A 71,552-nucleotide genomic window follows, 5' to 3' on the forward strand; every position below is an offset into this window, starting at 1 on the left:
GTTGCCAGGAGGGTGAGAAGGTCAGACATCTGGTGGTTGGTCTCGCCCTGGATTGCAGGCAGGAATGCACGGCCGCGGAGGTGAGGCTCGGCCGGCTGCTGGGGCGAGGGCGCGCGTGGCCAACGGGACTTTGGGGTGCCCCGGCGTGCCTCCCCCATTTGCACAAGGCCTCATTTGTCTGGGGGTGCAAAGCACAAAGTGGGCTCATTCTGCACAGCCAAACGCCCAGGGAATGAACAAGGAGGAGAAGAGCACGCCTGAAAAAAAATCTGGAGATTAAGCTGAGGTAAAGACTACCTGGGAAATATTTATGAAATCCTTGAAAAACCAGGTCATATTAATCCTCGTTAATTAAAGTCTCCAACAAACATGGGTCACAGACCTATGTGCCCTCACTTGGTGGTCTCAGACTTTCTGGGCATAGACTGTTAGATATTCCTAAAAAAATGTCGGTTTCAGGAAGCCACCTTGCTACTTGTAGATCCTTCTCTAAAGGGCCACAGACATTGCTGCTTTATTCCACTTTAGTAAGGCAAAAACATTTAATGTGTGCTGAAATTGTGAGCATCAAACCTTCAGTGTCCTGCTGTGAAAACAGTGGGATGGAGAGCTTACACAGTCAGCTCTCGCCCGGCCACAAGTCATATATAAATGTATAAAAGGATCTACATGTTCCTAAAGACTAGAATAAAGCTAGAGTTTAACTTTTAAGAGCTCAGCAGTCCACCAGAAAAAGAAAATCTTCTTATCAAACCCTGTAAGTTCTTACAATGTTTTTCCTGCAATTTCAAGACCCCCAGCATTTACTGTAAGTTATCTCAGACATTCACTGTGTTCAGTTTACATTCATCTCCATCTATTTTTAACAAAAAAAATAAACTCAAGCGCACATTGAAGCAGTACAGTATTTCTCTTGAGTATCATAAGACTGCCTGATCACATCTTTTCCTGGCACTCCGTCCATTGGTTTATGGATTATTTTGTTACGCTGAGTACACAGTTGATAGTTTAATGGCTGGAAGTGATTGTTCTCGAAATATGGATGGAGTTGTCATGGTAATGCATTGCTAGGAAGATTAAGGCATGCTTAAATTAAGGCATGCGTTGAATTCTCAGCTCTTTTAGCTACTCTTTCCTTGCCATGTTTGGAGAACATCCTATCTAGTGCAATCCTGCAATACATTTTACTGGATTCGCCGTCAAGCAGTGACTAACCCAAGGTTTTGAGTCACCAATTTGCCATCCCTGGGCTCCGGCCAGTCCCGTGCAGCGTGCGTAGGGGCCGGCGGGGCAGCGATTGGCCTCCAGCACTGCCTGTTTTGCAATACCAGGAATTCCTTCCAACCCCTTTGAACTAAATCCCAAACAGACTCGCACTCCGCCGGAGCGTTTGGCTCAAAGATACACAGGAAGGTTTTCAAAAGCACAGAAAAGTTCAGACGATGAGGGCTCGGTTTCTAGAATTTGATTTTTAAGGGTTTTGAAGAAATTGATAGCGATAGATGGGGCCTGAGGAGATTTTCAGAAACACATACTGAAAGTATTGCCCCGAGGTTGCCTCCCACTCACCCCACGCAGCAATTTGTTCAGAGAAAGTCACCATAGCAATTCCTATCAGAAACTCTGATAAAGAAGATTTTAGTCGAGTATCTCAGTGCTTCTGATAGACCGATAACATTTCTGGCTTCTGTTGAAAGAGATCAGCTGACACCAGTTAAATCTCTGGTCATGTGTGACCTGTCACTGGGGATTTTTTCACGCAGCCCCACTGACAGAGATGGAGATCGTGTGCGTGGGAGGAAGGGAGAAGCATCATTTCCCCAAAAAGCAGCTCCCTGTAACCAGCCCACTTCAGTGTTCTCAGTAGATTTAGTCTGTGCTTCCCCATCTACACACAGTGAAAAAAGAATATGTCCTAAAACCTTATCTTTGAGAAAATTTATATGGGAAAGGAGCATTATTGGCAGGTCTACGCAGGGTCTCAAATCCATACTGGTGTTTGAAATGTGAGCGAAGAGAAACTTTCAGATGTTGAAACTCAAGGGAGGGAAAAAAAAAAGGGCCAGTCTATGAACATGTGGAAATACAATTTTCAGAATTGCCTAAATGAAACAGAAGCCGTATATTTATTTCTGAACATCTTATTGCTGTGGACAAAGCAATAAGAGTTTGCAAAGAAAACAGTTTGCTTATGAATCCACTGACACAGAGTAATAACAACTCATTGCAGCTGCAGTCAACACCTTTCTTGTAAACCCAAGCAAATAAATATTCACCGCGCTGTACGTGATCCGCAGCTTGCAGCAAAGATGACCCTAAGCACATGGGAAAAGGATCAAAACAAAAAGCACGTGATGGCTCTTAACAGAAACTACGTTATCCATGGAGGGGACAAACACACATGGCCTTCAGATTCATGTAAAACAATACCAGGGCTGCAGCAGGGCTGAAACTGGGAAAAGCAGATGCTGCCCAAAGCAAGAGTCTGCTCAAGAAGTTTAACACGCACAACGCGTATCAGGAAATCAGAGTGCTTCCATGTGAGCAGAGAAAAGCCCATTGCAAGCTTATTTCCAGCTAGCATCAACGAACCAAATGACTGAGAGACTCAAGAGACCAGGATCTGTACGTTCAGTCGGTCTGGTTGAGTAGCCCTCGTCTGCAGCTTTGTTTGGAGGCAGGAGCCAGCTACAAAAACAAGACCTGGCTTAAGGTCAAGAGCTACTGCAAAACATAGGAACAGTTCTGCAGGATTTCCTCTTGAAAGACGCTGTTATCCACAGCAAGACCAGAAAGTTTCAGGTGGTGCTCATTCATGGGAAATTAAAAACTCACACAAAGCACGAGGGTCCGTGAGACACAGCAGGGGAGGGCGGGGGAGAATCCTCCCTCCAGCCACATGTTTTTTGACTCCTTCAAAGATCCCTTAAATCTAGAGCTGTTTCTGCAAATGTAAGAAAACCATCTCCTAGCCTTTAATAGGTGCCAAACCCATTATTTTGGCTAGAGAGTCAAATTAGATTTGGGCCAGTGGAAGATTAGATGATTTACTGAAGTCCCTTTCGCAGTGCTTGCCATAATTTTATAAACCAATTACAACACGGAGAGAGTTTTAAAATCATCCAAAGGCAACGTTGGCCGCCTCGTGCGTTACAGACCTGTGCAGATCACAGGGAAGTTACCAGCGTTGTTTCTAAGCATACTAATACATCCTAATTCCTTTAGTTACTCCCAGTTCACAGTAACAAACATGGAAAATTTACACCGTGTTTATGGCTGATTTAGAACTAAGACTCAACTTATGGCTCAACCATGAAAAAGCGGCAGAGAAATCTCGTTAGATAAAATGGGCCAGTACTGGTGGGGTTCCTGCGGGCTGAGTATCTCCAAAGGAATGTTCTCTCCTCAAATGGTGCTGGAGGAAGGTGTGGAGCTTCCCGTGTGCGTGCAGGTGGGTGTTCACCATTTTCTATGCCCACAGCTTCCAGATGGGAGAGAACGCAACCTCCGCACTCAGCTACAACTGCCGACACGAATAGGAAAGGTCTATTCACCACATTTAAAGTCCTTCATTCTCTTACTACACCCAGGTATTTGCAGTCAAGTCTTGAAGCACTAAGCAGGCAGCAAAGACCTAAGCTTTGCCTCATCTGTCATGACCAAGCACGAGAAGGTGATGCTCAGTCCCGGCGAGGAGGTGCAGGCGTGCTGCGTCCATGGTCCTCACCATGGCATCACTGCTGGCCGCCATGGATCTCCTACGGGATCTGCATTGCCATGCAAACAGGGTCAGGTGAATGGCAAAGCTCGGGCCAAAAGTGACAATGGAAACAGCTGGGCCCTGTGAAAGGGAGGTGACTGTAGCGCTGGTGTTGCTGTTGGCCGCCCGCCCTGCCCTGGGGCAGCCGCGGTGCCGAGCAGGGAGTGCAGAGGCTGCAGCGGATCTGCAGAACGGAGCGGGATGCAGCTGCCCCATGTTTAGGATGTAAACCCAGTCTGTCAGGGTGAAGGAAAAGCAGCTCGTGCCCTGAGGCTTTTCTTCCTTCTGTTCTAAATAAAAAACATCACTTACCTCAAAACCCAAAAGATTAAGGGCATGGGGCTGACACCTTCTCCAAAAGGATTTTTTTTTTTTAAATCTTTTTCAGATTATTATCTTAGAGACAGTTATCCCATAGGCATCACACAAGGCTAAAACTCCCCTCCTCATCAGGAGCAACAAACATCACTTACACAATTAACGCGGCTCTGGCACTGGTGTGCAAGCTGCCAGCCAGAGAAACATGCAAAGCAGCCACTTGAAAAACAAAATTCCCCAGTTTCTCGTGCATGTGGAATGAGCATGATTTATCTGGGAAGGAATTTGCCCTCAGTGTTGATCTCCTTAAAAGAGACGGTAACTAAAATAGCTACAGGCCGCTCAAAAATTAACCAGTTGTCGTGTGCAGTGACTCTCCCCTCTTCCTAAACCCAGACCCTTATCCCTGCGTCCACATCAGTATTTCCTTAGCCCCTGTCCCACAGCAGATCCTGGCCACGTTTCTGCATGGGGCAGAGATTGGTATCACTGCTGGATGATTGCTAATTCAGCGGAGGAGCCGGGAGCCTCGCTGGCACGGGCTGCTGCCCAGCTTGGCCCAGGCAGAGAGCTTCCCAAGAGTGGGAAAGAAAAGTTATTTGGGAGGCGGGGAAGAAGCCAGCTGACACAAACCGCTCACCCAGCCAAACAACCAGGGTTGCAAATATCAGGAAGCAGGATTAGAATCACAATTTGTTGGCACGGAGGTTATTGGCTTAATATTGTTTGTGAAACCTAAAGTGAGTTGGCTGGGGGGTGGGGGGAACCAACCATCCACCAAAAAACCTCCCAAACAAAACAGTCTGTCTTTTGTAGGCCCGTGTACAAACTCTCCCACGCAGCCCGGGACCGAGTTTTGGATCGAGGCCTCAGCTCGGCTTTCATTTACTGGCCAAAACCGATGGAACAGATTTACGGGGAGGCAGGGCTGGGCGACGCGAGGGAGGTTGTCATCTCCTTGGGTTGTCTGGGCTGGTTTATCTTTCCCTGTCTGCATCCCAGCTGTAGCTGCCCTCACACCCCCATGCAAGGAGGAGGGAGATGAATCCTCCTCACTTTGAAGAGCTCCTTGCCCCCGCCAGGTGCCCAGGGCTGGGCAGGATTTCACCCCTAACACTTCTAGCTGTCTGTCACCAAGAAGTGATATCAAATCCAAAATGCCCAAGGTGGACAGGACACACCTTGGGCAGGAGAGCTGCTGAAGGCAGCGTATTTGCAGGGAGGCTCCAGGCAGTTAGATGCTGTCCCACATCAGGATGTCATAAGGATCATCGTAAGGATGGTGAGGTACCTCACGATGTAACAGAGGTTTTATTGAATCTTTTTACTTGGGTTATTATTCACAAAAAGCTTAGTTTTAGTCTTTTGCTTAGAATAAACAAGTATTCATTGAAGGGTTTAACAAACCTTTAAAGACATCATGGCAAGGACTGACAAATTAACCTGCCAAAACAGCACTACTGAGCTCCTGGAAATTCACGACAAGGAAACGCGTGTTTATTGTACCTCATTTAACCCCTGTTATTCAGAGGAACCAGCAGGTGTATTTCTCTGAAGCACACGAGATGCTAATAGAAACGGTGGGCAGTCATTCAGCTCGTGCCTTTCTAGAACTGAATAAAAAATGTCAGAAAGAAAAAATACTCTTTCCCCTCTACGCAGAGCCCTCCAGAGGCAAAGGGTTTTTTCAGTCTCTCTTTAACGATCCAGCGTTTTTATTCTTTTCCACTGCTTCAACCAGCATTTATCCCCACCTGCTGTGCTTCACTGCAGTTCAGATGCCCCGTTCCAGCAAAGTGCCCTTTATGAACCAATGCCTAAATATAGAGGTACTACTATAGGTAGTAGAGTATTATAGTACTGATTTAGGTACTACTCTTGCAGTATCAAAGTAAATGAAAGAGCTCATTATTGTTGTTGTGGCCTCTTGTAGCAAAGCAGCGCCGATTGGCTCAACTGAACAAACATCCACAGAAAGAAAACTAGCGCAGTGCTGCAGGAGAGACAGGACAAGTCTGTGTTTGAATTGTGGGGCAGGAGACCTGGCTGAGTCCCCCAACGTGCCAGAGTCATCCCTGAGTCTCGTACTCGCTCAGATTTTGTGCAGTTCAGACCCAGGCTGCCACCCTGAAAACCCTTACTGCCCTGCTCGCTCACCCGGGGAAGCACTTTACACCTCACCTGAAACATTGCCAAGCACTTAATTTCTGCACATGCCCCAAATTTTTGCTGTTCCCATGGCCCCAGAACGGCATCTTCCCTGTTTCCCTTCTGCAGACCCAGCTTCTCGCAAGCTGCAGTCACGGTCACCCCACACTCACACAGCAGGCAGTGGCCCCGGCTGAATCCTTATTTTTTTTCATGAAGAAACCGAAAGTTGCATCTTGCACTTCCCAAGAGAGCACTAGGGCTACCACGCTATTGGCGGTTGTTTGTGAACGCGTTATTTTACCCTGCAGATGAAGCTGCACAGACAAATAACTGAAGATTCACTGATGCAGAGAGGGATGCTATAGCACACTGGCTGGATCCTGGGCTCAGGCAGGGTGGAAGGGGAACAGTTCTGGTGTTGCTTCCAAAACTGCTCCATCTGATGGCGAACTGATGTAAAACATATCTATAACCCTAGGAGTGAGAGCCCAGGTCTGGCCGAGAAGCTGGCCCTTTGCTCTCAGCTTCAACAGCATCGCAGCAGGGCGCGAATGCTCACACCCAGCAAGGATGACACCAAGATGCTCTTCTCATAGCAGCTTGAGTGCTTAGGGAAGGGATTGTATGAAACTGCCCATCACAGTCGTGACTGGAAGGGGCCTTTCAGACCACTGACTCCAGTCCAACGTGCTCAGTGCAGCAGCCCAGGACCTGTGCGAGACGTTTAAAGCAGGGTGATCTCGGTCCCTTCCTCCCCGAGCCCAGCAGCGCTCCCGGATGGAGCCTGTCCTCCCACCAGAGATGCTGTTGGGGAGTCCACAAACAACAGTACCATCCCCAGGCTTTGCCGAAGGGGCATCCTCTGCTTCTGGGCACCTAACAGCGAGGGAAGGATGACAGGAGAGTAAGAAAGAAATGAGTGTTGCTTGGCTTCGTGCTCCCAGTGGAAAGCAGCACTGGGGAGCTCTCCCAGCTGGCCAGTGCTCACTCTCCCCACTTGCTGCTGGTGCTGAGCGTGTGGCAGCGAAAGTCAGGATTGCAAACAGAGCCTGGCTCTTGGGCTAGGTGCATCCTAACATAAGACAACAGAGGCAGTTGAAAGAGGTAAAAAAGGGATTATTATTCTGCTATTTCCCATAACGTGACTCTAGATTGTGTTAATGAGAGACGAGGGCACCTTCTGTTAAGTAGAGCAGTTTGAAGCAATAATGCTATTTCCCTTGTTTCATTAGACCTTCCTGTTCGACACTGAAGAGGACAGTCCTTCCTGATATCCTGTATCTGCATTCCTCAGTATCTGTATCCCTTTTCCCCCCACTTATTTTCATTCCCCTTGCAGGTATCTGCAGACCAGCGCAGCCAGCAGCTGATGGGTGTGAGCTCCCCAGCCCCTCTGCCCCCCATTTCCCTCGGTGCTATGGGTTTCTGGAAACAATGTTGGATTGCTCCTGCTTACTAAATCAGTCCTGGTTTTTACAGCACCATTTAAACGACTTCCTCAGGAAATTTCACAGGCACACTGGCAGGCATTGATTTCAAGCAGAAAATATCCCAGCAGGAAACTTAAAAGGGAAAGATGTGCTGTAATTATATCTCTTCTAGGCTTGCAAGATGGAAGAAGACAAGATATAAACTAAACACATGCACTGAAGCTATAATGTCCAGTAATGCTGTAATTAATGCAACCAAAGCTTCCAGAGTGCTTTTCTTGCAGAGTTTTGCAGCCTAAGCGCACAGCTTTCCACTGGGTCGCACACACGATCGCCGCAGCGTTGTCGCTAAATAGCGCGGACCGTCTCGTCTCTCCGCAATCCAGGTAAACAAGCACAAGCAATTAAATATCTGTGATAGCTTCTGATTCACAAAGAGGGCCTGAGATGCAAGTCCAGGTTTTCAGTCGATTTATAGAAATAGTAAGTGTTTTAATAGGAGAAAGAACTGCACAATGAATATAGATAGAGGCTCTGAGAAGGTCTGAAATGACTTCACGCTGTCACAACAATAGATGTTAATTTTAAGCAACTTCTCAGAAACAACTTTTTCTCAGCCAGTTTAGGAACTGCACATACATTCTGCCCTTTACCTAGATAAAAATTAAGCTGTGGTGTCTTCTTGTTCAAAGCATACACAATTTACAAAGCATGGATGTGTTTTAGGGTGATAATTACTCTCAAGTGAAATTCCGAGATGGAGAAATGAAGGTTGGAGCAGGGGGCACAAGATTCACAACTTTTTTTTTGTTTCATTGAAATTAATTTCAGGATGTGGGTGCTGGAGAGACCAAGTATCTTGCCATAAGTCCCTTAGGTAAGCCTGCAATTGAACCCAAGTTTTCCATAGCGCAGGCAGCGTCCTCTCTGTTAGATTGTGCCTTTTCTCCAGAGTGCTCCTCAAGGCTGATGTCCTCTGGCTGCATAGCAGACCTAACAGATTGAAAGTCTCTTGGCATGAGCTTGCTCTCTGCCCCTCCTTTGAAAGAAGAACCCTCCTAATAAAAAGGGACATCCCGCTCCTCTAGTGTCCCAAAGCCACCCTGTCATGTTGGGCAGCAACGTGGCAAGTCTGGAGTCCGACAGATTTAGTGAGGGACTAAACCTTTTAGCCAAGGTTTTGCTAGGTTTTGATCATGCTATTAAAAGAGACACTACCCAAACCTTGCATCTGAAAATTTGTCAAAGAGAAACTTGATTTATTTTTTCTGAACCTGATTTTGCAGGAACATTATGTAAGAAGTAGTTTTTCATCTCCCACTCCTATAGTTTAAAGCCTATTTTGACTTTGCCACATACACTCAGGTACAAATGCCACATTTATTTATAACAGGGGAAAAGGTGCCTATCATTTCACATCTCTCCTCAGAGCAGATTTACCTGTGGTGGTTTGCAGGGGGGAGAAAAATAAAATAAAATCCTTGTTATTGGCACAAGGAGGAAATTCAGGCATAACTATAACTGTGTTTCATAGAGCTGATCTGCGGGTGGGGCGTTCCTGGAGACGCTCCTTTCTCGCCTTGCCACTGCCTTGTAACTTGTTCCACTTTCCTCACCTCAGAGCTAAAGAAGAAACCGAAGCTTTTATTTCAAGGCTCAGTTTTGCGTTATTACCAGCACGGCTATTTATAATCCCTGGAACAATAGCTGACCTTGGCCCAGCGCGAGCCCTTGGATACCCTGTGCCTGCATTGTCCCGCAGCATTCCCACCCCACTGCCTGCGGCTGCCTTCCCGCCCCAAGGCTGCCAAGCCCTTGGACGCAGGGTGGGGACATCACAGAAATCATAAACAAAGCCAAGGGAGCCACGGCACTCAAGGCTCGACCGACAACACGTCCGAAGCCGGGGAGAGGTGATTTCTCCCTCCTCCAGCCAGCGCAGAGAAAAACTTCCCCGCTGACCTCTGTCATGAGATAGAAGCAATTGCTGATAGCACAGCAAACTTCGAAGTATAAAGCAGACTCTTCTCCCTAGCGGTTTTCTTCCTGGAAAATAAGCCAGGTGTCCCAGTTTTCCTCCTGGCTTTATATTTGCAATAAGGAAACCGCAGTTAGAGAGGAGCGGGGCACTCATGGCTGCCCTGACCCTGCAGCCTGGGCCCTCGGGCAGCCCCGCTGTGCCGCGAGGGAGGGAGATGCTGCCAGGCCCCGCCGCCCTCGCAGGCACCAGCAAAGCCAGGCTGAGCTCCTCGGCTGCACGCCAGGTAGATCTCCCAGTGTGTCTGCCAGATCAGGGCGGTGTGGCGCGATAAAGCCAAGGCCACCGGCCAGCGTGCGGCCAAAGGGCCCGGCGAGGGAGGGCAAGCGAGGAGGGGCAGCGAGCGGAGTATCAGAAATCAGCCCCAAAGCACGCACTTCCCCTGCTCACTCTGGGACCAGATGGACAAACTTGTTGGTTTCTAACACAGCCCATGGGGAGCGGGTCCAGGGGTGCAGGGAGCTGCTGGACAGACAGAGCAGAGGCCCAAGTGCTGCTTTGGGCTTGGTTTTGAGCTGAGATCCCCAGCAGAGGGAACTCTTGCTCAGAGCTGAGGAAGATGGCTGAGGCTCCAGCCAGGCTCCAGCCCTGCTGCCCAGGCCCAGCTCCCGCCTGGGTGAACCACGGGCCATGCACAGGCAGCTCTGGGGCTGCATGGCCCATCTTGTTTCTCCCTGGGTCAAGACCTGGGTTCAGCTCTTTCGGAGGAGCAGCCTGGATTTGTTGGGGAGGGGGTGAGAAGCTAATGCAGGCAGCAGCCCATCTCCCACTGGCACGGGGAGAAGAAGCAGCGCAGCCTCATGCTTGGCTGTGACCCCTCAGCACGTGGCCATCACAGCTACTGTGCCATTACACTGTTCACTGAAGTCAAAATTTCACGTGTGGCAAGGAGAGCAGCCCTCTCTCTGAGCCCAGGCTCAGATGAATATCTCCTGATGCAACTACTGATCTCCCAGGAGAGCAAAGCCCTGCTCTCATCTTCAAGGAAACAACACATTCTCCTTGTTCCAACAGCAGTTGCCACATGAGGAAGGAGGTGCAGGAATGATGAGGTGCTTTTGGCCTCACTTTTCGGCAAAGCTGCCAAGAAGCCACCACGTACTCACTGCTGGAGCACCGGGACTTCAGCATGTCAACAATTTCTGCCTTTCTCCATCCATCCCAAAGCAAAGGTCAAACAAGAGAAAGCACACATGCACAGTCCTTGTGCCACGCCATCAGATGGCCTGAAGTCCAATAACCATTCACTGGAAATCACCTTTCTTTCCCACCTGATTTAGACCAGGAAAAACCTGCCAAGGAAGCAGTTCTGTGCCCCGGCCTCTCTTCTGGGGGACTTATTTCTCTCTAGCAGGACTCTGAGCATAAGCAAGCTCTGACAACAATTGGAATAGAGATTAGATTGCCTCCCAAAATCCCCAGGGGAGCAGCAAAAACAACACGGAGAGGATACGGAGCTGCCCGAGAGGCGGTTTGTGCCAGCACACACCTGCAGCGAACCACAACCAGCCTCACAACACCCGGCAAGGTCACGCCACGCGGGGAGGACGGGTGGCCCGGCAGCGCCCGCAGCAGCCACCACCTCCTGTTAATATCGCATTGCTTTTTCATACAGCAGCCTTAGAGCAGAGATGCTGGGATGGAGTTTAATTGCTGACGCTATTTGCAGAAAAGGTTCAGAGGCTAATAAGTACACACAAACATTAACGAGCAGAAGCCTACTATTAACCCCAGTTTCCAGATGGCTTCCTTGGAAATACATTGGGATTACTACTCTATCGCAGCACAGTGCTATCAGGCAGGACCAGAATTGAATAACACCTTAAAGCCCTTTCTTTGGAGATTATTAAAGCAGAGAGGTTTCCTTCCAGCCCTGCTTCCCCAGCTCCACCCTAGTGTCTCCATGCAGGCTGGAGCTCTGACCCACATCACCAGTTTTTACGGAATTCAGTTCAAAAAATCTTCCCCTTCTCCCTCATGTCATTGCAAAAGCAACGTCGAGCAGTCAGCGGAGCATCGCAGGGCCATGCCGCCGGTGCTGTGCCCAAAGGCAGCAGTGCCACCGACACTTTGCCCGCGGTCTGGCAGAGGCCCCTCCGCTGCAGCTCAGGGACAGTGACCTCCAGGCCAGGGCAACAGCGGTACAGCCACCTGGCACTGCACCGATTCGGAGAAACTACCCTTACAAAGTATAATTTGGTATAATAATAATGTAATTTGGTATAACATGGTGTAACTACCCTTAAAAAGAGACTTTACGCTTTTATGCCCATTTGCTGTGCTCTGTGCAGCATCAGATGTTTTATTGTCGTCCCAAGGAGCATCCTTTTTCCTGCTCCCACTGAGACCGGCTGCAGGCAGTGAGCCAAGGGCTGCTCCTTCTTCTTTCTAAAACCCTTTTTTTTTTTTTTTTTTTCTGTGAGGGAACTTAGGTTAAAAAAAAAAAATCAAAAAAAAAAAAAATCAAGAAAACTCAGGATATTCTCAGGTCATCCTCCAAGAGCAATAATGGTGGAGGCAGGGGAACCAGGGGACTTCCCCACATCTGGGAAAGCCTTGGAGATTGGTGCTGTCAGTTCAGGACAGGAGTGCTCCAGCCTCCCCTAAAGCACTTCGGGTGGAAGACTTGGGGTGGTTAGACAAGAGCTCGCCAGGTAGAAAGTGCTTAAACCCTGGGCACAATATTAATTTATAGTTTGATAAGAAGAATGTGGGCATAAGGATTTATTTTAAAACCATTTGGGGGTTTTATGGTTTGTGCTTTCAGAGCAAAGAAACTAAAACCTTGGGAATTAAACCACATGAAGGGCAAGAACTTTCCTGTTGTGTAGATGCTGGAAGCAGATGGACTCAGCTCTTTACTTGGGTTGGTTTTGGGGTTTTTTTTTGAGGCCATAGTTATAACCATTAGAAAGCCTCTTGTATTTTGGACACTGAGATCCTGCTGATTTAAGGAATTTTGATGCCTGGAAGGGGTTTGGCTGTGTCAAAGTTTAGTTTTGTTGTTAAAGCAGGTTCATCCCTTGTACCCACAGGATTGCAGCTGTGCCCCACCACATCTCCAGCAGCACCGCAGGGCAAGGAGACTCCTACACAGCTCCAAATCACCTCTGCACTTCCCACCTCTTCTTTCCGTTTGTGTTTTAACTTTTCATTCTTCTCCCCAACACCGGACTACACGACACATTAAACGTGGTCTGAATGCACCATGAATCAGCTACTGATTTATTTTAAATGACCTAAATAATTTTGCTGCGGAGCAATTTTCAAGAATGATCAAAGCAGTAGTCCCAAACGGTACCTCAAAAAAGTGGTAGTCACCTACATGCGTGACTCCACCTGGTTACTAATGAACTTGGTGCTGATAACTGAAGTGTTTAATAATTGCATGGTAAAATTCCAACCTCAACATTGTCCCACAGCCTTTGCAAACAGCTTGTGCTTCCTTGCGTAAGTGGTAAGGCCCAAAGCGAGCAGCCTTTCCACGAGTGAGAAACAATGGCTGCGAGCTAAGAATCACAAGCCCTCTGAAGTATGTGCAGATTAATTCTCATATTGATGTTAAGGGGGTTTCCTTTCTTGATATGATCATTTCCTTTAACTGCTGAACTTGGAAGGGAGCCGTCCCCTGTGCCATTGTGCAGGGGTGTGCCGCGCTGGCCGTGGGGCGGGTGTTTTTGGGAGGGCTGCGTGTGCCGCTCCTGGCTCTCCTGCTCCAAATCACTCCCCGTGCCACATTACAAAACCCAGGGACACAACGGCTCATTCTGCGGCCACACTCTGCTGCCCGGTGGAAGGGAAAAGCCCCCAGGATCTCCCTTGGTTTTGCTCCTTATGCAGGGAGGTCACTGGGGAGGACCACTGCTCCGCAAAGTGTGACAGCCCCGTGCCAACTCCCTGCCCTTCCATTGGGAAACCCAGCTCTTGTGCTATTTAGTTTTAAGTTTTCTCCTTTCAGGCAAAGGGCAGCTTCTCCCCTAGCCTTGCCCAGTGTTCTCAAAACACCTCGCCCTTTCCTGAACTGCCACTTGTTGCCTGTTCCTCAGCTCTTCGTCCCTGGCACTGTTTAGGTCCCTCTCCAGCCCCACAGCTTTCCCTCAGCAGCACATACATGCAGATGCCGTTTTGATGGGTGATTAAGCAACATCTCCTTGCAGCAATCTCCAGGCAGCCCCTCACCAACATCTGCTTTGAACCCTGTTTTCCCAGCGCCCCAGACATGATTTCAGCACAAAGTAGTGTTTCATCATTAGCAGAAGCAACGATGCTCTAAGAATTACGTGCCTGCCTCATCGCCTTGCTGTTGATTAACGCTCTGCAGTCTTGGAAGAAACAATTCAACAAAAACCAGTGAGCTACAAAGGGAAAAATATTTCCTATAGCCAAGTTGAACTCCTACTGAAATCTCTGTAAGTGTTTCCACCAGCTCCAGGGGGAATTGGACCAGGAGACAACTTATAAATGGATGAGATTTCTGTGTGAGTCATCTATATATACAGCCAAATTTAGCTCCTTTCTCCAGTGGGTCTTTTGTCTTGTCAGTGCTGTTTATGTGATGAGCTCTATCCTTCTGTCACCTCAATACTTCAATGGCAGACACCTGGCATCACGCACAGGGTGGTTACCACAGGCTACAGAGCAGGAAGCATCACCTCCCAACTTTCTGCTTGAACTTGAATTCATTTGCTCCTTCATGTCAGCATTTGCTTATGAGAATCACCTTCCACAATAAAAAAAAAAAAATAATCTGTTCCTTCCATTTTGAAATAGCACATGACCACGAAAAAAAATATGCAGGGCTTCAGAAAACCACATCAGTTTGTAAAGGCTTTGAAAGAAATACCTGCCCAGACTCACTTCCCAGGGAGCACAGCCAGGAGGAACGCTGCTCCCCTGGGTTCTCCAGCAACGCTCTGTGCTGTAGCTGTCAGCTAGCTCTTGCCATCCTCCCTCGCTGATAACCTCATCTAACCAGCAACAAAAGAGCATGGATTCTGGAAAAAGATGTGTGGAAATTGTACAGGAAAAGGGCTTTCAAAGCCATAACACGGTACTCAGCCGCTACCTGACATCTGAATAAACAGCAACAGAGAAGAAGCTTCACCACCATCTTTGTAGATCCACACATCAGAAAGTCATTAACCAGTAAATTCTGTAGCTGGAGATCATTAAAATGCTTAAAAGAAATAAGCAGCCTTATCTGTTAAAAGGGGTTAAGCAAACAGAGGCCAAGACAGCTCTTCAAGAACACCCAGAAAAACAAGCAGACATGGAAAGAAAGTCTTCCAGATCCAAATCCACCCTTGTCTACTTCACCAAACTACGTCTCAAGTAAATTTAAGGGGATTTAGGAGCACCTAATGTATTTTAAGAGGGGATTGCTGAAGATATTGGCGGGAAGAAGAAATGTGGTAATGAGAGGGAAGCCCTTAAGAAGCAACGAAGCCTCCCTCACACAACGTGTTTGAGACAGAGGAACAAACAGAAGCTGTAATTACTAGAAGGAAACATTTCCAGAGCCAACAATTATCTAATTAAAATAAAGGCGGATATATACAGGACAGGCCTGAGAAGAAGCAGCAAGTCCATGTCCCCAAACTGCCTCTCTATAAACAACACTTTCTGCCAGAAACCAGGCTTTCTGGTGCCTCTCAGCCAGTTCCCACTTTGAGGGATTCTTCTGGGCAGACAATTTGTATTTGCTATTGTCATTCAGTGCCCTGACAATAACAGCATCTCATTTGCCTACTTGTGGACTGCCCACCTCCACCTCAAGGGCATCACGTCAAAGCCAAGGCTTTTTCCAGCCACATCCCTTCTTTCTCCAGGGCTCCTAAAGGACCCAGGACCTCAAAGACTCACAGATCCAATGCAAACCAGTGATATCTCTAGACAGTGGAACAGGATCACATTCAGAAGATGAAAGAAAAAAAAAAAAAATCTTAATCTGCTTAGTGGATGTTTTCCCTTTAGGAGACAGGAGAGATGGATTTGGTTGGCTGCCTCCCGCACTTGAAACACATACACTGTCCATTTGGACCCGTCCAAAATTAATTGACTTCATTACACACCCACATTACGTGGCACGATTGGCCAAGTGTAATCCTAGAAGGTGTTTAAATCTCACATTTTTCATAGGCTACAGCCAGAGGCTTAGCGTTAATGTTAGAGACGGTCATAAAGTCATTGCTTCATGGAAACTGGGTGTATCATGGCTCCATCAGCTTCCAGGGTCATCTTCCCTACCCATCCCAGTGTCTCATTTCTTGGTATTAGAAATTAAATTGTCCTCACTCTGAAAGATGAAAGAGCAGATTTTATGGTCTCTGCAGTTAGGAGGAAAACATATTAAAATATAAAAATTAATGTAATATAACATCCGAAAGTGCGGTTGAGCAACAGCTGCTCTTTTTCCCTTAAGTGTAATTTTCAACTTTTCAAAATTCAATTTAATTAAATTCATTTATAGCAACAAAACTAGGATCTAGATAACTAGGGAAATTTCCTTTCATTTACAATTTATTTTTTTTAACCACTTCTTTAATTGCTTGGCTTAAAAGCCAGCAGAGCTTTTCTTATCAGTCTTCCATGCTTACTGGTTAATTTTGTTCTATAAACTAAACTCCAGACATTGTCCCTGTAAAAGCATGCCAGAATTTACAGTGGCACCAAGCTAAAGCAGTAATTCCTGCAGAAACTAAGCAGATTTCATTACTGTCAGCATGTTTTTCACATCAGAGGAGAAGTTTGGACAATTCAAGTGTCACATAAAAGTGAGATCGCTTTACTAGGAGAGAGGGCTGGAGGATCTCAGTCCCTTTAGTGTTTTAGCAGCTATAATTCCTCCTGCAAGGCAGAGGATGGAGCTGCAGAAATCTAGAGGCAAAATACTGAAACAAAAGCTTTCTCTTAATTTCAGCAGAATTTGGACCAGCACAGGTCTGCAGAAATAGGCTTGTTTTGCATCTCCTTCAGCTCTGTTTTGGCATCGCTTTTAGCCGAGGCAGACTATTGCTGCGTAAGATAGGTCTACAGGGAGGTTTGCCAAACTGAGGAAGAAGCTAATAGACCTTCAAAAGAGAAATGCATCCTGTAGGCCAACATCTGAATTTCTTCTTAATTCTCTAGTGGCCTCATGCAGCCCCCAAGGATTCATCCAAGAGCTCTGGGGCATTGGGCATTTATCTTTATGTCAAATCCTGTCCTATCCTATCAGCACCCCATTAATTTTATTTTTTAAGTTAATTTTTAAGCAAGTCTCCCTTCTCTCTCTCTCCTCCTCACTTTCACCTCCTATAAACTTTTGTTTGAATATTTGTGGACAACAAAACCAGGTCCTGCTGACCAACAGTTTCTCAATCTGCATGGAAGATCATAGCACAGCAATAGCAGATAAGAGTCCTCCTTTCTTTAACCTTGAAATATTATGATTTTGGGGAACTACAGGGGAAAAAAAAAACAAACCAAAGCCAAACCAAAAAACCACAAGAAAATATGGGAGAAACCCAGCACACACTGGGGAATACAGAAATAAATCTTTTACTCTCACACAATAGACGGGGTCTCCGCCTGCAATCACTAACGCGGACAGGGAAAGTCAAGATGACTCCTTAAAGCTAAGAGCCCATTGATAAAAGATGGAAGGGTTTTTTGCCCCAAGTAAGACCCAGAAGAAAGGCATGCAGCCCCTAAAAAAATCCTTGAGAGGCTTCACACCTTTGGGCTGCTTTTCTGCAAGAACAGCCAGAGAGCGATGCCCAGAGATCTACATCTGTCCACACTGGAGCTGAATTTGTTCCCCAGTGCTGCTGAACTGGTGGCAGAAGGATGACTTCGGAGAGTTGTTTTCCATTTACCAGCCCACACCCACATTCTTCCACTTTTCAATGGAGTAACAGGAAGCCTACCAAGTCCTGACGCTGTTATATAAATGAAAAATCATCTTAATTACATGGTAACAGACACATATTTATGTTGATGTTTAACAGATGATGAAGAAATAATTGAAACTCGAGATTAACAGTTAATTTTTGAAGGAATTTGTGACTGTATCATCAGTACTGACTCTGGAGGAGGTTCAGTCCCAGAAAGACTGGGCTCCTGGGTGCCTTAACATCACTACCAGTGATTGCTAGAAATGTTAAATTAGGAGCCAACTGGTGCGTGCATGGCCCATGTCTGGCTCTTGGTCTGTGTTAGTGTTCCAGATTGCACAACTGATGGTGGAATAACAAAACCACATGGAGAGCCACAGCCATTGAAAACCACAGGCCCCAGCCAAAGGCCTGGGCTTTTTGGTTGCAATAGAACAGAATATTTTCTGTATAAAATCAGAGACAAATGCTTTCTTCAAGACCTCAGGGTCAAGCTTAGCATTTAACATTTTGACTATCACAAAGTAGAAAAATGGCACATGGCAGAGTAGTAGTCAAGAATCCTAATGATGGTACTACACTGCTTTTGGTTTTGACCAGGAATTACTGTTCTTGTCACAACATAAAATTGTTCTTTATCTTTTTTTTTTTTTTTTTTTTTTAATTCAAAATTAGCTGGAAAAACATCAAGTTAATATGCAAACCATCAGCCACATCTTTTTTTGCTCTAACACCACATTCAAAAGCTTTTGTCTGACATCACTCCAATGATCTCACTGTTTCACCATCTATTTCTGTTTGGCATCCAGATGACTCCACTAGACTCCAATCCCTCCAGCTTCCAGCAGCCAGCAAGAAGTAGAGGGGCTTTTGCAAGAAGGGGAGAGTCTAGAATTCTTTCCAGGCAGTTGGGGAGAGCTGCTCCAATATGGAGATCCATGGGGAGCAGAGAGGAAGATGATGCTGACAGACCCCTGCTCACAAGGTGTAGTGCTCTGTTCAGGACCTTCCTAGAAGTGCACAGGAAGGGGAACCTCCAGCCGTTGCCTGACCTTAGAGCCAGCCCTGTGGCCACCACCTCTTCAAAGCCAGGTGAGATGCTCTAGATGTCACATGACAGCCCAAACCTGGCCCAGGCTGGTCTCTTCCCTTCTGAAAGGTGATTCTGTTCACATCACTGACACCTCTGCAGAGAGGACAAGGTGACCTGGGACTGATAGGCCTTGAGTCAAGGATCAGTGAAAAATCAATCCTGATTCTGCAAGGCAGAGCGAAGGCACTTTTCCTACTTAGTGTGAAATGTTGGTTATTGAGGAAACTGATCAAGACACAGTAGCACATTTAAAACAACTTTGCAGATGGTGAGTAGGCTGCAAATGAAAACCCAGAATGCACAATATTATAGACAAAACGAAAGCTTGAAACAGCAATAAATTTAAGGAAATGACTTCTGAAATCCCTAGACTGTCTGCATACAGTCTGACCATATTAAAGTGACTGTGCTCTTTCCACAGCTAAAATACTCAACATGCCTGAAGAAACCTTATGTAAACAGGCAAATATGCTTGCTTACATTTTATCTAGCAAAGCTGCCGTTTGCTGTGGCACTGTGCTATGAGCCTTGGCACAGCAAATCATTTTTGTTTTCAAAATGGAACTGAAAAGAGGAACAGGTAGCAGGAGAGATCCTCCCAGGAAAACCACAAAAAACCGTTCAAAATACCCTGACAAGCAATGCTCCGTGACACCTGCCTTCCCCACCCTGCTCTCAGAAGAGAAACCTTGTGGTCTGCAAAGAACAGCCAGTTAAAAAATCTACTGGTACTCGCTCTTGGATCTCTCTGGGAAAAGCCAGAAATTGTCACAATCAGTCAGGTTATGCACTCTCTGCCTTCCTATTCCTCGGCTTTACAACCACCCAGGAGAACTCTTCTATAGTGCCAAGCAACAGGTGTTTCCAAAGAACAATTCTAGTTTCTTTATCTGGGATTAAAATTTGCAGGTTTGGGTGAAGCTCTTCCATGATCTCTCTTTCAAAGTGCTTCGAATGGATATTCATTTTCTTTTAGCAGCTTAAAATTTGCAGGAGATGCTGCTTTGGAGAAACCAGCAGTATGCCAGAAGCCTATCCAAAAGGCTACAGTTTGGACATGAAAGCAAAAAGGGAATAGCTTTTTATTACTGAAAGCTATTTTCCATTAATATTTTGATCTCAAGTGAGTGATTTCAGCATGTGGAAGCTACTGCTGGGAAGGGATGTTCGTACATTAGTTAATGAGCAAAGGTCATCTCGCCCATGCAGCCTCTCTGGAACAGACTGGCTGCTGGAGACGGGACAAGGGGAGCTTGACTGAAAATAACATGGCCTCATCCCAGCCTCTACTAATGAGTCATTTTGATCTGGGAACATTTCTTCAGTACAGCTGCCTTCAGATCCGAGCGTTGACGTGCACGGTTGAAGTCTTCAGAGGTGCAGGAGAGTCAGACACTGTTTCCAACACCCACTTCAAGAACAAGGAGTTCAAGTGCTCCAGGCATCAGGCTCCACGTACAGAGCTTCTTACTCAAGTGGCACAAGTGCTGAAAATCACCAACCCTTCTCTACAAGTTTTTTTTTCCTCAAAAACACCTGCATCCACAAATGTTTCCCACACAGAAGTTGGAGGAAAAGTGTGAATATTCACTGTCTTAGATACTTGGCTCTGCGAAGCTGAGGACTTTGCCATCCATCCGCAGTCAGAGCAGAGGCGTTCAAACACTGGTAGCTCAGCTATGCTCCAAACTCCTCCCTGACAGCACCTGGCTGTGTTGGACAAGCCGTGCTCAGATCACTGACTGCATCAGAGCTGCCCCTCAGCTGGAGATGTTCAACACCGTCCTCTGAGGAAGGTGACTACCTACAAACGGGGAAGCCACCTTCAGTCTGAAATCTCTGCTTGCTGGCTCCGCTCATAACCCAAGTAATTGAATGGTTCTGGATGTCTCCAGAAACCTTCTGGGTTTCTACTGGTACCAGGCTCCCTGGAGAAGGGTTCTGCTCAGAGACTGATGGAAGAGCACACAGAGGCGGTACCCTGGATATTTTTGAGATCTGATATGCAGCATGAAGGATATTGGTGTGATCACAAGTGAAAGAGGGAGGGAACAGAGAAGGGAAAATATGAAAAATATGAAAGGAGGGACAACAAGTTGTGCCAAGAGAAAAAAAAAAAAAAAAGCAGGCATTTCTGAGGTGAACTCAAGAGGAAAGGAATAGATCTTATCAAAAATGTGGAATGAGCAAAGAGATAACATTGGTAGATGCTTCTCTGAAGGCAAAGCTGCTCTGATAACCCAGCATGGAGGGTGCTCTTCTGAAGACTGCCAAACTAGCTTAATGCAATGTTTAACACTCTTACAGCCTAGCTGGGCAAGATCAAGGATGAGGAGACAAAGCAAATGGAGGCAAGGCAGAAGGGCTGATATTTGTAAGTCACAGGTAAGGAAAACCAAAGCCAAACAATGCAGACTCAGCAGCAACAGGAGGAGGAAAGCTACAAAGATGCTCCAGTGGTTCCCAAGTTTTGAATATTTGGGCTGAAAGCTACTGGTGCCCATATTCTTTGTTCTGGGAGCAGCAGAACGACTTGAGGGAAGCCACAGGATCCCAGAGCAGCCACTTTGGGACAGCAAGCCTATCTATAGGATCTCTGGGAAGAGAGGAATCCCACGGACACCTTTACTAGAGCCAGTTCATTGCATCAATGCAGAAGGGAAGCTGAGGATCTGCTCCCAGGCAGCAGGAGACCCCTGGTCACCAGGATGAGCCATTTTAAGAAAGTTTTGCAGCTATAGACTAGTTTATAGCTGCCCCGTGGAAGACCAAGGCCTGCTCTACCAAGTGTGACTTCATCAAATAGTTTTACCTTTGTTCCCATGATTTAATGAACGTAGGAGTAAGAGGAAAAAAAATCCAAGTACCTCCTACTTCCATCCAAACCTCCCATTTGCTTCTGATGTTCCTCCTTTCCCTTCTCCCCCTGGCCTCCCAGGGCCAATAACATTTCCATGTCATAAGCTGGAAACAATTAATGCAGAGACAACAGAAAAACATCCTTTACAGATTAGTTCACATAAGTAATTGCATTAGCGTTCTCAGCAAAACTCTGTTGAAGCCAAAAAGCTCCTGGCCTCAATGACGGCAGGTGGTTCCGATCATAGTCACCCTCTTACATGTAAAAGGAGACACTTGTCACAAGTGACAGCAAGTCCATTTCTACAGTACTTGTGTGACACGGTTATGATATATTTGACTGCTGGAGATGTGGCTATCTACCCTCCAGAAACAGATTACTAGAGCCAGAAGAACGTGGATGGAGTTTATAATAAATACAATTATACTGCTGCCTTACAGTGGTGGTACGTTTTCTACCTAAGACTTATAAAATGCAAGGCATCCGTATGTGCAAAGCATACAGCGATGGAGGAAAACTCCTCGTTAAAATCCAACAGATGAAACGCAGAACAGATTCCAGAGTCTTTGCCAGTGTTAAGCCAGCAGCAATTACAGCTGCCGGCGACCCAAACTTTACAGACGTCTGCACCCCGGCGGCACATAGCTGCAAAGGAACAGGTGATCGTTCATAAATAGACCTTGTGCTGTAATGTGGACATGCACTTACTACCTGGATGGGGCTGCTGCTGTAGCTGTAACAGTGGTATGATGCAGAGAGACTGTTCAGTAGGGCCTGTTGTGACAGGACTAGGGGTAATGGTTTCAAACTAGAGGGAGAGAGTTTTAGATTAGACATTAGGGAAAATTTTTTTACAATGAGGGTGGTGGAACACTGGCCCAGGTTTCCCCAGAGAGGTAGTGGATGCCCCATCCCTGGAAACATTCCAGGCCAGGTTGGACAACTGAGCAACCTGATCTGGTTGGAGATGTCCCTGCTCCTTGCAGGGGGGTTGGACTAGATGACCCTTGAGGGTCCCTTCCAACCCTAACCATTCTATATATTAGTTACATAGTTCACTTAAATGGAGAAGCAGATTTTCATGGCTGACAACATCAGCCAAAGCACTTGCAGCTGAGCTTCAGTATCATCCCAAGCAGAATGCCGAGGTCTTCAAAGTCAAGATGGGACAGGGAGGGACCAAACCAGAAGCTATCTCACACCCGCCCTGCATAGGCAGGGCCAGGGCCATGGCTATGGCTGAAAGGGCTGTGAGCAGGTGCTGCTCGCTGTCTCACATTTGCATATCCTTGTTGGAGTTCTGGCCCTGGTTAAAAATAACAGGGGAAACAGAAGGTAGACATCTTTCCACAAAGGAGTGGGCTGGAAGTAGGTAACTCAAGTGTGCAGAAGGGTACATCTATGAATAGATCCCTGGTGGGTGGAGCTCTTTTGGAACAGCAGCTCTAATACACATCTTTGCTTTTGGACCAACATGTGGCACACACGAGCCACCAAAAAGCATTAATGTCAGGGCTAAGTGAGCTCAGCAAGGTGTGAGTGCCACAATGCATACAATCAACAAGCCCAGAATTACTCAAACGTGGGTGCTCAAGCTGCTAACTTGGGCTGATGGCCACTATGCTCTTGTCTCTGCTTTTGTTCTCAAGTCTGCCATCCTGTACCCAAGATGGACATTGTTGCATGGATGTGAGTAGGTTCAACCACAGCCTCCAGTTGCAGCAGAGCCTCTTTCCTTCTGAAGGGTCCAGTTCTTAGAGTCTGTCTAATAGGAACCTCGATTAATCAATAGGGTAAACTCTACTTCAAGGGTCGGTCCTGCTGAAGGTGGGACAGCCTTGCTCAGCTAAGCGCCCAGCATGGAGCAGAAAAGCCATCCTTTGCAGAGCAGCCCAAACCCAGGAGTTTCCTCCTCTTTTCCATTGCTCTCTATGCCATCCCTGGTGAGCATCTGGTACAGTCCCAGAAGTCAGGGAGAAAATTTTGAGGTAAGTCATTGCTCTTTAGATTAAGTATTAGAAGCAGGGTATAAACATTTTAATGCATGTGGGGATTTAACTCACCTTAGTTCCCTCTTCCATTATTGCGACTGGGAAGAGTCTGTGGAGCTGTACGAGATGTCAGACATTTAAACCTGATAAGTTAATACCCTGCATTGTGAAGCCAAGAGATGCGAACCCATTAAGCTCCACCTGTTATAGATATCCAGCAAGTTCTGTATGCTCAAGGGATGCCTCATGACCAGCCCATGCAGCATTGCATGGCTGGTCATGAGACATCCTCTCCTCTGGTCTCCAAGAGCCTCCTTGGACTTTGTAAGGAGCCAGCCACCCCTGATACTCCCAGATGTTCAGTTCACAGTACTGCCCAAGTCCATAGGAGGAGCTGGGAGACCTCCTGCATCTCTCAGAGAGGGGAACCACTAAGCTGCACCTGAGGTATGGGTTAGCTCCTCTAGCCCAAATCCAGCCTGAAATACCAACCTCAGTTTAAGCCCATATGAACTGTGCTGTGATGGTCTCCATCTCTCTTACAAAAAAGCCTACCCAGGATATGAGAAAGCTTTCTCTTTATACTAAATTATAGGTTCAGTGAATTGGCATTTCCCAGATTTACTGGAAAATTCCTAAACCAGATCTAATTTGCTCCTGAATGTAATAGAAATTCCAGACCAGATCGTCAAGTGCTGCAGCTCCAGCACCCGAGGCAAGGTGGAGTGATGCCACCTCAGTAGGGACCTGGCACACAGTGCTTTGGCCAGCTACTTTCCACTCATTCTTTATGGATGTTCCAGTTTGCCTTTACCTTAAACAACCCAATCTGCAGTGGGCAGCTGTAATTAGCTCTGTAGCTTGCTCCTTTTTTCATGTCTTGCTATTCAAGCTTTCGTGGTGATCTCTCACTCGGAACTGTCTTTAATCTTGTGTTTGGCAGTGGATGGTGCTCATGATTCAATGTCTTGGTCTGGAATGAGTCAGCTTTGCCTTTCGGGACATGGTTATCTACTCCCACGTGATGTTCTCCCCCAGACCCTGCAAAAGAGGCTCTCAGCATTGATCTGTTCCTGTCATTCCCTATTAATCACATAGAGGTTGTGAGAAAAATACCAGAATAGCACTTTAGTACTCAGGTTAAAATAAACACAATTTTAAGAAGTTGGGTAGGAGATGGACAATGCCCATCCAAGCTGATAAGCAGAGACTTAAAAGTAATCTGTAGCCCAAAACCATACAGCACCACATTCTGGGGGAAATAAAGTTTCTTCTCAACCACGTTCTTGTTAGAGCTTAGTGGTCAGTAGACAGAATTTTCTCATCAGTTATGTAAAAAATTGATTTAATTGCTGGCCTTTTAAAACTAGACTCATAAATAGACTTCCTTGTCATGGCAGTGGAGTCTGACTGCAGCTCAGTTGCTTTGTCTTGCATCTGCATGCTTAAGATGTTGCTGAATCCCCGTGGTCAGAGGAAGAAGTTGACCATAGAGACATTTGGATCTAAACAAGAGTCATGGTACAGCAGACAATGAAGAGTTGAGTCTGTTCCAATGATACTGATGCACAAAGGTAGGGAAACACATACTTTAGGTCATCTCCTCATCTACACATGCAAGATTTCCACCAAAACTGTGACCAACTGTTGGGTAAAGCCATCACTAAGGATTTGAAAAGCCATAGCTCTGGAGGAAGCGTATGTCTGGAAGAGTAGCCACTTGAGTACCCCAGCCTCACACTGTTAGATCTGTATCTAAGAGTGCATCAAAGAGCTCAGAGACTTACCCTCTGGTAGTGAAAGCCTTAACTGCTTTCTCAAGCCTCACTTGATGACACTTGGGGCTCTTAAGCATTAACTAGGAGTGAGATAAAACATTTCTCTGCTAAGATGTGCCCCTCCTGACTGCCTACACATCTGCAGAGGCTCAGAGGCACATTTCTTTCTCACTAAGTATCTGGTTTAAATTAGACTCAGCAACTTGTTCCAGATACCAGAACGTGGAGAACTCGTGACTCAGGCTCCGTCATGCCTATTCTGGCCCAGGGCAGCCTGGTGCCTCTGATCAAGCAGGGAAAGGAAAAAACCCAGCGATGCTTTAAAGGGTACGGCGGGAGGGTGCTGCAGCCACAGGGAGCTGCCAAGGAGTCTGCACATCGTACGTGTACCCAGCCAAGACTTGCAAGCAGAAGTTGAGCCTCTGATGCGGGTGATTTAAGGTCTAGGATAGACAGTCACTTCCCACAACAGGACAAATCCATCCCTCTGAGCAATTCCCAAGGGAAGAGTCACCCAGGCATGGCACACTAGCTCTTAGCAAACCTATGCACTAAGGGATATTTCAGCATTAAAGGGAGGTGGAGGATTCATTACCTGGTGACAAGCAGCTAGCGAGATACCCTGTTTAAAACCCTTGTGATGGAGAATGTTTGTGTTGATACTGTCCAAAGGTCCCCACCTTTGTTCTCAGCTGCTGTGGTGTCTTTCCAGCTGCTGAAAAGTTTCAACTTGGTTTTTCGTAATAGTAGCTGAAGAAAGAAAGATAATTCCAAAGGTCTGTTTTGTCTTACGCATGGGGAAAGCGGAGCCGGGACTGCTACCAATACCACCATCCTGGGAAGGAAGGAGACTGAAACCTTTCTTTTGCCCTACATGCATCTTTCCAGAGTGCCTGGGTAACAACTGAGGAACTCCTGCAGTTTTCTCATGTAATGAATCTCTGGATAGTGAGCTGGCAGAGTAGCACACCACATTCCCAAGGAAGCTGGCAGGGACCTCTGAGCACCACGGACGTATGACCATCCAGCCAGCAATGCTCCCCTTCATCCCACACCGGGCTGAGACCTTCCTTCATCTCATACTCGTCATAAAATCAAGTCTTCACAGGGCCACCGACCTAGGTGCTTTATTTCCCACCCAGAATTAAACCAGTTAGAGTCCATTCAAGTGGAAAAGCTATGAATAAATTTGATGCTGCACTCTGCATTTTATACTGTAATAAAGCCTTCCTGAGATCCTACTCCTATTAGTCACTAAAATTTACAGGAATCTTAAAAACTTAATTTCCTTATGCAATCTTTTTCCCTTTTAAAATGCATGCTGCTCGGCAGAAACCATCCAGACAGTGAAGTGCAATTCAGCCTATGCACTCCCATAGCCAAGCTCACCGTTGACTCACTTCAAAGAAAATTAACTCACATAAAAGAAGTGGATGAAGATTTGCTACCAACAGCCAGAAGTTAAAGACAAACAAGAAAATCTCAGCACCAGGTGCAGATTTTAGAAAGCTCTTCTCTTCCCATTAAGGTCCCATAGTAATCCGTGGGGCTCAAAGATACCTCTAAGACAGCAATGACAGGGATGGTAGAGACTGAGTTATTTTGATAATTCATTCTTTAAAAGACTCAAGGTTACAGACTTCTTCATTTGGAAGGTGCTTGATCTTAATAATACAATTTTAAAATCAATATTAATATTAATTAGTATCGCACCCTGAGGACATTTGCTTCATTTAACCTCTGTTTCAATACCATTGACTCTGAATTGGCATGGACCAGTTTCTGAAAGCCTAATAACGCCTTTGCCTAGAGATGAACTTAGTGAATTCATAGATGGCAGAAATTGGTTAAAACAGGCAATTCCAAAGATTTAGTGTTACATTTTTCCATGTTTTAGTGCTCCAAAATATTGTCTCAATACCAAGTAATGAATGAGCAGAAACATGAAAATCCTAGAAAAGAGCTTGAAAAAGGGAAAAAAAAAAAATCCCAAAACATGAAGTGCAAGACAAAACAGGGCTCCTTTACCTGGCTCATTGCTCTCCTCCATTCAAGTTCTGTTTGGGTTTTTTTGAGGGGTTTTGTATAGTTTTGTTTTTCTTTTTCCTTGAAATTACATTAACCAACAGCTTAAAATGCCAGTCCCCTGGGATGCATAGCTACCACAAGAGCAGGTACAATATACGTACCTTTACTGGAAGCTCCCCAATGGCCCTTTCCTGCTGAGAGATGGCCCTGATGTAAAGACCATTCCAATACGCGGGACTGTCGCATCATACAGCGCAACTGCCCATGTGGAGATATAACCTAGTTTTCTTTTATATCACTGTGCAGACATCCTGCCTACAGAAAATGGCATAGCTGGAAGGGACCAACACTTCAAAAAAAAAAAAAAATCATGAACTTCTCTCAGGATATGGAACAGTATAAGCCTGTTGCTATTTAGGCTTTTTTAAAAAAAAAAAAAAAAAAAAAAAAAAAATGGTCTTAGCTACAGTTTACTTTTCCCGCTTAGAAACGTGGAAAAGTTTGTTCAGCTTAAAATTTCCTGTTTGGCATTAGCAGCTGCTGGCTACGATATTTATAAATATTTCAGCAGACATTTCTAGGGGAATCTGGTTACAATTAAACGGCGAGCTGTGCAGCTCTGCAGCCCCTCGCTCCCAGGCGGCGGTCGTGCTGCCCGAGGTTACCCACCGGAGAAGAGGGACTGCTGCTGCTCGGCAAGCCGCGCGTGCTGCAAGGCGAGCGTCAGCAGCCAGCGGTGTAACTTTAGGGGGCCTGTTTTTAAACAGGAAAGTGAAATCACTTGCTTGTGGTATCCAAGTGTAGTAGCTCGGGAGGAACATTTGGTCAGCAGGGCTGGGACCACCTACTTCGAGCGTTCCTCATGGTGCCTTGCTCCCCAGTGCCCCTGAGCATCCCCAGGCTGTGCGGTGCAGAAACACGCTTCACATCCCACCCTGCCCATACAACCCAGCATTTCACGTTCTCCCCCAGCCTCAGTTTCCCCCAATTCTTTTTCATCTGACCTAAAGCAGTGCAAGTCAGGGTGAAGGGCAGAAGGAAGAACCCAGATGAAGACAACCCTTTGAATTCCCAGGCAAATCTGTGCACAGCTTTCTGAAGTATTCAGCTCTGCTGAACCAAAGGCAGGTTCCTTCTCCCAGGGCAGCCACCACCTTGCTTCAGTGCTTCCCAGGGCCAGTTTCTTCACATCTTTTTTTGTTTTAAATAGCCTCTGATATGATCTGGACTGCTCTATTCCTTAAAAAAAAAAGGCCTTCAATCATCTCAGCATCTCCCTGGACTTAGCAAGACTTTTGCACAGTTGGTGCACAGCATCTTGTATGGAGGTGCTGTTGACCCTCAGTGCCATCACACGGCGATGGCCAGAGGAAGAGCAGGAGAATGTGGCTTCCCAAGGAGCCAGCTCACTCTGAGGAGTCAGGAAACCCAATAAACAATGAGGCAGTGGCATTGCCTCAGAACCACTAACCTGAAACAGCAGCTGCCCTTTTTACTGTAAAGGTACTTAGCAGGGGAGATTACTCAGAGGAATGGCAGGTGGAGAGGACACATGTGCCAGGGAATTGCTTTCCTCCAAACTGTCTGGTTTTTACCTCCTTACGGTTACAACTTGCCTTCTCACTGTGTAAAGCCAGGGCAGCCCCAGAGCCTCTCCACTGTGCCCCAGTGACACCAGTCACATAGCCAGGAGCAGCTGGGACCTCATGGCAAGCAGAGTTCCCGTGCCCAAACCTGAGCAGTGAGGTGTGAGAGCATCATTCCCACCCTGTCTGCACACCCAATGGAGAGCATCTCCCAGATCTGCACCAAGAGCTCCCTGGGCCCAGCACACGACGACATCTGAGCCTGCACAGCTCAACCAGTCCTACTGCGGCTCACAGCTCAGTGCTGACCCAGCTCAGTGTCCCAGCTTTTGGGACCTCAGCTCAGAGGACTCCGCAGCTTCAAAGGCATTTCAGAAGAGCTTAGAGCACAGTTCATTTTATTACTATTTTCCTACATTTCAGGGTAACTGCAGCAAGAACATTAGGTAGAAGCAGCCCAAAAGAAGAAAGCCCATAAGCAATTCTGCATTGAAAAGCTTTTAGGGGAGAAGTGACTTTAAGTTCCTCATTTGCTGGTTTTACATAAAAAGAGGCAAAATATGCTGAGCAAATAAAAGGCATAATTGCACAGCCTCACCCCCAGCCTGTTTCCGGCGTATGCAATAGCACCATGAACTTCTTAAAGAGCAGCGCTTCCTGAACCTCAAGTGCTCACAGATGGTGTTGTCGTGGAGCACTTTCTGCTGATGGTCCTCAGTTCCCTTTGCTTTGCGTGACTGCTCCGCAGCTTTGCTTTGTTTACTTTGCTTTTTCCTGCTCTTTAGTTATGAGCTAAGGAAGGGAACCAGCCACTTTTGCTAGTTTAATCACTTGCTGGTGCCAGTGCACGTCCACGGGGATGATTAACAGGGTGTGTCACGACCATTCACGTGAGCTAAGATTGCAAAATCAGGTCCCTTTAGCTTGAGTGCAGGGATGGATGTACCGTTGTCAGGGAGGAGTCTGTAAATATTTCTATTTATCCAAGCACTTTGGGGTCTGCATGATAGGAAGGGTGAGGATCTGTTATCTGTCTAAGATTAGGACCAGGCAGAGACAGACTTGGCAGGGCACCTTGTCCAGCCAGACCCACAACCTGAACCCCGAGGTGCCAACCGTGAGACAGCTCCAAGCTGGAAGCCACATCACCGCATGGACTCCTCCAGTGTCCAAACTGGACAAACACCAGGCACAAACACCACTGACAGCATGGCTAGGAAAACACACATCATGCTGGGTACAGAGATTAGGATGCCTGCAGCTTACAGCAAATGGACGTGTCCTCAGATTAGTGTTATTAAATCAGCCTTAATTATAAAGTCACAACTGCTGTTACTGCCATCATGATACTCCTCCTTTCTTCAGAGCCGTCCTCTGGCTCTTCATGGAGGTTGGTAACTCCACAAGTGCTACATGTCCAGAGATAGCATTATAATACTTGGGGATTATATGGGATTTCCACCTAAAAAAAAAAAAAAGATTACTTATCCCAATTGTAAACTTAGAGAGCTAGAAGAGCTACACAGAAGCACTGATGGAAATTCTGGAATCTATTAATTCATCCTCCTGCCTCCCTAAACCACAAATTCAATAAATGCCCTCAGAAGGTTCCCAAGTTCTGCACAATTATTCTCCAAACAGGAGATCTTGATTCTTCTCCCAGAAGTAACAGTTAAAATATAACCAGTTTTGCATTTATCAGCTAGTAGGGGTTGATGCACAAGCTGCACATGGAAAAACTGAAGGTGTGACTTCAGAAGTCAGATGAAGTCCCATTGGAACAACCGACTGAACAGAGAAAGAAGGGACAGGTGGCAAGACAAAAGCCTAAGAGGCAGCCAAGCTCTCTGAAAAGCTGCAGAAAAGTCAAGGATAAGTGTACCAGGAAGGAGATGTACCTGGGCCAACTCATGACAGCACTGTAAAGAATTTTTCAGTGTGTCACGAATGGCAGCATCCAACAAACCCTTCCTGTCACCTTCCTTTCCAGGAGGTGATAACTGATCCTTAGGAAAGTTGAACTGCCTTAGCAGGAGGATGCCTTCACGTGGCACAGTGTGCTGCACGACTTGGTGCCGCTTGATACCTCTCTGCTCTTGCTCCAAACGACTTCTCCTAGGAAAAGTGCTGAGCTTTTGCAAAGTATTTACTCATAAAAAAAAGAAATACAAAACTCTAAGGCATCATTCATTGTTGGAAAGAAAGTCCCTCTAATTATTTTTCTTTGGGGAATTTACAGATCTCTGCAAAACCTCTCAAATGTGACCAAAAAGGGCTTGGGGAAAAAAATAAAAATAAAAATGCAAGAGTTGCCTGAGCCACAGCTGGATGCCTCCTATGCTGATTGCTCCTTTGAGCCCGTCTTTCACCAGACTACTATTACCCTTAGTTTTCCTTTTTTCTCCTCCTGAGACAACAGCTAACAGGTGCAATGATTTTCCAATAAGTCACATGTAGAAACAAGAATTTATGCGCATCAGAAAGGCAGGGAGTACAATTTCTTCCAGCAGTGGCATGTGGGTGGCTTCACCCCTGCCTTCAGCTTTGGCTTTCAGGGGTCATCCTTCTGCAGCACATCTGGCTGCGATGCCTTGGAGTCATTCAAGCCTCTGCCTGGCCTTTGACACAGGTGAAGGCTTTTGCCTTTCCACCTTTCACGTTAAGGAGACACAGGGAGCCACCATCACCCACCTCCCAGCTCAACCCTCCCAAGCCCCAACACTTGGGGCAGCTCAACTCCAAAGCTCTTTCGTAAGCCAAGCAAAGAGAGCTCAGAGATTTCCATGATGCGGGAAGAGCACATGTTTTCCACTACGGCACTGCGTGTGAGATCTCTCCTGGGACAAAGCTCAGCGCTGCTTTTTCTCTCGCTTTCAATATATTTGCAGAAGGCCAGCGGAAAGTTAAAGAATTTTCTAGAAGAAAAGAGTCTCTGGCTTTTGTCTCAAGATGTAAATGAGCAAAACCATGACATTCAGTTTCCCAAAACAGCATTTCACAGGCAACATTTGCTCTTCCAGCCCTGAGGAGATGCTGCTTTCTCTTCACTGCTCCCACCCAGGAGGGCACTGGTGCTCCGCCCGCAGAGGGGCTACCCACCAGCAACGGCCCAGCCATGATCACTGGGCATCGGCAGCGTCTTAGGACTTAGCAGAGCACACACCTAAAAGCTGTATTTTTCCTAAATGAATTTCTGCATACATTTAATTATTTTGTTGAACGGGAGCCACTGCAAGTGAAGGAACCATTATTCTAAGTAAGTAAATAAGGGCGGCTGCACATTCCTGCAAATATTCAATAGAAAAACACTGTTGACTCCAAAGGAGGAAAAAAAAAAAAACAGCAAGATTCTTCTCCAAAAGCCTCATATTTGCTCTCAGTTTGGCTCTTTTTACCCCCACCCTGTAGGGAGCTCCCACAGACAGCACCCCCAATTTGAGCTCATGGTGGCTTGCGCCCATGCGCTCTGGGTTTCGGATGCAAATTGACAACGTGAGAAACCAAACCCACTGGTGCAGTATGGTCATGAGCTGAACACCCCAGCGGTGTTTGCTACAAGAAGGGCAATCCTAAACACTGCTTGTTTCACACACAGGGGCTCTGCAGCAGCCCAGACCCTCGCCAGCAGCACCTTAACCAGGCTTTGCTATTCCTTCCCCACAGTGTTGCTGCCTGGGGACTCCTGGAGCTGCGGGGTGGGATGGGGTGGGTCCACAGGGGAGCCTCAGCTCCTCCATCCTGCTTCAGCCCTCAGCTGGGACATCCCTCTGGTTCCCATGCTCAGCTGGGCTCGCAGGAGCTCTCTGCCCCTCAGCCAGCACTTCCCCAGGGGAGTTATGTTTCTCCTCAGCACCAGCAACTTCCTTCTTCCCTTTACTTCCACTTTTTGTCACATCAGAAAAAAATTAAAAAATATTTCTTTCAAAAGTGGCAGATGAGTTTTATATTCCCATCATCTCAGCACTCCTCATTTCCCCATCTGTCAGCTGCTCTCCTCTCGCTTCCTCCCCTTGCACCCCTCAGAGGCTGAAGTAGTAACGTCTCAACATCTTGCTCCCTTTGGTGGGATGGCTGCCAGCACTCACCCTTGCTCCGTGGGGGATAAGGTACAGGGATGAATATCCACAGGGGAAGACATCCCCAAAGTGTCACTGAATCAAAGCAAGAGATGCAGTCCCTGCTGATGAACTAAAGCAGCTCAACCGTTGCCGTTGATCTAAGCCATCTGGGTAACCCTCCCTGAGCACAGTGGGGTAAGAAACCAACTTGGATTAGGGAAAGGGAGGGAATTAAGTAATCTCAAGAGTTTCCACCAACATGAATTGTCATCTGGAGCCACCAAAGCCCTAGGGGACTTCCAAGCACAGAGCCTGTGGGAAGGCGCCCTGGGATGGCTTCCCAGGACGTGGGAAATTATAGAGGCAACACAACAGGGACACCAGTCGTGCATGCAAGGTGCTATGGGGAGCTGCTGCTGGCACCGCACGGCAGCTATGGGGATGGAGCAGGCAGCAGGAGGGGCAAGGGAGGGAGCGCTGCCAGGGAGGATAGGCAATGGGAGAGCAAAAAGGGAATGGGACTGAAAGGATGACAGTCCTTTATCTACTGTAATCTGCGCTGGGGCTCGTGGTGTCCCCCTCAAAGCAAGCCTAGCAAAGTCAGGCCACACACAAAACATGAAGGAGACTTCTGCATCACCACCAGCCCCAACACCTGCCCATAAACCAGGCAGTGGAAAGCCCGGAGGGGATGAAAACAGCTCTTGCAGTAGATGGGACTTCTTGTAGTTACTAAGCACATCTAAGCAATGTTTCCCCTACTCCCATCTACTCAAGCGGTTTCATTTTGCAAAGAAACAATTATTCACCAGGTCAGACACCACAAAGGTATCAATGAGGGGCACTCACCTGGAGGAGGATCAGATCCAGCTTCCCAAGTTGTGAAGGACTTTATATCACTTGGTTATAAAGCATCAAGGAAGGAAGAAAAACAAAAAAAAGGCAAAGCCAAACAAAAAAAGGCAAGACTCTACCCTTGCAATTGCACATGCTACTACCAAGCAAGATGCAAGCTGTTTTTCCCTCTCTCTCAGGCTTTTGTAGGAGTTAGTAGTTAATTATTCTAATTAAAAATGGCTGAGCCTCCCCCAGGAGCCAGTCCCCTGATACAACTCATCTTCCTTGCGTTACTGGGAATAGGTGGCTCAAAGGGTTCTCCATCACCATTCCAGCTGCAAATAACAGGACTACATAATGCCAGAAAAATTAAAAGATGAGATGGGAGGCTGGGGAAGGGAAATAAAAGAAGAGCTTGATTATTTCTCACACATTGATGTTAGGCAGATGGCTCACAGCATATGGGATTTCAGTTCAGGCTTTTAAAAGAAAAAAAATACCAGCGTGTTTCTCAGCCAGAGCAACAAAAACAATCTGGGTGTTTTTTTTGTATTCTGCACTTGCTACCCTTTTTCTTTTCTTTTTCTTTTTTTGCCTCATAATCCTAGGTTTCACCCAGGTAATAACTGGCCAGGAAGGTGAATAAGTGCTGTTGGCATCACGGCATGGAGCACTGAGCTGTCGGCGAAGGTGGCTGAGCAGCCGGTGGAAGGGATGCACGTGGCTGCCCTGTGCTCCTTGAAGTGCGTGACAGCGACTGCTCCTGAAAATACTGCCGAAAAATGATGATCAGAGAGGAGAAATGCTTTGCCGTTCCACTCTAGAAACTATTAGACTTGTAAATACTGAGGCTGCCAAATCTGGCCCCGCTCCTTCCCAGGGCTCAGGTGGTCAAACTGTGCCATCAGGCAATTCAAGACAAACAAAAAACCAAACCAGTATTATCCTCACTTGTCATATTTATATTTTTGATTTTATTTTAAATTTTTATTAAAAAACAACCGTTATTAAAAATGAATTATTTACTGGAAGGCTTCTGCCAGGGAGAACTCTCATTTCAATCTCATGAACAAAATGCAGCACAGTTAAAACCCATAGGCATAAACAAAACCCAATTAAAAAAAAAAAAAGAGAACAGTTCAAACCATAGCTTATAATTACACAGTTTCCTCAATGTCAATAGAGAGGCTTTTGTTAAAAGCCTTCAATTCAAAATTTCATGGAAGACTTTTAAAACATGGGGGAAGAAGGCAACACATGCTTGGTTAAAAAACAAACAAACAAACAACAAAAAACCAAACAAACAAACCGGGAAAAAAAAAATTGCTTGGGTAATGGTTAATGAATTCCACAAATTTGCTTCCTCCAAAGCAATTCCTGTTCACCCCACCATACAGTTGGCCCTGGGTGATGTATTTGCTCAGAAAGCTGAACATACAAATTCCTGCCAAGTCATTCTGGCCCAAATTTCCCAATTCTGGCACTGGTTTGGAAGGGGTTTTCAGTGAGATCGTACCTGGCTTCCCGCTTCTTCGGGAGCCTGGAGTTTGCAGTGCCAGTAGGTACCACGGGGAGCCTGGAAAAGGGGCTTGGGCTCAGCCCCTTTCGGTCTCCCCCAGGTGAGACAGCACCAAGATGAGCTCTAAGCATCAACATGAGCCCCTGATCCAGGGCGGAATTAAGCACCTGCCCCAGTACATCATAGGTATCAAGCACAAAAGTGAGTATGTTAAAAATTGCAAATTAGTGACTACTTTGTAAAAAAAAACAAACCAAAAACCTATCCTCAATGTGGGAACTTTAAGGTCAAAACCAAATAAAAACGGTCTTAAAATATATACATATATATATGGCTTTTCATTTTTCTTATCCATTTCACTGCAAACAAAAATAAATTTAAGGGTGATATTTGGTTTTTAAAAACAATTCTGTCCTTCTCTTTAGCTGTCAGCCGGAGCGGATGGGATGGAGGCGCTGACTGCGGTTGCTCATGACACGGCTCAGAATCCACCCGAGTTCTCCTTCATCCTCGCTAGTAACCGGGAGTAGACGGGTGCTGCCAAGGAGAAGACCAAGCTGGGTGAGATGGACACACAGCATCTCCCTGTCCCCTCCCCTCCCAGTTATGCTACGTTTTGCTTGGCGCAAGAAAACAATAAATTTCTCTTTAAGGGACAGGGAGATAGGAGGGAAATTAAAAACAAGCTAGAGAAGTTGTTTTACCTAGTCGAGGATTCCTCTGAGAAACCTGCATGGAGAGAAAATAGAAGGTTTGCATAAACACAACAAATCTGACAGCTATAAGAACAGTTTGCATGTCAACATATTCATCCTAGTCTCCAAAAAATGAATGACTCTTCATTACTGGAGGTTGACATATATTGTACGGTATCAAGGTTACATTCACAGTGTGCTGCAAAACTGTAGGCTTCATGTTGCAATTTTTTTTGGTATTATTGTATTATTTCTTACATAATTATATCATGTAAGAAGAGAGGATTGGTCATTCCGTGAAACACATACGCTTACTCTTTTTAGAAGTTAAAATCTGAATGTGACCTTGTCTTCCAAACTTTACCAAAATGTCATTTCAGTAGTTTCACAGGGAGAGATTTTTTGTCTTTTACCTTGGATAACGCAGATGCCTGTTTGAAGATTTCTAATGCGGGATCTGCGGGCTCGTCACCTCTTTCTTGCGGCCTTGAAGCTGAGGGTGGGACATAGATAGCGTTAAAATACTCTTTAAAGCACACAAGCTGCTTCCTTCCAGTATTTTGGAGGATGTGTTGAAAATTGCAGAACAGATTAATCCTCCTCAATAAACTGAAGTAATTGCCATGTGTCACCTCTCTCTCCCAAAGCTGAAATGGTGCAGCTCTAGAGATTTCCAACCATGGACTTACCCTGCGGCTGTAAGACAGAGTTCACGGCATAAATCACACCGTTTGTGGCCATGATATCGCTTTCAGCAACAGGCTCCTTGTTGATATGTATTACGTTGTTTTTCTGTAAGAAAAAAAAAAAGAAAAAAAGTAGAAAACTAGAAATTTTTGTCATCAGTCAAGTTATATTAAAAAGCCCTCACTTTGCGTTCATTCATTTACTGGATGGCTGTAGGCGTTTTCATTCCTCTTGCCAATTAAGAAGAACATAAAAACAAATTATAGCCTGAGCTGTTTCTCCTGGAGCGGCTGGCAGGCTTTGGAGCACGGACTCTCCCGGTGCTCTGGCTGGAACTCTGGCCCATGGCAGCAGAGCAGCTTCACCAGCGCCCTGGTCACAGCGGGCGCTGCTGCTCACACCAAGAACTGTGGAGATGGCGTCAGAGAGGGCAGATCAGGACTGGACATGGGAAGAGCCTAGCACGCACGGTGGTCAACTCAAGGCACTCGGAAACAGCGGCCTTTCCATTTTTGTCCTGCATTTTCTTCCTTACGCACAGAGTGGGACTTGAGTTACTTATTTTCTGAAATACATCTTTTTCCTCAATAGAGGATCCTACATTCTCTTAATGCAGTGCAGAATTTCTGAAATGGAATTATACATCTAAATAAATCCTGCTGCGTTAAGAGAGCCCATGCCGAGATAATTTTCATTACACTGAAAAAGATGTGTTAGCTGAACAAGCTATTCATGTAGTTTATTTGTGCTTTTTCTTCCATGACTCAGGGTTAAATTTATAACAGCTCCTGGAAATCATTTACAATTGGTCTTCTGGGGAGAAAGCTGAAGAAAACCACATTTCAAGACTGCCAGGCTGTTGAATTGAACACATGGCAACAGTCCCTCTGCTACAGCCCAGAGAACACTGTTTGGTGGGGCTGTGCGCACATTTAGGAGAGGTTCCCACACCATCCAAATGAGCACAGATGTACTTTGATTCTCGACATGGCCAGCTGAACACAGACCACAGCCCTGCGGACCGCGAAACCCCGTCCGAGGTGACTCACCATGCTGACTTCCAGTTTATCTCCCTGCATGGACTTCAGCCTCACAAGGGCACCGACTGCGCCGCTCACCAGGATCTCATCGGCCACGTGGAACTTGAGGAGGTTGGCAAGCTCCTTGGCATTGCCTGGGGGAAGAAAACATTTACATTTGCAAAACAGCATTGGCGCTTGCTTCCTCTATTTCATGTGCTGGAATGAAATTACATGGAAAATACCATAATTTCCTGAAAGTGCAAGGAAACAATGTAAAATTGAAAAGACCAGGAAGAAGGACCTTGGTTGGAGCTGGTTAGGACATTGAGGCCAGTTCTGCCTGGACAGGTCAGGATTCCAGCGAGTCCAGAAGGACACTCTCCCAGTGTCCCACCTTGGTATGTTCCAAACCTGCCGTATACATGAAATCCCTATCTCTTGGTTTTTCAGTCCCCTTGTTCTCTCATTGTGCAGAGTATGAACCTGCTTCTGTTGCTGCTTTCACTTCCCAAGGTGGGAAAAAGACCTGTGTAAAATAAGGAACCAGACAGAGCACACTGGTATTTGCAAATGTCAATATTTTCACCAACGCCAGTGTCACTTAGCAATAACCTTCATAGCTGAAACGGCAGGATTCCTGGGTAGGACGGGAAAAAGTGCAGGAGAAATGTCAGCCCGCCTCCATCTTCTCCTTTAGAACTGCAGTGTCACTGACAAAACCCACAGACAGGGGATGTGAGTATTTGCTAGTGCAAAAGATGGCCTCCATCTATGAAACCAGAGCAGCTCCTCCAGCAAAGGGGACTTCTCGTTGCACTGCCTGTATCTGAATACACCGTGAGCTTTTTTTTTCCATTACAGTTTTTCTAGGGTGGCCACAGTTCACACCACACGTCCTCACCAGCATGATTCACTCCGTCATCAGAAGCATAAGCTAAATATTTGCTTGAAAAAACAAGAACGTATGAAGTGTCCGTATCTGGGATATTTCATTCCTGCAGCCGTTTACAATAGCTGCAAAACAATCCTGAAATATTTATTCGTTAAGCACTAGACTGGATGTGCACTCTGGTATTACCAGTTCCTCATCCCTGCACTTAAAAGGATAACCAGCTACCATGGGCAGATGCTTCCCAAATGATGATGTCAATGTTTGGTTGGGCTTTAATGACGAGAAGAAATTACACTCAAATACCTGACATTGTTTCCAACCACAGCCAGTTTCAGTATGAACAAAATAAAAGATCGGGCTGCTTATCCAGAAGAGCGTTATTCCCATGCTTTTATCCACACTCAGCCCACATGCCTGTGCTTTTCAGGATATTGGTCTTTGTTTGTGCTAGACTGGAATATTTGTTGTCTTCTCAGGGTCAGACTGGACTTCCTGCGTTGTCCATACACACACAGATGGAGCAACAGCTCCATCCTTTAACTACTTAAATTTCATGCACTGTAACTTGAGGCTGAGTGTGGACCACATTTTCTGTTTGCAAAACTTACTTCAGACACTCTGATCCCGCGCGGTTGACAACTACATTCTCACTTTTTCCATCCCTGACTTGCAAGGCAGAGACCTCATCAGTTCCTCTAGAAACACCTTGGAGTTCTCTTGCTCACACCAGCCAGCACAGCACAATTTAAGTCATAGTACATTTGGAGCACGCACTACAAACATGTTTTCCAAGCACAAGAAAAGCACAAGCCCATGCCCACGCTTTTTGTGAGAGTTCAGTGCCACTCTGTGCATCCTCGGCCTTCTGCTGGATTGGGCTTATCCAAGTCCGTTGTGTAGGAAGCCCATGCTTCCAACAGACAGGGTCAAAGAACACGATATGGTGGAGAAACGTAGCCATTTCTCCCATATCATGCCAATAACACACAGCAGCTGTTCATCTAAATGCTCTAGAAATGCTCACCCATCAGTTTGTTCAGTTCCCCTTGGGGCATGGCTCGGAAAGCTTCGTTTGTTGGAGCAAACACCGTGAAGGTACCTGGCCTGTTCAAGTTCTCCGTTAGACCTGCAGACTGGATTGCAGCCACCAACGTACTGCAAGACAAACATACACAAAATGCTTCACTATAAACTACTTCGGTTGGTCTTTGAGCAATTGCATGTTGTGTTCCAAAGAGAGCTGTGAAGTTACAATTGTGAAATCCTGCTGGGGTCCAGCAAATCAATTAACCAAAAGGTTGATTAGGTAGGAAATGAGCCTGTGAGGTCCAAGCAGAACATCTGAGAAATGGCAAAGCATCCTGGGAACACTGACTCCCTGGGGACCAAATGGACAGAGGATAGAGAGGCCTGGCCACAGTGGCTCTGATGGGCAGAGATGGCTTCAGAGCCAGCTTCTCACTGTATTAAGGGGGACCACACACTCTTGGCTCACAGTTCATTGAAGAGTTATTTGAAGTCTCACTCTCTATAATTTAGGGATCAGACCATGGGTTTGGATGGTCTTTCCATGTTAAAAAAAAAGTTAGATATAGTCATCACTACGACCCATAACAAATAGACACTGCTTTGGCAGCTCTTCTGCTCCTAAGTAGCACTTAGGGAGAGCAGAAAGGTCACCTGAAGCGATGATCTGCTTTGAGAACATCCATCACTGAGCCAGACGGTGGGGTCAATATTTTGTCCATGCTAAACAGGGTCCCAAACCTTCCTCTCTTGTCATGGGCAGCAATGCAGGCATTTTCAATGCAAAGGTTCTGCAAACAAAATTAAAAAAAAAATATACTTTATTAGCATATGCTTCAAAAGACAGATTTTTATACTTTCCACAATGCTCATTACGCTTTTTACATGATAGCCATAACATTACAGACATCAGGCATCATTCAGCCATATCCAGCACCGCACACTGCAGGAACTTACATTGCGGTACACGAAAACTCTCAGTTCCTTGTCACCCAGCGTCTGTAGTTTCTGTCCGTGGTAAAGATATTTAGAGGAGAGCTGGTCCCTAACAATGTGGTTCAGAAGCAAGCTTCTCATGTTGCTGTCAACAGCAGGGAGTCCATCTGCAGAAAAAAAATATGGGAAAAACCAGTGATTCACCTAAAATGACCATTTGAGACACTAAAAAAGCACAAATACAGAGCATTATCTGCACCAGGTTTTAATTTTAAAGCTAGATGCCACTGCCTGTAGCTGAGGCGTTTGAGAGAGGGTTTGCATGTTTCTGCGCTGAAACTTGGCTGAAGACTGTTTGAAGCCGAGCTGTGGCCCAAACTGTCCAGGTGGAAGAAAGGGATTTGCTCCCCAGTTTACCTTTGAAGACATCATTCACTGGGGCAAGGAGGGTCACTCGCTCACTGCCAGTTAGATGAGAACTGAGACCAGCTTGTCTGAAAAGGTCCATAGACTTGGAAGCTTCAGATTCTTGTCCCAGCTCAAACAGGGTCTTAGCTGAAAAGAAAAGAAACTCATAGTAACCTTGTGTTAAAGGCAATCCACCCATCACTACAAAATATCTACACCCTCTCAATCCAGTATTTCCTTGGCAAAATGAACAAAAGTAAAGGAACGGAAAGAAAGATGCAGAGAGGCACCAGTACCTGAGTCTGGGATCAGCAGCTCATTAACAAAATGTATGACACCGTTAGTTGCCAGGACATCCTTGTTGGCAATGATGGGCTTCCCGTTGAGGGTCAGTTCTTCCCCACTGCAGCCCACGTCCAAGGTGGCTCCTTCGAGAGTCTCCATTGTCAGGCCAGCAATGATGGCCTCAGCACACATGGCTGACTTCAGGATGTGATGGTTCAGCAGGTCTGTAAGAAAAGCAAGTGTGTAACAGACCAGCAAAAATCAACTGTGAAATTACTGCTGCTTTTAGGGATCCTGTTCAATGGCAAGGGCCTCCTGTACTGTGCTGTATGGGGCTCCAATCCAAAAGATCATAAACTCACAGAATGGTTTGGGGTGGAAGGGACCTTCAAAGCCCATCCAGTCCAACCCCCTGCAAGGAGCAGGGACATCTCCAACCAGATCAGGTTGCTCAGAGCCCCGGCCAACCTGGCCTGGAATGTTTCCAGGGATGGGGCACCCACCGCCTCTCTGGGCAACCTGGGCCAGTGTTCTACCACCCTCAGTGTAAAAAATTTTTTCCTGATGTCTAAGTGATGTGCAGTCATTTTAAATTGTGCTGATTTTATTCAGCAGCCTATGAGATAAAGAGCCTCAAAAGTGTAATTTTTATACACCTTTGTCATCTTCAGAAGATTTGACCCAATTGTCAGGGGGAGCTACACTGATTAGATACTATTTTTCTTGCATTTTGCTGGATTGGTAGAAATCACAGTCACATACAGGAGTGCTGAAGGAAAACTCAGAAAAGGGATTGCTTCAGCTCCTTCCTCCGTATCTGGATGCCACTCTCTCTGCCATGCCTACACATCTACCATATCTACATCCAAAGAAGTCTGGGCTGTCCAGTTTAAAAAGCTGGAGTCTGTCAAATGTGTTTACTGCAGCTGTTGTCAGAGTGTATCAAGGAGCCGTCAGATGTCCTTGAGAATTCAGAAGAACTGAAAAATACTCTTCAGTCTCTCAGTGGGCTCAGTAAACAAGCACTTACCCCTCAGGGCTTCTGGGTCCCCCAGGATCCTGTTCAGTGTTTCTCGTGGGATCTTCTCAAAGGCTTCGTTGGTCGGAGCCAAGAGCGTGTACTGGCCTTCGCTCTCCAGCAAGCTGTTGAGGTCAGAAGCAGCCACAGCAGCCTTCAGAGAAATGAGGAGAGAAGGGTAAAACACATTCAGCCAGAATACAAAGGTCAGCAACTTTGTCCAGGCACACACTAAAGGGCCAGATTTATTACGGCTTTTATAATTTCAGAGGACTTGCAAAAAGTCCTGAATAGCTTCTTTCAGCACTTTGTTCCCTTTATAAATTTGTCCCAGCCCCATGGTTCTCTTGCTCCAGAAATTTGAGCACAAGAGCCCTTTTTTTTTGGCAAGACTGAGAGCTATTTTGAATACCCTGATATGCCTGGAAAGGGTCACAGTAGTTCCAGTGAATAATTCAGATCAGAACCCACAGCTGGCTCACTGCAAAACCCCTGTGCTTTTGAAGTTATTCCTTAACTTGGCAAATAAATCAGTACTTGTCAAATCTTAACAGTTAATAACCCCTAAGCCTAAGATTCCCATAGAAGAGTGAGGAGACAGACTCAGTCTACATCTCTTTACTGACAGCAAGAGCAGGGTGATAATTATTTGCATGAAACCCTACTTGCGCTGATATCAAACACTTCTCTTCCTAAACCAAAATAAGCCCTATTGTTACAAAGATTTCATCAGAAGCTTTAGAGCAGCACCTAGGCATTGGCGAGCTCTTCATGACAATTGACTGGGAGTGGGATGACTGAACATCTTTAAGTCCACGTGAGGTGGACTCACCCGAAGGGTTTCCAGGCTTTCCTCGGTCTCAATGATATGCTGAATGCTGTTGGTCGTGGTAGCGATGACTTTGTCGATGACATGAACCACTCCGTTGGTGGCATGGTGGTCAGCTTTCAACAGCCTGGCGCAGTTCACGGTCACAATCTGCAGAGGGAGAGAGCCACGGGGCGTTATGCGCACTAAAACAAGAAGGTAAAGCAGCCTCTGCTGCTTTTCTATTTCAAACGCGGCAAGCGCTGTAATATTGAATCAGCAGGAGCAGAAATGTGGTTTCCTAAAAAAACACACAAAGAATGAGAATGCTCTATCAAGAATGTTTGAAACACTTCATGTTTAAAGAGCTTTGAAAACAATCAGTGGTTTTGTCTACCCTGAGTCATCAAGACTGAGAAAATATGCAAGAACCAACACTTAGGCAAGCATACTGTTATACAGCGATGCAGGCAACTTCCCCGCAAGCATCAATAAAACTATCTGCTTATAAATATTCTTAGAATCATAGAGTGGTTTGGGTGGGAAGAGGCCTTTAAAGCCCATCCCGTCCAACCCCCTGCAAGGAGCAGGGACATCTCCAACCGGATCAGGTTGCTCAGAGCCCCGTCCAACCTGGCCTGGGATGTTTCCAGGGATGGGGCATCCACCACCTCTCTGGGCAGCCTTTTTCTCAAGTTCCTTCTATATACATATCCTAAATGAACAGCTGTCAGCCTAAGCATTACAGAGTCCTGCAGGTCCGAGGACAGTGCAGGAGGTGCAAGGCAGCCGAAAGCAAGCCCGCCCTGGGTAGGTTTACCACAAATGTCTTACCCCATTGGGATAGTGGTGAATCTGGATAGGCAGGTCCTGGTACATTGAGTTAAGTGTGGTTCCGTGTTTCAGATCGTCCGTGAGGACCCGTTTGTTCACCATGTGGTAGCGGAGGGCATTGAGCAGCTCAATGTTAACGTTGCTGACTAAGGAATCCAGAGTTTCCTGAAAATGAGAAAAATTCATTTTTCAGTACTGAGTGCAATTAAGCCCCTTGTCAGAGAGAGCCAGGAGGTCTGGCTGCATCCAGGGTGCTTCCAAGGTGTATGTGTGTGTGCGTGTGTGTTTTAAGCAATGTATTCAGCCTTAAGCCATCTGTGCCAATTAAGAGCTCTAACTTTTGTAAATCTTTATCTCTTGCCTTACAACAGCAGCTAGCAGCTCCGGCACGCCCCAGCTTTGGCAGATGAAGGGATGACGGCAGCAAGCTCCTGTGTGCGGTCACTGCATTGAAATGAGGAGTACAGCCACAAAAGGGCCAAGGACAAATACACCAGGAGACCTTTCCCAACAGCATTGTCCCTGCAAGAGGCTCAACTGGTGCAGGTTTGGGGTGGAGGCTTGGTAGTGGGGATAGCAAAAAAGATGCCCCCTCCCTGCCCCAATAATTATTCTTACATATTCATGGACAAGTGATTTAAATGTGGGATGTAACTGGATTGGGGTTGTACAATCATGGGAGCACCAGCAGGACAGTGATGACAATTTCAGGAGTGGAAATTTCACTGGACACAGCGTGAGAGAATCAAAACCGATGTGAAGGAAATGTGTATGTGATTGAGCGTAGGAATACACCACTGCAGAAAGGCTGCAGCTTTGCCGAGGCTCCAGTTGTGACTGACTATTTGCACAAATTATTAAGAACAACCAGAGTGATAAAGTAAGGGTCAACAAGAAAGACCAAACGGGATGGAATGTCTCTTGCTGCAGGTCCTAATGGTGAGAGGCAGGAAGAACTGAATGAGGTGATTTCTACATCCACCCGCTGGAGAGCATCCACATCTTTCCAGTGTTGGGCTCTTTCAGAAACAAAGCTCTGGAGCTGATGGACCAGTGCAGTGATTCCCATCTTGGAAATTCATAGTCCTTCCTATATCAGGACTGTGTCTATTCTACCAGATGGGGCTGGATCCAGACCCCTCCAGAGCTGGATCTCCACTAGAGAAAGACAGAGGAAGAGGAGAAAGAAGAGGAATTACAACTTACAGCAGGCAAGGATGCCCAGGCGTCATTACTTGGGGCAAAAATTGTAAAACTTCCCGGTCCTTCGATTTCTGGCCTTAGGTTAGACCGGTCAGAGTAGATCTGCGTGGTGGCGGACCCAACAACTCCCAGGGTTTCATAGATGTTTGAAAGCGGCAGCGCTGAAAGAAGAGAAGGTTATGTTCCCAACACGTCATCCATCCTTCCCCGCACTGCGCTGAATTAAAGGAGAGCTGCCGGTGAACACCCCTGGAGAAATGAAGCATGTCAGGGAACTCATATCTGTCCATTAATTAGCTAATAAATAATCAAGGCCTGACAGCTCCAGCCTCACTCACAGCAGTGTAATCCAGGATCTACCGCATCTCTGCCGGTTTAAATGGAGTTGCTCTGGATCTATACGGATGTGAATTGAGGCAAAGAAAGATATTCATTGCTTTCACCCAGTCCTCGTTTGTACTCAGGCTTTTGGTGCTCGGAGCTGGCAGGTCACTGCCGCTCTCGGTCTCCGCTGCCCCATCCACACCAGACTACGTGGTTAACTGGGCGGCATCAAACTTTAGTGGAAGGAAGCATTCAGAAAGTAAAAGCAGAATATGGCTTTCTTCAATAAACACCGTTCATTCCCTCCCAACCTCCACCAGTGGCTGAACTTTATTTTCTCCTCAACGCAATTTTGCTAACCTCGTGCTTGCCAAAATAAAAACGAGCAGAGATTGGCAGAGCTGCCTGCTACTCTGTCATTCCTTTGTATCACATTTCCAGCACAGCTATATTACTTGCTGGAATAAGTAGTTCCCTATGGCCCTCCCATGCTTGATTAAGTTTAATTATATCCAAGGTTTTAAGTTGTCTGGAACATTTTGCATGCTTTGGAGCTGATCTGGCACTGAGCTGGTGATCTGCTGAGTCCATTTTTGACTGCTCATGGCAATATTGTGCACAAATTGGAAAAATCAAATCCACTTTGAGTAATTTTCTAACATTTCCCTTTACTAGGCAGCTGTATAATTTTAAGAAGTCTAAAAGACATCAAACATATTTTTACCAGCTGGGCAGCCTTTTTCTCCGGGAACTTTTTCATATCCAGGGCAGCACTCGTAACTGATTACTCTGGAATAAGAGATGGATACGGCAGGTTAACTGATGGCGTCTCACTGCTTTTTCTCTATTCGCTATAATTCTGTGTCCATCCATGGTGATATTTCTAAGCAGACTCTTCATTAGAAATATAGACTTGAACAAAAGACTGACTGCAATTTTTATCTCCTGCAGGGCTGCATGTTACCAGTTTCCCCACCTAACAAAAGCAGACACAATTTATTTTCAAAGTCACACTTTCCAGGAGACTTTGTACAAAGAGTGGATGGAAACCGATGGCACGGTCCCAACAGACAACCTACGCAACTCGCTGCAAGTGCTGGTTCATTTGGGCACGTTTCCCATGGGATTTGGGGATCTCCCCGGCCGACTGCTGCTGTCACATCTCATCACTGTTTGGGCAACACGCTGCAATGCCGATACAACTGCTTTACCAAACCAGCCAAGCATTTCCCCTTCATCTCACCTCATTCATGTCCACCACCAGAAGTTATTTGCTTACTTATGGCAGAATCCACAAGACAGACTTGGAGGGGAAGGAGCATCCCTGGTCTCGGATGTACTGGCAGAAGGGCTTGGGATAAGCCCCGCAAGGACAAACCTCACTGGTGGTTGCATGTGCATCCATGGGCAGCCCAGGTGGTACCACAGCTGACACTTTGCTGACACTGGGTACGTCCATGTGAGCACCGTGTGAGCACAGCATTTCCTTCTGCCTGGCAGCAAACTGCTGCCCTGATCAAGCGCTATCTCCCAGTAAAACCAAAGAGGCCAGAGACCCCATCCTGGGGACTTGGGGCTGTTCCCGTAGATTTGCAGACCCTAAATAAGCAAGAGCTTCCAGAATGCTGTGTCCATCGTCTGCAGCTCAATGGGAAATAAAAGTCATCTGATTCTCAAAGCTGGCCACTTGAGGGAACATGTTTCCCTGGAAACATTCCAGGCCAGGTTGGCCGGGGCTCTGAGCAACCTGATCTGGTTGGAGATGTCCCTGCTCCTTGCAGGGGGGTTGGACTGGGTGGGCTTTAATGGTCCCTTCCAACCCAAACCATTCTGTGATTATATGATTAAAAGGGAAAAAAAAACCTAAAAAATAAAAAAAATCAATCCAGAAGTTGCCCGTTTATTTTTCACAGGGGGTTCTTTCGCCTATTGCTCTTATGTGTGGTGTGAAAGGAGCAAGGCCACCTGATTGATGGGCTATGACAGCGAGGGAATAGGTGTTCCTCCCAAAGCCAAGCGTTCTGTGCTCCCGGTTGGATCTGAGACAAGCAGGATGCTGTATCGCTGAGCCTCAGCACACTCACTCAAAGAGAAAGGCAAATCCTCAAGCTTCAGATATTTGTCATCATTTTAACACTGTTAACAAACAGTGGAAATGCCTGGGCTTTGAGAGGGAATTCTTCAGGGTAATTAAGAGCCAGTAAGTGAAACAAATACCTGCTTTTCTGTGACAGAAGCAAATAAATTCTGTGTCACGGTTTCCTAAGAGAATTACAAAGCAAAACCAGACTGATTGTCTAGACATTATATATTCCATGTGGGAAAGAGTTTGCCTAAAGCAATCCCTTCCTTTGACTACTGGAGATCTTAACACCCTGCTGCCCCGCTTTCCCCAGCCCCCCCGTCTCGTGTTCATTAGAAACACACGCTTTCTCCCCCCGCCACTTCCCTCCCCTACCTCCGATTTTTCTTTTTTTCACCCTAGAAACTAAATCCAGTCTAGACAGTTCCCTTGCTTCAGACCTGTAATCAAAGACGAAGGGCTGATTAAAGAGAAATCATTCCAAAGTTCAGCATAAATAATTCCCGAGTGCTGACGTAGGCTTTAAAAGGCTTATTTATAGATCGATTGGAGATTAATGAGCTGTGACGAAGGGGCAGGAGGCTGCAGCACGCGGGGCTCTCCGGCTCGGAGCTGCCCTGACAGCCGGGATGGGAAGGCACCAGGAAGGGATGAGGGACCACGCTGCCTGCTTTTCAGCGGGTTGGTGGGCATCTCCAGCACCATCCCACGAGGGTAGCTAATGGCAAGAAGCACGGAGGCCAGTTATGGGGCCAGCTCCACCCATGCAGGGGCTCATTCAAGCCCCTGGTCTCACTTGCCCACTGAAGGTGAGTACCAGCATCATCTGGTACGCATTTCAAGTTGAGTACCAGAAAACTTCTGCAAAGGGCCAGGTGACCACAGAGGTGCTGAGCCAAGTGTTTGCACCTACAAAGTGCCAGAGTTGGGGACTAAAAAACCAGCTTCAGCCACGTGCCCTCTCATGGCTGGTGGACTTGCTGGAAGCGCACGACCACCCAGCCCACCCACAGGCACGTGGGCACCATTGGAGGGATTGGGGGTGCAGGACTTCCTCCCAGCTGGTCCTGCAGCCACCTCCAGCCCTGAGGGCAGCAGAGCCATGGCTGAAGGCTGCCCTGCGTCACGATGATACAGTACCCTACACGTCCACGTGGGAGGAAGACTGCTTCTTCAACGTGTCCTCCTCCAGCTGGGTGGGAGCCACAGTCTGCTGCCTGGAGAGGAGCATTTCTCTTACATGGCCAGGGGCAAACAGCTCACAGGAGAAAACCACCGCACTGTGCGGCAAGTTCTGCACAAAGCCTTTGGAGATGCCAAGTCCATCCCTGTTTCTGGTGTCTGCTCAGCGGCTACGTACGGCTACACCGGGACGGGGCGGGTGCCAGCGATGTGGGATAAATAGGCAATGCCCTCGTACAGAGAGCATCTGTCATCCACTCCGCAACGCCTCTGGCCGCAATTTCCTGACCTCCTCATTGAGTCATTTCAAGACAAATCTGTAGTTTTTCAGCCTCTGGTTTTGTAACACTCTATTTCTTAAACGTCTATCTGTGGCTCACTGCAGAAGCAAGCTCCCTGGCTTTTATTAGTCATTGTTTCACTGCTGCTGCATTCTCAGGATCTGATATTAAATTTTAAGTGCATTTTTTAAGGTAATAAAAATAAGCTTAGGCATATATTAGTGAATAAAGATCCATTTGTAATAATTTCCTGTAATAAAACCCATATGTTTTGTTTTTGTAAAATAAGTGCCAGCGAGTCATTTTTTTCCTGAACTGAGGAAAGTACATCAGACAAGAAGTAGCAAGTTAATTTAAAAGGAAAAAAAAAGGAATGTATTGAGGGGCAACTTACTGCCACTAGTTATTCCTCAGAAAATAATCAAAACCCACATTTATGTGAGTTGTCTTTTCATTCTCGAGAGAAAAATGTGTGTGGGGAACGCGTTCAATTGCAACCTCAGTTCTGCAAGAATGAGTCCAGTGCATAAGGGAGGTAGAAAAACATAAAAAACACAGGCCCAACTATGAGAAAATACTTTAAATAAACTATTTCTTTGGCTTTGGAATAACCAGCAGTGGAAAATTACCTAATTACCAAAACAATCTTGTTTCAGTGCTCATTAAAATCAAAGCAGTGTCAGACTTCTTGCCAACTGTCTTATCTCACTTCATCGTCCAGTAATGCAATGATAAAAAATGTACATAAATCCTCTATCTAATTTCTCCCTCACTGTGTGAGCCAATACTTTAGCAAAGAGAAGAAAAACAAAGGAAAAAAAAAACCAGATAAAGAGGTAAGAGTCCTCTTCTAATGCATGAGTTGAAATTTCCAAGGCAAAGCTAAAGACCAGGCACATCCACATTTAGCGAGCTGGCTTTCCTTGCTGCTTCAGTCACTCTGCGTCTTCCGATGCAAGATGTGACCATCCAAGACGAAGGGAAGTTATGCTACAGGCTTGCAGCAACTTTTCTGCCTTCCTTACTCAGGGTCGAACTTCTCCACTCTAAGCTGGTTCTGCAGGAGCTCAGCTTTGCTTCTTGGCAGTACTTGGTCTCTCACTGACCTCCTTCCCTCCTACCTGTTTGAAACAGTGCTCAGAGCAAGAAAAGACAAGAAATTAAAGCCATCAAACTATCTTCCTAGGGCCAGGTATTTGCACCTGCAACACACATCCAGCTTGTGGCACCACTGACCCTTAAAGAAAACAAGGAGGATAACAGCCAGGTCAGATGTGAAGTAGCTGAGACGGGTCAAGTGTCTGCTATCCCAGGACTGCTCTTCTCCCAGGAAAAACCTTTTAGGAGGAGGAGAGAAATGACCATGCTTGTCCAGCTTCACCATCCCCCCTGTGTGGATGGAGTGGGTCCCCCTGCCAACAGGAGGACCAAGCACACAGCTTCAGGAGACGGCTACTGGCTACGCATCCCCAGCAAAGGCTGGATCCACCCACTTGTGCTGACAAACGTGCCGAATCCTGACCCTTTCTGGGATTTAAAGGCATGTGGTGTACTCAGAACCTCTCATTGACCAGCTCAGTCCCACAGAATGGGCCAATTTCAAGGGTTCGTGCTGAGCACCATCAGCTGTGCCCACACACTCTTTTGAGTGCTGGTGCACTGAGCATGGCACAGCATCAGGCCCCTGACACTGGTTTAAGAATTCAACTGCCGCAGCATAACGCATCGTGTCCTTTATGGCCCAAATGACTCCTGATTGCTTCCATACGCCAGGAACACCACGTCCAGTGGGAGCCATTACCAGCAAACATTCGTAACCAGAGCTGTCCCAGGGTCCTCTGGAAAAATGTGAGTCAAGGCACGTGTCTTTTGTTCTGCACAAGCACTGCTAAAGGGCAAAGTAGGGCCCAGGCTCAAAAATGACTAAAAGAGAGAAGAAGACAATAACACCCATTGTCAAGATGATGCAAAGCGAAGAATACTGAGCAAATTCCGTGTGTAATGGGAACATTATCTCATAGGTTAACAGGCAGGTTAATGCTGTGAGTGCTTTTCTCGCAGCAATGCATCATTGGATTAGACGCTTGGGTAAAAGCAGAGAAAATGAGGTTAGAAGAGATCAACCCATCTCCTCAAAGGAAATAATGAAATATTGCCAGATGCCAGTTGTTCCACCTCTCTCTGGAGATAAGCAGAGCGTTTGTCTCTGCCAAATACAGCTGCACACTTGGGTTACTTGATGTTAGTTTCTCATTTGCTTCAGAGCTGAAGAAATCCATGGTTGGATCGCTTTGCCTTTCAGTGTTTCTAAGAGCAAAACTTTCCCACATCCCCAGCTGAGTCATGTTTTCTTTGGAGACTTACTAAGCTACTCTGTTATCAGAAGAAGCAATGATGATACCATATTGCCGTGCCATAATCTTGTCCATTTTAAGTCAAAAAAGCCACCATTCAGCCAACGTGAGAGCCTGAACTCTAACCAGCCAAATTAAGTCTTCCCAGATTTGATGGGTTTGTTGACTTAAGGGGAGTGTTGTTTGTTTCTTTCTTTTTACAAATTATCTCTTCCTCTTCTTTTTTTTTTTTTTTTCTGTCCACAAAGACAATTGGACATAAGGGAAATCATTACACATGCTCACTATATGGTACAAGCTGCAATATATCCTCCTGAAGTATAGAATTTTCCTCTTTCTTTCCTCTTTTAGATGAATTCATGGGTAGCACGATGAAAGGCCAAAAGCCATGCACAGCGATTATTCCTGTTTTGCCTCCCTCCCCATCGTACCAGCACCAAACACATGAAAAATGGCAACCAAAATAAAAGCAATATAGCCCACCACAGTTAAAGATCTCCAAGTCTGCTGTTGACTACAGAAGCAGAGTGTATTCGATCTGCAGTGATGAAGAGCATGTCCCTGTACATCCAATCACAATTTACGTTGGACCATATCGGAAACACAGGAGATTATTTTCTGCTGTTTGTTCTTCTTGGCCTTGCAGATCCAGGACCAGACCTGGCCCATAGCTCTGCTCCCCACGGCCAGCATCGTTCAGGGCATTTTTTGCGCTGATATTGGGCAACGCTGTGATGCGTGCTGAAGTGCGGGCCAGCAAATGTGTCTGAAAGCCCAGTTTGGCCAACGCCAAGGAAAAAAAGATTCCCTGCTCCTGATCTACAGCCTGGCAGATAGACAAGCATGCATATCCTTAATTATCTGCTGAGTACATCTTTCAAAAGAATGTCCCGAGGCTACTTACACAGATACTTTATGCAACAGTTACTTGAGTATTATTGTTTGCAATTTCAGACGTGGAATTGGCCTGCAAGTCTAATTAACTTTCCTGGTGGAGTCATCAGAGACTGTTGGCTAAAACTGACACCTCTTTCCCCTTATTTCTCTTTTCCCTTCCAAAGCAAACATATGTAGATGAATTTTATGTTCCCTCCAATATCCATCAGCTCTGGGTTGCCTTTTTTCTCCACTTTTTTCTTTATTTTTAATCTAGGCAGCATTGAGCCTAGCATGGAGAGAGACACAGCTGAGTACTAGAAGACATCTGGTAAGCCCTTCATTACAGCATTGAAAGCTATATACGCATATACAGAAATGCAATTAGAATAAACCAGTAAGGTTTGTATTTATGTGGTACTTGCCATTCTTAGCATCCAAGTGTTTTAGGATCATGTTTGCCATTTGAGAAAAAAACCAAGTATTTCTTTGGCAGTAAAAGGCTAAACCAATTTTTAACACATCTACACACTAAGCCCACGCCGCGGGCTACCATCTGCTTCTCCCACCCGGCACCCACCTCTGCAACAGGGTCTTTGGGGAGACCCTGGCCGGCGCTTGGGTACTTACGTTGACTTCCCACAAATCTTCCGCTGGTACCACTGCTTGCAGTTGGTGAAGTATTTCCTGTTCGTGCCGATCAGCTTCTGCACCGCGCACACGTTGGGGCTGCAGGTAACGACAGAGCAGACAAGGGTCCTGTAAGCCTCCCTCCTCTCAGTGCTGACCCCCAGACCCCGCCTGACAGCACCCAAAAAGCCCTTCTGTGGTTACAAGGGAGGAAACTTTGAGAGCTGCAAGTCAACTGGCTAGATCTGAGCATATCATGACTAGCATAAAAGAGAATGAGATCTCCCTTCACTCTGCCAGGGTATCTTTTTCTTAATTGAGTGCAAAATCTTTACTTTTTTCCATGTTCCACCTCTCACCAAAATATAAAGAAATTAAATTAAAAATAATACTTTGGTCAGTATTTCCATGGTGAACAGCTACTTACAATTTGAGATCCCAGCTAAAACCTGATAAAGTTATGCAATAATTCAAATCCTTCCAAAAAAAACCCCAAAACTATTATTTTATTGTTTAAGACACGAAGAAGGACAGATATTTATCAGCCTACGGACCGACTTGCACCAAAACCCCAATGGGTACTTTTGCTGCTGACTCAGCCGATTCTGGACATAGATGCTGAGCTGCTGATGCGGAAAATAAGCGAGTGGCACTGTCCACTCCAGTTTCACACATCAGGTACGACAGCACGGATTGAGAGCGGCTATCATAAGGCACGGAGAACTGCTTCCGAACCGGAAAAGTAGGTGCTTGGCGTTACACGTGTGACTAACCCCACCAAGAGCTGACTGCGGCCCTTCAGCTTTCTAAGAAGCGGTGTTGCTGCGAGCAAAAACGTGGTCAAACAGGAATTGGGAGTTTAATCACTGCTATTTTGGCCAGCACAGCGTTTCCCTGCTCAGCCTGGCTCACCATCCCCATGGTCTGTGGCCAGCAGCCCTGGCCACGGATGAGGGCAGCACACGGTCAGTGCATGAGATGTGATTGATGGATTTGGGCTGCAAGGTCACCGACTGCCTCTGGGCTCAAGCCAGAGGCGTAGCAAACGCCCAAGCAAGCTGAGGATGCTTGGCCCAATTGGGACTGGATTCCCAGCACCAACACCATGCCCCAGTTGTGGCAGCGGCACCAAAAGTATGCACAGCATTGGCTGGCAGGCAGATGCGAGGAAAACAAATAATTGAGCAAAACACATAGATCATCACTTCAGCCCATTGGAAGTGGTCTGCATCGTCCAAGGCAGAGTTTTTATTTGCACAAATGAGACTCCAGATGGGGCCTGGAGATGCTGTGGTAAAGGTCTTGTTGATCTGTTTAGGAAAACAGACAGCAGCCTGTTTCACACTGGCTTTGACTGAGACGCTGCCCACTCACCTACCAAAATTAACAAAAGCAGAGTTTGCAGCCTGGTCTTCCTGCAGCCGTGCTTGCTTTTCACCGGCATCCCAAACTCGGCTCTCTCCAAAATGGGCCAGCCTGCCCATCATTAGCATGAATTAACCTGAGGGTCTCCCATATGTTGGCTAACTCCAGCGCCAGCCTCAGCGGGAGCTTGGCTGGCCTTCAAAGAGCCTTTGTTGATGTGGCAGCAGCAGGGCCCTGCAGCGGCAGGATCCGACCCCGCGCAGCCCTGGCACCTTTGTCCTGCCCCGAGGGGAAAGCGAGGGCCCACGGGACCTGGGGCAATTGGGCTCACTGTTTCCCTCCTTAGTGCCCTATCCAGTAACAGTAGTTTGTTTCTGCGTGAAAGCATTTAATTGCCTTTATATATATATAGGGTGAGGGACAAGGAGAAAGAATCTACTGAAAAAAGTTAGAAATCACAAAGCCAAACTTTCAGCTGGTGCAAACTGGCCCAGGCTCAGTAATTTCCATGCCAAATCATCGCTTAGAGAGACGTCTGTGCTCTCTGACTCAGCCCACCTCGGCTACCCCGGCCCCGCCGCGCTGAAATATGGTTCCAATTACATCGAAATTCCAAACCTTGCCTCGATTTCAGCGTCTGGCTGACGGCAATGGACAATCCCTCTAATATTCATCTTGACAAGCCTGGCTACTGAAGGACTTGTTTGATCATTTCCCCCATATCCTCGGGAGCAGCCTGCCAAGAAAACCCTCGCGCCTTCAGGACAGCATCGAACCCGGCGCTGCCTTGCTCCCTCCTCCCTGCCCAGGACCGCAGATCCGCAGAGCTGCTGCTCCCTCCCTGACTTATCCTGGAAAACTTCTTCCCAGTTTTTCCTCAGTGTGGAAAAATCCCCCCCAGGGCCGCGTTATCAAGGATTCCCACAGGCAGGCTGTAGTAGCAGCTCCCTGCGGTGCGTGTTCTGGTCCTTTGCCCGGTCTGGCTTAAAATGAATTTGTCAACACTCTCCCCTCTCCTCGTTGGAGTTCATCACCTCTGCCATGCCATTCCCAGCCAGCCGCGCTGACTCGAGGATAAAACTGTCTATTGTTCCCCTTCAGCCGAAGCCTTCCACTTGGCAGGCAGCAGCTGGGAGCTGCTGGGGCAGGGGCTGCCCTTTGGGAAGGGGCAGGGAAGAGCAGGATCTACCAGCTGCCTGCCATGACTATGTCCATGAAGCTCCCTGGCACCATGTAGTGCCCACAAAGCTGAGTGGGTCTGGGGAGAGGACTCCTAGATTTTAGTCTTCAAATGTTAATGTTCCTTTTATACTTCTCAGCTCCTCTCCTGGAGTTGAGCTGACTCACTTAAAAAAAAAAAAAAAAAGTTAATTAAGATGTACAAGTTTGGCTGCTGAGCCAAGGTCTGCCACCCAACTCGCTCTCGGCTCAATGGGAGCATTGATGGCGTGGGGGGATGCTCACAGCAGAAAGGGTGGCAGTCCTGGTCGCACATCCCTCTCCAGCTCCCTCCTGCAAGCGAAACAACGCGCCTCACATCCACGATCTTTTTGGCTGGTTTTGTGTTGCTGTATCTCTTTGACACGTCATTAATCAATGCTCAGAATTCAGTGGGTTTTTAAAAATTAGCTTGGTATAACTCACTCTCTCTATCAGAAAGAGAGCGGTGAGCAAAGTGCTGTGGTCAGCTACACTGGGTTTATCTCAGCGTGACTTCACTTCATCTGGAAACCCTGGCATACCGATTCCTTGCATCTCCCAAAGATCTCGGTCAGCGGCATGGACCACAACCACCTCTCACCCTGTGCCTCCACCGATTGTACAGGGAGGAACAGGCTTCTCTCTGCAGAGACCAGCTCACTGACCCACACCAGGACGGTTGCACCAACTCACCCAGGCTGAGCAAACTTCTGCCCCAGGGCTATCAGCAGAATGGGATATTTGCTTAGTTTCACATGTAGAGATGGAGAACAAGACTCACTGTATTTGCCTGTAAATCACTACAGTTCTTTCACAACTGAGATTTTGCAAATAGACATCAGCTCAGAATTTGTCTGTTGGATTCTGTGCCTGACTAGACATCCAAACAGCATACCCCCTTCCATAAATACTGATCTGGATCCCTGCCAGATAATGTATCAAATTGCAATATTTAACTCTTGAGTTTGTTTGTTTGGGTTTTTTTTAAATGCATTTCATGACCCTGCCTTCAGCAATCCATTTAAATGGAAGCTACAGTTCCATCAATGTCACTGTCCTGAGAGACGGAAGCCAGCTGAAAGATTTGTTATCCTCTCACCCTTCCTAATTCCCAATAAATTTTAAAAACTCTGGGAACAACTAATAACATTGGGTTAGTTTTCTAGCTATCAATGAGGACTCAAACTACTCAGTCCATAACATGTTGTCGATTAGTAAGAGAGGTCTGCATCTATTTTTTTTTATATCCCTTATCTCAGAAGGTTTCTGAGTAAATAAATAATTACTTTTGTCGAGAAAACTTTCAAGACTTACTGGGGGCTCCAGTCAAAGAGTGAGTTGGTGCTTACTCCACAGAAACACTCCTCTGCCATTGACCCGATTTTCTTTCTTTTTCTATAAATTCATGAAAACGAGAATTCCTTCCACAAAATGTTTAACCGTTCAAAATCTGGGCATATCCCTCCCCCCCCCCCCCCCTTTTTCCTTAATGGGGACAGACTGGCAAAGAATCACTGAGAGGTCTAAAATGACATCTGCAATATAAAGCATCCTGAAAGAAAGGAAGAAAGTTATCCAGGGAAGGAAGAAAAGAGGATGAAAGAAAAAGCCGTTATCCCAGGAAGAAGGAAAAGTTGCGAAGAAGAAAAAGCCGTTATCCCGGGAAGAAAGCACCCAGCCGCAGCATCCCCCGAGGGATCGGCGGAGCCTCCGCACCCGCACAACCGGACCGGACTGGCCGCTCTTTCCCACCGGGATTTGTACGAATATCGTGGAAAAAAGGTCCCCCGCCCCCCCCCCCCCCCGCTTCCCCCCCTCCCCTCCGCCCTTACCCGTGCTGCCGGCCGCGGAGCCGGCTGTGCTGCAGGACCTGCTGGTACGGGGACTTGGCGGCGGCGGCGAGGCCCAGCGCCAGCAGCAGCAGCGGCAGCCACGGGCGCGCCATGGCCGGGAGGCGACCGGACGGGACGGGATGGGATAGAATGGGATGGGACCGGACCAGACTGGACGGCGGCGGCGGCGGCCCCTGCGCGCCCCCGTTAAATGAGGCGGCGGCCGCGCGGGGGCGGGGAGCGGCGGGGCGAGCCCCGCGGGGGGAGCGGAGCCACCGCCCGGCCCGGCGGGAGGGGAGGGGAGGAGAGGGGGCCGCCCCCCGGGAGCGGCATCCGCCCACCCACCCGTCCGCCCGGCCATCCTCCCCTCTACTCAGCGTTTCATCCGCAATCGGTTTTTTTTTTTTCCTTCTTCTTCTGGAGTTTTTTCCTCCCCCCATCCCACCCCGAGTCTCAGAGCGGGACGGTTGGACTGACACGCTCCGGGGGTCCCACGGAGCCCACGGACTAAAGCCCCTCCCCACCCCGCCCCAGGGAGCTTTCCCGGCTGCCGCCCGGCCAGCCCAGCGCTGCCCCACAGCCTGTTTGAACCCCACTTCATCCTGCACCCTCCCAGTGCCTGCTGGCATCACCCCCCCACCACCACCCGCGGAGCCTTCCAGCCCTGTCAGGGGTCACGCGTGGGGAGAGGGCTCTGATTCCTTTTAAACCAGGAGCGGTAAGGCTCCCGTCGGTGTATCCCACTGGCTGGGTTGCTTGTGTTGGGGTGAAGCCCTGGGGTGGGTTTCACAGCGAGCCACCCCATTGCTCTGAAGCGTCACAGACACAAAGGTGCTGGCCCACCATGGCCGGTGTGACGGAGCCCTGGAAGCCAGCCCTGGTGTCACAGCCATCTTAAGAGCTCACATGGGGAGCATCCATCACAGCCAAGGGCAGAGCACGGTGTTCAGCGCTTGCACAGGTCATAGCAGCAGAGAAGTCAAACCCCCACTGAGGCTGTCATGGCGCTCATCACTACGGATTCCCAGGGAAGAGGCCATGAGAAGTCCTAAAGACTACAAAACGTGGACAAATGACAAAGAACTGAGGTTCCTTGTGTGACACCGTGCTCAAAGGAGCGGGGAAGACTCAGCTCACCTGGCCCCCAGTTTATCCAACCTGACTCTCCGCAGCATCTCCATGTTTGTAATGAACACACTGCTTGGGCTGACATCAAAGTAGAAGGGCTCTTTCCTCCCTAAGTCCTCCTGGGAAGCAGAAAGGGTCCTTTGTGGCAACGTGCCCCTGGGGACAGACCTCTGCAAAAACCCTCACGTGGCTTCACAGACTGGGCAGTGGCCAGGAAAGGCAGCTGCTCAGCAAAGGACAGGGATTGAAATGTATCCAGCAAGGAGCCACCGAACCAAACAGAAGAAGTCTTTAGCAATAATAAACACTTTGTATTTACAAATATTTTTTTCCCCCACAGTAAATAAATCTGATTAGTGTAAACAACATTAACACTTCTTGGATGATGTACACAAACCCATTCCTCAATCAGGTTTCCTCTCCCCAGGGAGTGCCTCATTGCTGCCTCCAACTAAGTAGGTAAATCATGAAGTCTTAACTGCAAAGGCTCATGACTCCAGCCTAAAAGACAAGAAATAAAGGGTTTAGGTCTTCCTAAGAAAAAGGTGAGGTTTTGAACCCTCTTAGGTACCGCCTAACCCAAGCCTTTCTCAGCTGTGCCTCTGTAAAACAGAGGGATTTTGTGAGTGCCTCCAGGGCTCCGTTTAAAAGGGAGGAGTGATCAATGCTTTCCCCAGAACCAGGTGACTTGGTTCCCCAGCTCTGGAAAAAGATTTAGGGCTGCAAAGCCCAATCTGGTGGATATGCATTTTTCCAGGCCAGAGTTAGACCCCACCACTCCAGAAGGGAACAAGCCTTAAAATTCACTCCTCCTCTACCAGCTGTCGTCATTTATTGCCAGGGAAAGGCTTAAAGCTCCTAAAAAGTGAAACGAAAAGAGGAGAGAGATGACAGCAAATGCATTTCCGACTGCTGAGTCCTCAGAAAACAGCAGCCAGTTGCGGTTTTTCTGCGAAGAACAGTGAAGCTCCCACATGGTAGCAGGGCCAAGCACCTGGATGTAGGCTCCTGCCTTATCTCCCCTGTGCTCAATTGCCATTTTGGGAACAGCAAGGTCCCTCCAGTTTTCACAGCTGGTTTACAGACCTATGAGCTTCTCTCCTGGACACCCCCAAGGAGCAGGAACCCCAGATCTTTGAAAGAGCATCTTCCCCCAGGAGCACAAGGCTGCCTGTCCTACGATGAGCTTCCCGGGATCACCACGTCCATGTTACAACCTTCCAAAACAAGGGTTGGTGTCCTCCAGACGCTGAACTCCGCACTGGAGTCAGCAGAAGTTTGTTGAACCCAAAATGTTGGAAATGAACTTGGCAAAGCTTTTTCCCAACGGAATATTTTCCCAGAGACTAAGCAAACACTGGGTGAGGAGGGATGGGTGGCTGCAAGGGGTCAGGGCCGAGCGTGGGGAGGGATGGGGCAGCCTCGCTGCCTTCCTGCACCCAGCACTGGCATACATCCTGGGTCCCCAGAGCGACGCGCTGCTTTTCCTGCCCCAAAAAAATCTGGATTGGTTCTGCGGAGACACACAGCATAAGGCAAAGGCAGGCGGATGCGCAGAGCCGGCGGGTTTGCCTTTTGGGCAGCAGAGATCTCACATGGAAAAGCATCTCCTGCAAACCCCACGGGCAAATTCACAGTTTTTATCTACCGCTGCTGGTTTCCTTCCTCCCCATCCCTCCCTCCCGGTCCTGCTGCCTCCTCGTTCTTCTCCAGTGCATCCCTATTCATTATTCCTCTCCAGCAGGACTGCCTGTACTGACTGAGCCTTCAATTAGCTTCTCTGAATCCGTTTGCAAGTAGTTCAACTGTTGCAAAGAAATATTCAGATATACCAGGCTATCAGACTGTGACAAACCTGGCTGTGAATGACCGCCGCTTGGGTTTGCACTTGTTTTAACCTCTGCTTTCAGACGGATGTTTGGTTTGAGACGAAATCCATGGGCAGCGGACTCTCTGCACGCTCGTCCGAATACTCTGAAATCAATCACGTAGAAAATTGCACTTACACAAATAGACACTTCCAGACACATTTCAGAGTAAGCAATAAGCAGAAATAACAGCTGCTCCACCAAAAGGGAGGAATCGCAAGACATGCTCTAAGCCAAAACGAAGAAATCTCCAGCAATAATAAACATTTGTTGTTTAAAAACCTTTTCCTGTATAAATAAATCTGAAGGCTGAAGTTACTGAATCATTAAGACCATAAATATTTTTTACTTTGTTCTGTGAGCTGCACATAAAGGCCAGGAGAGCTTCTAGAGAGAAAAAAAAAAAAAACCCTTCCACCTCTCTAGGAATGTTTTCAGGAGAAATAATTAACAACATAGAATTAAAAGGTTGGGTTTTTTTTTTGTACTTGCCTGCCATATTAAACTTCTACTATCCTCATAATGGCATAAGCAATAATTCCCGTAATAAAAAGTCATAGTGACTTTTGGTAAAACACGCATCGCAGCAACAGGCTGAATCTCTATTTCATTTCATGCCCTAGTTAATGGTGATTCCAGGTTGGATTTTTTTTTCCCCAAATTAGCCTCAGCTCTCGTCTTCACAGACTGAGCAAAAGCACTGAAAATAGCTCTGAGCACCTTCGTTGTGCTCGTGTTTTAAACTCAGCAGAACTTATTCAGAAGGATAAGTAGAGATTTATTCAGAAGAATTATTCAGAATTTATTCAGAAGGATAAATACATGTCCTTCATCATTTTACTCTCGGAGTGTTGGTGCAATGCACAGGATGCGTCAAGACCTGAGCGGCTCCAGCACAAAAGGGGCTGAAACAAAGAAAAAAAAGTGATCCAGACAGACGGAATCAGAACATCACAGAAAAATATTCCCTGGTCACAGCAGCGCTGACAGCCAGCGGCTGATGCCTGGCTTGGGAGCATGGTGGGGAAATGGGTTAATTGGTGGGAAATGACCTGAACCTGTCAATATGTTGGTATAAAATATATCCCATCTCATCCCATACTCCCACTTTGTTATCTGTTTTCACTATCAATACTAATACCAAGGGAAAAGATTTCACTTCTAGGTCTTCTTAGGTCTTTTTTGAACAATTTCTTCACCCCAAATGCTCCCTCACTTGCCTTTTGGGTCTCCTTTCCATGCCCCACGTGTTAACGACGTGGCAGATGCTTCTTCCCACCACACTCTTGCTTTCACACATCAGTCCTGTAAAAAGATCCTGATAAAGATCGCATAATCCCCTTCGTTTCCCTCCGTAGACAGCTCCATTTGATTTGTCCAGAGCCTGCTGAAAAAGGAAGAGAACTAATCCCGCTGGCCTCCGCCGCACACGGTGGGGAATTCATGGGATTTATGTTCCAGCTCGGCTCAAAACTGTCTCCAAAAGGCCCTCTGTATGTGCAGAGTGTAATTATTACGTACAGTAACGTCCAGGTCAGCAACTGGAATAGCGGCAGGCAGCGTGAGCGGTCTTTGAAACCTCAGAAGAGCCTGGCTGGTCCTTTAGAGATGTGACATGCAGTGGAAATTTAGAATAAAATAAAAATCAGGGTAGTGCTTTGGAGGAGGAAGAGCAGGGAAGAACTGGAAGAAGCAAAAATGAACCGTGCTTTGGCTGTCACATTTGGTGCGAGGGACCAGTGCTTTGTCGGAGCCCGAGCAAGCGAAAGCCTCCTGCTCACTGCTGCGATGGTGCAGCTGATTTATCCCTATCAAAAGGTGTGAAACCCTGCCAGTTCTTCCTGTACAGCATCCCCACGGGGCCTTCATGGCGAGCTACAGGCAATTTGGGTACCCAGCGGTTCCCAGACCATGCGCTTGCCTGGGGCAAAGGCAGCGCAAACCCAATTCTGCCACATTTCCCCCAAAAAGCTGCTCGAAGGAAAGCGGGTACAGTCACTGTTCGCTCGGGCTCTCCATTCCGGTTAAGGGCAAAGTTGTTGCTCAAGGTATCGTGAGGTCTGGCCAAATTACCATGCTCTGAGCGATGCTGAGCTGCCTCCCCAGCAGCATTTCAGCAGGGTAGCTGCCCTGAGCCAGCTCGTGAGATTTAAGAGGCACCCCATCGTCCTGCCCTGGGGGGCTGCGGGGAGCACTAGCCAAAAAGGCAATTACACGTAATATTCTGCTTCCTTTTAATATATCACTGTGATGGAAGAATTATGTGCTTTATCTTCTCTGGTATAAACAAAACAATTCTCTTACCTCATCGTATAAACTTGTAATTATCTTCCCACAGTAGATACTTTGAAATAAATCTTTTCAAGAGCGCTTCTCTGTTGCCGTTTCTCTCTCATACGCCGACAGGCACCCAGGCAAAATAAACCCGTTGAAGCACATGAGCAGTGCTATGGGGCCAAGCTGATATCCCCTCATCTGGTTTCTATTTTCCCCTCCTTCCCCCTGTCCCGTGTTGCAGATACATGATACACTGAAATTACAGAGCAGGAAGTCACAAGAAGTAGCAATTCAACTTCCAGGGAATAATTCAGTGTCACTTAGTCATATCATCCATATACGAGAAAGAAAAAGGGGAGATAGAAAACAGCTCCCACAAGGCATTTCTAGCTCTCACATGTTCTCATTTTATTCCTTATCCTGCAATTTATCTTCTTGTTTTCAGCAAGCCAGCAATGAAGTAGAAAAACCCTAAGAAATCTCAGTCTGACATATCTTTCTGGGGAGTATTCGTTTCCATGCATAGCTGCATAAGCCATGGAAAAGTCTGTGCCATCACTGGAGAGCAAACCACTTGACGAGCAGAGTCTACAGACCTTAAACTGGATAAAAGTAAGTTTTTTCTGGCCTGCTTCGACTGATTTAAAGGCCTGATAGACGCCCAGCGTCAGTGCGGTAATGTGCTGAGGTTGGCTGTGGGCCATTTTGTAATGCAGGAAGAGAGCAAATGCTTGAGCATCCTCAGCCAAATTACAACAGACTCTTATTTCGGGATGCTAAGCTTTGAAATCTGAATTCATTTAGTTTGTTATGATATAGTGGAACTTCCTAAAAAAAAAAAATACAGATACTAATTAACTTCAGTTAAATAGAACAGGCAGAAGAAACCATTCCCTGCCAAAAAGACACACAAACTACATGATGTCAGTAAACCATCTCGTAACTGGAAATGAATAGCCAGGGGGTTGCTTCTGTTAGCCTGGAGACTGGGGGTGAAATTCAGCTTGCTCAAAGCATGACAAGACTCTGACTTCAAGACCAACCCCAAAACATCCCTCCGTAGCTCAGCAGAACAATTTGTTCAGCAAGATTTAAGGAGCCATTCTCTTCTCCATCTCTCCATTGTAACAATATGCTACACCCAGCGTGACAAGGTGGTCAGCTCACAGGGCCTCTGCTCAATCATCTCTCCATACATTTCATGTCGTGTTAATGAGGCAAAGGAAATGAGACATTAGAGCATGAAAGTGCAAGCATGTTCCCTACTGTACATTTTCCAACGTACTGTCCACATTTCTGAAGTAAATCTGAGCGTTTATGCAAACCCTGTGGGCTCTCACAGTTAGGAGCATGTTAAAAATATTTAGAATCACAAAGTACTGGGAAGTCAGGAAACTGTTTGGAGAACCACAGAGTATTTCTCAAGGCTGCAGTGCCGTGTTTCGTTCGCACCCTCATCAGCAGGAAGAGATGCTGCATCTAAGAGAAGAAAGATAAAGAGTCAGTAATAATAATAATAATAATGGGATTGGTAGTTATTTCATGTAGCATTTGCACATCTCTGATATCCCAGTTCTGCAAAGTTGTAGAAAAGCTGGGTGGTTTTTTCTGGTTACTTCATTCTTCAGACAATGACTTCCTCAAGCCCCAGGGTGAAGCCAGTAAGTAACAAAGCACAGGACAGAAGACCAAGTGAGCAGTAATAAACTTTAGGAAAACTAGGTTCTAATAAGGAAAAATCTCTATTTTTAATGAAGAGAGAACAAACTTCAATGACACCGGAGGGACATCTCACAATATGCCAAGTCGTGTCTCGTGCCAGGCCATCACCGAGGAGGCACAGCCCTCTCCACTGTGCATCAGACCCAGCAACCACCCTCTTTCTGTGTGATCATCCGCTGGGAGGGGAGAGCTTGCACTGAGCCAGGCCTGGGATGGGGAGATGGACCTAAGATTACCTGAGCTGTCAGTGGGGACTGAATCCACTGACACACTCCTGGACCAGTTTCTGCTGGGTAAACTTGGACATTGCAGCTGACCTGCTCCAAAGAGGATGCTTCTCCCTCTCCCACGCACCAGCTCTTCTCCTGCCTCCATCAGCCCAGCACGGCACTCGCAGGCAGCTCCTTCTCAGACTTTGGGACTCTGCGCTGAAGTTGATAATTTCCCTCATCAGCGCCTTCATGCCTGGATTTTACCTTTTCCTTCTGCTTCCTCATGGCTAGAAAACTCAGAGACATCCCATTAACCACTGTCTGCTTTGGGGCGCTGGACGCCAAGCAGAGCTTCACCCGAGCCCGTGGTTCTGGAGTGTTTCTGTCCACGTACGTGAGCACATACAAACACAAAAACCATACAGGCACACACTTCTCGACTGGGTATTGCAAGTTCATCATCACTGCGAGGAATTACAGGGGACATGTGGCTTAATTTAGTTGCAGTGGTTTTGTAGCTCCAGCTGAGTAGATAACAAGGCTAGTAATAATTTCTAAGAGGCAATGATTTAGTAATACAGTCTACGGTGCTTGTAAAGGCTCCTTGATAAAGGGCCAGGGAGAACTGGAACAGTTTGGATCCATTTCCTCAGCGCTGCTGAGAACAAATGTCGCAATATGTGTTCGGAGGGCTGAACGGAAAATAATTGCCTTCATTATGCAAGTTCAACATACAGACATATGTTCCTGGATAAACCCTTTCTACCCCTAGCCAGGTCCACGTAGCTTATTTTCCATAAACTATAAGGAGCAGCATTTTCTATGGGTTTCCATCAAATATTTGAAACAGGCGCGGGCTGTGTTGTCCAGCGCCGCATACCCACATTTCTAAGGTTCACATGCGCGTCGGTTTATTGCTTTTTACAAGAGATGCAGGTGTGGGAATGGGGCTGAACACTCACCAGGACCTTGGCATATCCCAGGCAGAGAGAAACTGGAGACCTGGATTTTTATACGAGACATAACACATTGTAAAGCAAGATCTCTTGGGCCAAATCCGGTTCCTCTTGTTTAGGCAAACTGACCTCTTGATTTCACTGGTGCTTCTCACTCAGGCGAGGTAAACAGAAACACAGCTTTAGGCATCGATGGGAAGAATCAAAGAAGTTATTTCTTTAGTGTGGTACAATGGGACTCTGTATTAGCATTAGCCCCAAGTGCCTGGAAATCTGGGCTTCAAATGAAGCAAAACCTCACTACAAATAAAGAGCTTCTTAAAACCAAAGTTATTTCCACCATTACTTTTAAAAAGCAGACTTGCCAGCTACTGAGAAAGTGAGTAAGTGATGCTCTGGCCTGGGAGGACTCCAGTAGGATTAGTCTGGCAGCCGCAGCACAATCAAGACAGACTAATTTCTTCATTATTAGTTTTTAATTCTTCTAAGTCTGCTTCTCACAATGGTTTGGCACCATCCGTGCTCGTCACTCTGAATCTGGCAAGCGGACACGTTTGCTTTCTTCTTTTATTATAGCGGAGGGATGGGCCGATTCACGTCGGGAGGCCGGTGCGCCCGCAAAGCCGGGGGAAGCGGGAAGGCAGCGCTCCCTCGCTCCAGCTGCTGCAGGAGAGATGTTTCGGCCATGAGCAGGAACAAATATTTATCAGACAGGCTTTCCAGTCATATGGTCTTAATCCTCGCAGCAATGTGAAACTCCCGGGATGAGGTCATGGCTGTTTAATCCCAGACTGTACTTTTTTTTTTCTAGAGGCCGGATCAGGTAGGTAGGAGATGGAGCGCGCTTCTCCCCATCTGGGGCTCGCCGAGAGCGAAGCGCAGGGTTTGAGGGATTTGGTGATGTGCAAATACACACCCACAGACACGCACAAAGACTGACTCCAGAGCACAACAGAGCTGCCAGGGCGCAACATTAAATCTCCAGCATCAGCACTGAGTACCGGTTGCTCTGAATTTTCAGAACTTGTCAAAATCCAATTGTCAAACTTCCTGAAAGCTCCCTTAAACAAAAACCCTTCTCAAAAGTGGGGGGGGGGGGGGGGGAGATAAAGCATTTTTTTAAAGGTCATCAGAAGATCCTCCGAGCTGATTACTGCTGGGAATACTTTTTGAGGTGGCTGAAGTGTCTTTGGTTTGCTCATTAGCCTTTCACTGGCCTTTGGTGATTGACACTTTAAACTGAAGAGCCAGGGAATTCCCCGGTCCTATTCCTCAGGGGCTGTTTGGATCAGGAATTATCCAAATTAGGAATTGCATCTGAATCCTACCGAGTCTGAGCTAACAGACTGGCTCATTACCCTTATTATTTTAGCCCAGATGGTACTAAAAAAAAAAAAAAAAAAAAAAAAAAATCTCAAAACATGAGACATCCAACGGCATCTTTTAGAACTGCAAGTTAAACACACAGACCATCTATATTCCTTCAGTTTTCTCCCTACATAAAGAGAGGCATGCCACGCATATGATAGCATTCCAAATATTGTGTGATATTAAGTGAAACAACTCAAAATATATCATTCTCGGTACGCAATGTATAACAGCAGTATGTCTAGGGATGAGGTTGTCTTGGGCAGGACTGAACCAAGGGAGAGAGCACAATCAACGGATTGTGTGTTGTGTTTTCAGCTGGAAGGCTTTCCAAACCTCGGACAAGATGAAATTTGGGTCACGCCCAGAAGAACCTGACAGCCAAGTAATCAAGGAGATTGGAAAGTCAGGTTATGTCTCTTATTTGGAACCAGCCTTTGGCTCTGCAATTTAAGGTAAGATTGAGTAATTTCTGAGCATGACTAACCCAGAGCAGCCTGTTTAACCTCTGGCCAAGCGCTTCCAGAGATGGGAGCTCCAGTCTCCCACAGCTCAAGTGAGCCCCAACCACCAAGCACCAGATTTGGCTTTGGGAAATCTCCCTTCCTTCGCTGTTTTTTTTTTTTTCCAGAAGCCTTGGTTTTCATGTCACACCAAAAGAAAAACAATTAAAACCTCCAGGTTTCCATGTCTCTCCACCATGTCTGCAGAAGTGAGGGAACTCCCACGTTTGTCTCAGGTCAGTGACAGGGTCTCCTTGGGTCATGCTGGTCAGCAGATGCACAAGGCTGTCAGGCTAGAAGAGGGGTCACAGGCTGAGCCTTAAATCGACCCACAAAATCTGGATGGGACTTTGAACCAGGTGGTGGTTCGGGGTTTAATTAAACCCGCTGCTCACCACCTCCCGAGGACAAGCATCGCTGAGCTCTAAACACTCAGTCCTAGAGGGGAACGTGGCCGAGAAGCCAGCATGGGGCAGAGCTCCTGAGGCCCCCACTACCCTGCAGAAACCCGAACCCCGTGGGGCTGAGCATGTTTTGCTTTCAATGCATTGCAGTCACCTCCGATAAATAACAGGAGAAGGGAAAAGCAAGTGAAAGCAGTTGATGCTGCAGAGCTGGGCTGTTTACCCTCTTTCCTAAACAGGTCCCTTTTTTTTTTTTTATTTCACATGTGACAAGAATCAGCCCTTGAATCTTCAATTTTCTTTTCTCCTTCTACCTCATTCCCTTTGAATCCATCAGTTGGGGAGATTAGCGGTGTCACAGGAACCAGACCTTTCTGCTAAATCCCTTCCAGATGTCCAGAGCCACAGACATGTCAGTCATTGACAGGAACCTAATGACAAGTTGTTCCCTGTTCATTAGCAATGGCTACCGTTTCCTGGCAGAAAAAAAAACTTCCCCCCCTTATCCCATCCCAGAAATCTCTGAAAGCAATTTTTGCAGGGAAGGTTTCTTCTTCCTTCTCCAGGAACAGGGCTGCAATCCGATGGCTCACAAGGAGCTCCCCATCCCAACTACCACTGAGAGCTTCTCTCAGCTCCCCCAGCACCACCACTGGAAAACCAGGCACAAGGCATTCGGATCCGCAGAGAAAATCTAGACCTGGATGCAGACAGTGGGGTTTGATAAAGCCCAGGCCACGAGGTTCTCCAACAGCTTGGTGGCATTGAACGGTGCTTTTTCTGTGTTGGCATCGCCAGCCTCAAGGAGCCAGGTATGGACTTGAGCAGATGCCTTTGGCAGATGGCTTTGGAAAAAACAAGCAGGCAGGAGGGCTTTCTGGGAGCAGTTCAGGCTAGAAGAGAGGGGAATCATCTAACTACTTCTTTCTCCTAAGCAAGGAAAGTCAAGTGGTAATGTTCCTGCCTTGCTAATGGAGAAGGCCAGGAGCTGTGTGTTGGGGGAGGTCTCTCAAGCACAGGGTGCAATGGGATTTTGGCTCCAAGCCTGGAAGCCAGGTCCTTTCCTTTCTGCTTGCCCAAAGACATGTCACTGTTTTCTCAATCTGTTGCAATACATCGAATTTCACACCCTTCTTTGACTGCATTTTGATCGCTCCATGATTGCTGTGTTGGATTTGTCTTATACCCCCACCTCCTCACAAGCTCAGGATGTATTTTTCCAGGCCAAAGGTGTCCTCAGAAAAATCAATACTGTCCATTGTGGAGATTCCTGACATTTATATTTTCCCCTCCTTTCATCTCATTTGATAGACAGAATTTTAAAAGGGCAACTGGCCAGGAAAGGCTGTTTCTTCCATGGAAAGTGCCAGTCCCCTTGCTGGGATGGGCAGGCGGGGTGGACTGATGCAAAGTCCTTCACCACGCTCCCAACCACACCACTGCAAGGAAATGATATCCAGCAGCTCGTCCCATCCTGGCAGGGAGGCTGCAGTGAGATGCCAAGCCAAAACTTGTACTGAAGTCTCTGAGAACTGCTCTTTTAACGTAGCTGCTTATTAACATGACCCTAGTTGGGGAGATTTCTTCCTTTATCCTTTGAACTACGAAAACCATTTCAAAACTTGATCTCCATGAAGGCTGGGCATTGTGTCAGCTTTAAGAAGCTGAAGAAGCTGAAAATAGCGATGGGTTCCTTGCAGTGAGCAAAAAAAAAAAAAAACAACCCACTTGGAGTCTGTCATTCGGATTTATGAAGGTAAAGTCTGCTCTTTTGACATAATCTTCTTGATTTAAGCTTGTGGTTTCCGCGCACAGTTTCCATTAAAATTAATGTAAGTCATCTGGGCAAATCTCTCCCAGGTTGACAGGAAGAAAGGTTTGACTACTGGAGCTTTATTCTTTGTTTATGGGCTCAATGCTGACTTGTGCAGGATCCAGCTCACAACCTGGGTTGGATGCTCCTGCACCTACTCAGCAGGACCTGCAGTGATGAGGTATGAGGTGCCTGAGGTGAACACCCAAAGCACTGGGGACGGTTAGCAAACAGTGCTCCTAAGTGCAGCCTCAGAACAAGCACCAGGTTTTTGCTAGATAAACCAGAAAGTCAGAGCTTTCTCACCTCTTCATGCTGCAGAGCTGTTGTGGGTTGAGATGTTCTGCCTGCTGTGAATCCAGCTTCAGCATCAGCATTGCCCTCACAGCAACATGCTGTAAAAGGACAAAGCAGAAAACAGAGCAACTCAGCAACAATCCGAAAACAGGAGATTTGGTTGCAAAACAATACAAATACACGCTGTGAAAGAACCTGTAGATATCTCCTCTAATACACTGAGGGTGGTGGGACACTGGCCCAGGTTGCCTAGAGAGCTGGTGGATGCCCCATCCCTGGAAACATTCCAGGCCAGGTTGGCCGGGGCTCTGAGCAACCTGATCTGGTTGGAGATGTCCCTGCTCCTTGCAGGGGGGTTGGACTGGGTGGGCTTTAAAGGTCCTTTCCAACCCAAACCATTCTATGATTCTATTAGCACCTCATTTTAAGTCACCAGTTTTGCAGAGGATCTCTCACATCACACCCATGTGAAAAGCAGCTGGAGGCTGAATCTTTCCCAGGTTCAGGTCATCCACATGAGCCCACCACAGCCAGCCCTGGGGAGCACTGCCTGAGAACCAGCCCTCTAGATTTCCCCAGATAAAACCACTAGAAGATGCAGCTCTGTTCGACAGCGAGCCTGCAAGTTCTGACTCAGCTCATTGCCCCTCACACAGTTCCCAGTGATAATTTATTTCCTTTTTTTTCTCTGCCACAGTCACATCCCTGACCCCAGGAAAGGACCGCTAGCGCTCTCCAAACCAAAACCTGTCAGCACATGTTTACACACATTTGCTGGGCACTCAGAAGTAGGGTGCTTTGTGTTTTCCCTGAGGAAATTTGGAGAAACCCATCTTCCAAAGCCCTCTTTATCCTTTCCTCCCCGGGATGCGAGTTCATTTCTCCATCCCACAGCCCCCAGCCCTGCCTCACTGCTCCCCGTTCCCTCCCCAAAGCCCTGAGGGGGGATGCCTCTTGTGGAAATTGTTTCCTTAAAGCAAATGGACGTAAAAATCTCATCAAACCCTCACAGACCTGCAATATTGGGATCCCTCTGTGCTAATATAATAACACTTCTCCTTTTCATGGAGCCTTGTGCATCCTCAAGCCTGCACCCACCCAGACCTGCTGCCAAATGCTTCCCAGTCGCTCCCTTCTGTACACCTCATCCTCCTCTTCCTCCCACAGCTCATCTTGGTGATGGAGAGCAAATTTCTCAGAGCCAGACCACAACTCAGTTTCCTCCTGAGACAGACAAGCATGGTGGAAAACACAAAGGTAACCTTATTCCTCCCCACGAGGAACAAAGCCATGCAATTTTTTCCAGCAAGTGATACAGCTGGTCCAGAAAACAGAGCACCCCCCAGGCATTTACTCCAGTTTGGGGAGCGAGGTGGGATGGAAGGGCAGAAAAGCAGAGTGAAAAACAAGATAGGTGAAACCAGGGAGCAGAACTCTCTGCAGATGTTTTGCTTTGACACTTGTAACAGTGGTTATTCATTTGCCAGTAACTTTATACTGCTCTTAACCAAAATAGTCAGTGCAAAAAAAATGGAATTACGAACACCTGAGGATTTACATGAAGGGTTTGTATCAGAGCATCCTTGTACAGGGAGTCCTTCAGTGGCCGCGATTGCTCCACAGCCTGGGGACAGCCAGCAAACGGGGACCGCTCATCACCAAGAGCGGCACCCCGGGGGAGGTCCTGACCAAGGTCCCCCAGATCTGCACCACGCCTCAGCACGTGCCCAGGACTAAAAGCA

At 46.9% G+C, this 71,552-nt stretch overlaps 1 protein-coding gene across 1 annotated transcript; it reads right to left on the minus strand.

Annotated features, from left to right (window-relative positions):
• Window positions 1–34,748: 34,748 nt before the first annotated feature.
• TGFBI (transforming growth factor beta induced) lies at window positions 34,749–57,507 on the minus strand. The gene is made up of 17 exons (XM_086759085.1): window positions 57,263–57,507; window positions 52,866–52,964; window positions 46,184–46,248; window positions 45,139–45,296; window positions 43,933–44,097; window positions 43,123–43,269; window positions 42,303–42,444; window positions 41,284–41,496; window positions 40,997–41,134; window positions 40,601–40,746; window positions 40,298–40,434; window positions 39,642–39,772; window positions 37,753–37,877; window positions 36,706–36,808; window positions 36,430–36,509; window positions 36,026–36,050; window positions 34,749–35,858 (listed from the first exon to the last, which is right to left on the minus strand). The coding sequence occupies exons 1-17, from the start codon at window positions 57,373–57,375 to the stop codon at window positions 35,803–35,805; spliced, it is 2,043 nt and encodes a 680-aa protein (XP_086615211.1). The 5' UTR covers window positions 57,376–57,507; the 3' UTR covers window positions 34,749–35,802.
• Between the last annotated feature and the right edge of the window lie 14,045 nt (window positions 57,508–71,552).

Source organism: Chlamydotis macqueenii, chromosome 14 (genome assembly GCF_036417535.1).
Source record: "Chlamydotis macqueenii isolate bChlMac1 chromosome 14, bChlMac1.mat, whole genome shotgun sequence".
NCBI classification, from domain to species: Eukaryota; Metazoa; Chordata; class Aves; order Otidiformes; family Otididae; genus Chlamydotis; species Chlamydotis macqueenii.

What these genes read in the sequence shown, in the direction of transcription:
- TGFBI (XM_086759085.1), bottom strand. Translation starts at nt 57,375, where the DNA reads ATGGCGCGCCCGTGGCTGCCGCTGCTGCTGCTGGCGCTGGGCCTCGCC. An exon ending in TTCACCACTATCCCAATGGG is followed by an intron (nt 43,270 to 43,932) that starts GTAAGACATTTG and finishes CTCCCTCTGCAG; the next exon opens with ATTGTGACCGTGAACTGCGC. An exon ending in GGAACTGAACAAACTGATGG is followed by an intron (nt 37,878 to 39,641) that starts GTGAGCATTTCT and finishes TTCTTCCCCCAG; the next exon opens with GCAATGCCAAGGAGCTTGCC.